Below are 72,089 nucleotides of genomic sequence, written 5' to 3' on the forward strand. Positions count from 1 at the left end.
TCTGCCACAAACTCATCTCTTCCACAAATAATATGCAAAAGGAAATCCTTGTTTTTCATACATTCATTACAAATACTGCATTATGATTGTGATGCCTTTTAAAATTTCTACAGCAGTTCCACTAGCAGATTAAATATCACCAAATGAACATGAAATACAAAACCACAACTGTAAACTTTTCAGTTTAAATGTATCAGCCCAGTTGCTATTTTTAATAACAACTTTATGCACTGGGATTTACCATGTGTACTTCATAATCAACTTTAAATGACTTCCAGACTTTCAACAGAGCCAGCATCTAAGTGCATATCTCCTGTTGGGAATGATAATTTCATGCACTAGGTGACACTAATAGCTATGGCATGAAGGCAGTATGGGAGCCCTCTGCTTCTGCATGGCTGACAGTTATCTGGCACACTCATTAGCACCTTTTTGTCAATAAATATTTGTATATTTATCTTCACGGGATTATTTATAAGCCTATATAAACATTTAGTTAGCAGAATAGTTAAGTCTTCGATTTGACACTTATTAATATATGTTTTTTTGTCATTTTTAATAGATTATTATATTTTAGCATTGAAAGATGTTGAAGCTCTAAGAAATTATTTAGTACTTGAATTCTAAAGGATCTAAAGAGGTACAGAGGATACTCAAAGGACTTCAGGTGGATATACCTTGTATAGCCATCCAGCCTTGTTTTATGTCAGAGAAAAGTACATTTCAGTGTATTTGTGAGGTGCAGATAAGAAAAAAATGAGATCTTCTGGCACCTATCAATAAGGCAGGAAAAAAAGTGCAAAACAACAACAGCAGTCTGCTGGGATAACAGATTGGTGCCTACTAGTAAGAGGGCAAGGCTCGTAATTCACAAGCAATGAAGCCACAAGTGAATTATAAAGGTCTCATCCTCCTTCAATGGAGATAAATGAGTCCGTCTAGTACAACCAACCATATGATCTATTAGGATAGGGGTTTTTTTTTCCATAATCCTTTCTCACATAAATTTTTTTTTGGTGGTTAACACAATAAATAGAGAATAAAAGATATTCTACTCTTTTCTGCACTCTCCTGTTGAGGATCCTCTACTGTGGTGCTGATGTTTAAGGTGTTGACTGTTTTTATTTCTTATTTCCATCTAAAGCTTCATTAAGCTCATCATGTTTAGTAACAGGCATATGTGACAGAACTGTCTTTGGTTAGGGTTTTTTTTTTCCTTAACTAGTGTATAATTCACTTTCTTGGCTTTTCTTACTATTATTTTCTTACTATCACTACACTTGCATCCTCCCACCTCCTGCTCTGCAAGTATGATTTCTTCTCTAGGGGTCACATATTTTTTCCCATGCTTGCTGGAGAGAGGAGGCTAACAGCCTGGCTTTAAAGCAGTAATCTCTTGCTGTCCACTGGTGTTTGTCATGCAAGTCTGGAGAGCTGTTAGATTGTAATTATTCCAGGGACTGAAGCCCTGTTGAGGCAAATAAATTTAAATGTGATCAGTCTTTTAAAAGTCATGATAACTATGGGGTTTTGCATATGGTAACCTCTTAATAAAGTGCGTTGCAAGACAGTCCAGCATTTGAATAAGATGAAGCCAAATATCACCCTCAAACTTTCATAGTAATTTTATTTGGTACAATTTGAATGATTTGTTAGATGACTCATTTGTATTACTGGCAAATAGGTCACATAAACTAAGGCATTGGAGTTAAATGGTGGGAGCATGATCTCAGAGAGAGTGAAAACAACACACTGATTCTAAGTAGCAATTAAGATTACAGGCAATGTAAGCAGAGATGGCAGCAGCTGAGATCCCACGCTGATTTTTCATTGTACAGTCTTCTTTCAATTGCTTGTCAATTTGACAGTTTTGCCAGGTCCAACTAAAATGTTTGATTCTAAGTGTCTTCCTACAGCAGATTTAAACAAAAAAAAAAAAATTTTTTTGACACTTCTTCAGCTAACATCTTCCAGTTATTTCTGAGAATCAGCCAAAGTTTAATTGAAATACATGATTACAGTATTTTCATCAACCACTTTGGTGAGAACAGTCTGTCTGTACTCACAGTGGTCTACACATGCAGCACATGAATATTTGTGGCGTTGCTTAGTTTCAGGTATGTCCTGTAGCTGTTCTTATGGAAAGTTGCCTACACTGAGATAAAAGACACGTTGTAGTTTCATGTGCTTTACAGAGTTGTGTTAATATTTGCCAGCTAAATTCTCTAGAGACTGGCTACAGAAAGACCCTGCTCTTGCTCCTCAGAGCTCTTCCACGACGTCTGGTGTTCCGTGCATCAGTGATGGCCTCTGCTTGGGAGTTGAGATTCAAAATAAGATTTTCTCCCTGGTTACTGCTCTGGGCTGTTCTGTTGCCAGGCACAAAAATTGATCGGAGGGGTTATTTTTCTTAAACCTCAATGCACCCATACTGGTGTTCAGGTAGTGTGAAAGAAAGGAATGTCTCTTCCATTACTTGAAAAGAGTGTTTGGATGAGAGAGATAGTTGAAGGGAAAGAAGCAATTGGGAGAGAGAGAGACAGACAGAGAGAGAGAGGAGAGAGAGCAAGAGAGAGAGAGAGAGAGAAGGGTAAGAAGCAAACCCGAAAGAGCAAAACTAGACTAGGGCAGAAATGGGTGAGGCAGGACCTGGAATTAAATGAGATGGCAAAGAGGCATGAAAAATTGGCAAGAAGGAGGTTTAGGATTATGCATAGAGAGAAAGGACAGGAAGAGATATAGAATGTGAGCACTGCTACTGTAAATTAAAGCCTTTGTTTTATGAAGTCTAATATCAAGCTGAGAGCTTTAATCTCTGTTGTAAGGTTTTACTAAAATCAAGAGAAGGTAAGTTCTTCCTTGAAGAGCTCTTTCTTGAACCATTTACTCTCAATCAAATTGTGACCATGGACAATGCCACTGGCTAGGAATTAGTTGTCTGTGTCACTAGGTTTTTAAGAAGAAAATAATTAAATTACACAATGTCCAATAGTTTGAATTAATTATTCAATTTTCATTGTAGACTCAATTTTCTTTTCAAAAGAATTTTTTCTCATAAAGGAATATTTACTTATTCTCATTATGTAAGACCTTTCAGAAATGAGCTAATAGAAGTCATTAAGAAGCTGGATGTGGTCTTAAAGTTCATGTTTACACACCAAAATGGCCTAGCTTCCTCTGAGTGGCAATATATGCTGTTGCCCTGCCTGTTTGTTTATCTCAAGGCAGAGAAGTTATTTATTTTACATTATGCTGGCCTAATGCTTTCTTTACCTTTCCTTTTAAAAACTGAAATAAAAACTGATATTTGCATAAAATATATATTTAAAAATCAAAATTACTACCCAGACCGAGTGCAAATATTTATTGAATCACATACAATTTAAATATGCTTCATTGTACTTGGGACAATTTCTGAAACCTCAAAAGCAGCAAAAATCCTATGTTGTAAAAATATCTCCCAAGTGAACTCCCTTGGGCTTTTTGTTTTTGTAGGTTTCAGGGAAAACTCAGAACACAATACTATGAAATCAAGATTAAAAAGGTATTGGTATGCAGTCACATAGAGGAATTAGTCATGAGAAGGCCATATTCCTGCCTTTTACTGATCAGGACTTCACTGTGGAGAGACGTCTGAGAAATTCTTCATTCCATTTACAGTCACTTTTGTTTCAAGCAACCCATGCAGAGTATTTTTCCATACCTGCATGGAAAATCTGATCTTAGTTCTTTTTTAGTGGAAAACTTGAAGTTTTTGAGAACAATCCCATTTTTCCAAAATGATGCTGTTGGCATGAAAATATGCAAAATTCACTAGTTTTGAGCCCTACTGTTTGCCTTCTTAAGTTCTTTGTCCAGCACTGGGCTTGGGTTATAAATGAAGTAAAAACATAAATATAAGCTGGAGCAAAGAGAGGAAAGAGATGGTTTAAAAAAAAGTGTATTTTCTCTGTCTGTCTGCCTAACTCTTACACTGACCCCACCTTCAGGTGGAAAAATATTATTTTCTGACATTATTATTTTTCCTGAAATTTTTTGTGCAGATGAAAATGAGATTAGAAGATATTTTAACCCTGGACCATGGATACTTCTTTTGCTGCTGTGTTCTAACAAGGAGTTTTAATTATTCCTTCTTGAACATACTGATTTTGTCATCAACTCTGAACAACTTCTTGTTTTACATAAACAATTTCCAGCCATTGGAGTACATTTCCATTTGAAATAAGGAGATTTGAAATAACCAGCATCAGTATTTAGTGACATAAAAAGACTTAGCTCATAAAGAGGAAAGAAATATCAGGAGGGCTTTAGGAAAAGGAAAGACATAATGAATGATAAATCAGGAATTTTAGATTACCAATAATACTGTACAAGAATTAAGTTGTCGATAAATAGAAATAAATGTAATTATTTAAAATATGTTCCGCTTTGTGGACCTGTTTCCTCTATTTGGCACTTAGGACAAAGGTCCAGACAGTTTAGACACAGAAATTACTTAGAAATTACACATCCAGAAAATTACACATCTAAGTATACAATCTGGCAGTGGAAATTTAAACAAAAAGAACCAAAATAAAACCCAAAACACATGCATGCACAAATAAACTACAAACCAATCAACCAAAAAGCCAACCAACCAAACAAAACCCCATAAACCCAGAGAAATATGTTTATAATGTGTGGACAAATGTACAAGTTCTAAACAAATATTAACCTAATCTCTTTAGATGTTAATATCTTCTATAGGCAAAACTGGTTGTTAAATGTCAGAGTAGGATTTTTGAAAGACTTCATTATGGGGAAAAACATATTGAAAGCTCATTAAGATTGACTCTTGAGATTGAAGACGTATGAGAATCGACAGGAAACTTAATGTCGTGAAACTTGTTTTGCTGAATGACATGGCAGAGTGTCTCAATATGTGTAAGAGAAACTCAAAGAATAGAAGGTACCTGAAGAATACCAACCCACAAAATTCTCACTTTTTGCTATTCATATGTATTTAGTTGAAAATTGAGATACTTTACATAATCTGTGGATTTTGCTGCACACGTGAAATATTTTTTTCCAGTTTTATTGAAGTGCTTTTTATTCTCATTACTGACTTAAATCTCTAAGTACAATGTTTATACCATGTGGGAGTATACATGGAACTGTGAAGTGTATATGAGACTGAGTTAAAGGAGAAATTGAATTGGATTAAGTATGTGGGAACAAATTCTTTCAGCTCTGTAATTCTCCTGAAAACAGTTTGAACAAGATGATTTAAGTAATTAAAGATGTATTTTCTCATCTTGACATAGTGGGACCTATTTTACCCATAACATTGCCATTTTATCTGACCACTACGGATGCTCTATGAGCTTTTGTGTTAAAAAGAACAGTGTAAATGCAAATGGCTGACTCCCTAGATAAGTGTCATTGGTTCTTGAAATTCTATCAGCATTTGTTTCTTTCTATAAGTGTCTGGATATCCAATAGTCAAAAATATTTGTAGTTTCTCTAAAGCTGCTCCATTCTTCACTGAATGGAAGAGGAATGATGTATCTGAAGGTTAGCAGTGTTCTAAGAACTTGGTGCTTCCAAAATACTTTTCTTACATCTTGCCAGTGCTGTGGTCCATATCAGTGCTGTAGGAAATCCAGGAGCCGCTGAAGTCACTTCCCAGAGCAGCAGTGGGAAAAGAATCAAGACCTTTATATTTAGTAGCTCATTTGAGTGGCTGTCAAGTTATACTGCTCTACTAATTGTTTTGGATATAAAATCAGCAGTTCTCTTGGAAATTAATTAATTCAAAGTTTAAGAAATTTTGGGCTAAGTATTTACACATAGCAAAAATGAACCAGGTGTTCAAGAGCAATTGCCATAACGTAAACACTTCAAAAATAATTAAATGCAAGGCATTCTTAACAAGGATACTAAATCTTTATTACATTTATCAAGGACTAAAGATAATTTCCTATCTGTTTTCTCTTGAAAAGATATGTTCTTGCCACAGACTGTATTCAACTACTTGATTTTAATCTGCCCAATGAAGTATTTTTCAGAAAGGTTTTTCAAATGTCTGATGTGATTTTAGTCTTTATCTTACAAGCTGACTACCTCCTGGCGTACAGCCTTAGAAATATGCCCACACAAGGAGAACCCCAACTCTGCATTTATACCAGGAATGCAGGCTTTAAAATACCTGTAAAGGTAACTCCTTAGTTGTAACCATATCTAGAGAAACAAAGTTCTACAGATTTTTGGGCACACATTATTTGTACTCCTTTTTTTCAGTAGGTTTATAAACTAGAAAACAATTTTTACCCACTTCTATTCAAAAATTACTAGTCTTCTTTCCTATATTCTGTTCAATTAAAGCTGACAGTGTAAGGAATGATTACATGGAGTAGCCAGCTTGACAAGCAATAATCTTTCAAACTGTCATTTTATAGAGCAGAAAATCTAAAGATCATTAATGTGGCTTAGTAATGTTGTTTCCCTTTTTAATTTTGGGTTATTATTTTTACAATTTTTTTTCTTGGAAATCTTGACCTACCGTGGTGAAACTCTTGCTCTGACTCTGCCTCACACACTGGATTTCCTTAGGAACAAGACATTTCTCTTACGTTGCCAGTTCCATAGATCTCTGTTTCTCTAATTTAGGACAGAAGTGCAGTAATTTTTTACTCACCTTTTACTTGTTGTTTGCATTCGGCATAAGTCTGGTCATCACCACTGTGGGAAGATAAATATTTCTGAAGAGTAGAAAAAGCGAAGCAAAGCAGAATTTTAAATATATAATGGTTCATCATGTGTCCCCATGTTAATATGATAGACAAGTGATTTGACAAAATGTGACAAAAGGGTAGGTACTGTTCCAGTCATGAAATGCATCCCTTTGCCTTGTAACTCCCAGCATGACTTGAGGAATGTGTAGATAAGTACTGGGTTCTTTTAACTTCCTGTTTAATCTTTTGCTTTGGTGAACAGATTACTCAATGGTGTGCCTTTATATCCCTAGTGATTACAAAACCACTTCAATAAATGGATAAAATTAGGAAATTCAAAGTCTTCTGAATGCCAATGACTTGAGGAAATAGCCAATCTGCCCTTGTCTCTTCTGGATAGATATTTTAATGTGACACTCACAGTTACGCAACTGTTCATGAAAGAGGAGTCAAATAGAAATAAAAAGTCCAGCTCTTCTTTCCTGTGAAAGCTTGGTGAAGAACAGCTATTAGTTTACCATCAAAAGTCTCCTAGATAGGAGACTTTGCTTATGCTGGAGACATTTTTAATTTAACATTTTGTAGTGCTTTGGTCCAAGATACTCATTACTGTTTACCTTCTGTGAGATAAGAATTAGGAGAAACGCAAAGCAGGCACCAAACTTGAAAGAATATAAAGAAGTTTATTAACAGACCTAAAAGAAGAAAAAAAATACCACACCTTCAGAACTCTTCTCCTCCCCCCACCTTCCTCCCTTCTCCCACTGACAATGTAAAAAGACAAACCTTAAGATGTTCAGTCTGTTTACCACTTCCGTAATAACCTTGTTCAGTCCATTTAGGAAGAGGAGTTTCTCTGCTTGCATGTGAGTCCCTTCCCCCCAACTTGCAGCTTTTCCCACAACTGCTTTCGAGGGTCCACTCTTGAAGGTTTTTGGGGTACAATTTTAAGGTTGAGCCATTCAAAAACAAAAGTTCTCTTCACCCATCTCTGGGAGCATTTCATCTCTAAGAACAGAGACCCTTCTCCTTCCCTGGGAGCAAAGGGTCTTCATCATCTTCATCGTTAGGACTATCTCTGGGAGCATCTCTAGGAACTGAGGTTTTCTCCTTTCCCATTTGGAGCAAAAGTCCTCATCGCTTCCATCTCTCCCTGTCCAAACTTCTGAAATTACAGCTGCGTCAGCATCTGCCTATCTCAGCACAGGTGCTTTTGCTTCATAAGTTGAACACTCCACCCCCCATATCTTCATGAAATTACAATGGGTACTCTGACATATCATAGCTTCACAACAGAATTTCAGCTTTAAGCATCTCCTCTTTCTCTTCCCTCAGGTTTTCAGCTCTTCACAGCAATAAAAGGGTTAATCTCACCTCGGCCTTGCAGCTGGAATGTGGCTTATTGCGGGGGGGGGGGGGGGGGGGAGCCGGGCCGCACCGGCTGCCCACAGCAGGGCTGTAAGGGGGTTCCGCAGGTGGAACAGGGCCCGCTGGCTCCAGGATGGCCGTGGCCTGGCCTGGCCTGGCCCAAGCAGGGCCTGGGCCGGGCCCACTGGCCCCTGCACAGGGCCTGCAGCCACCTGTCCCAGCACCAGAAACGAGAGAAAGTCTGCCTCAGGGTTTCTATTCTTAAGTGTGGATCACAGAGGTGGTCACAATTTTAAGTGGCTCAAAGAGCTGTCCATATTCAAACTGCCCAGCTGATAGGTTCTATCAAGTCATAGAGGAAGCTGTAAGCACCCCTTTGCAAGCCAGGACTATGCTTGCTAACCTATGACACATTTATTTTGGCACAAATCAATACATGAGAAACTGGGGAACAGAAGTTCCAAATCTTGACCTACAATAAGACTTTTCTCTAATTTTCTTTGAAGGTTTGGGTCACTTGTTGCTTAATTCCAGCACTCACTCCTTTCACTGATGTTAATGACTTCAGGCTGTTGTGGTCTGGTCAGTTGTTCAAATAAAACTGTTGAGACTTCATTTCTAAATGTCAGTTAGCCACATAACACCCAGAACAAAATTTAAGACTATTAGTTTCAATGCCGCCCTTTTTGAAGAGTGTATAAAAAGACTCAAAATGGCTGTAATGCTTAAAGCAAATTATCACATAACTGATCTGTGCACATTACTGTGTGTCATGCTTTTGCTCAGATACCACAGTGAAAGGCGCCCTGAAATGGAAATAGATAGATGTCATTCAGGCATGACAAAATACACGTGTAATAAATCATCACGGCCTTGGCCAGCGGCACCAGTGAAGAGGTATTTCTGTTAAGGTGAATGGTACTATTAAGCCTGTGGTGGGTGTGACCTGTAACAGAAGACCTCAGTGTACTAAAACTTACGGGTTTTAAGATCTTCTAATGTTACATGAAGTTTGCTACACATTTCCAAACTTAGATATTGCACCAAGTTTAGACACTTCACAAAACCATTTTACCATTTCCTAGAATTGCATGATATTTTTCTGTGTGGCTATATTAATCAGGTTATATTTTATAATTTATAGATGCATAAAATATATAATGTATACTTTTTTTTAAGTTCCAATCTATGCATTTTTTATTCTAAATGAGCTTCAATTATACACTCTGGTGTTTGCCTAACTTCTGTGAATTTTGTGCAAGGACTCATTTTTATATTTGTGGTTTGCATTGCTATCTAAGGAAACTTATTTGTTGTAGAAATTATGCATTTGGCTTTGTCTTCTTTCTTTCCATCTCTACTTTTGGAGTTCAAGATCACATGAAAAGGGGAATTGGGAAAATTCAAGGGTAAGAGAGTATCTGCAAGGGTAAATAGCAAAGATTTTCAAATTTCTGTTTCTACTTTTCTGGATGAAGAGAGTCTGACAGGATGTTGCACACCTGCTCTGCCTTTATCCTTCTTTTCTTTAAATCTTTACACACTATTTACATTGACTTTTTTAATACAAGCACATAAAATCCAAAGTAGTATAGGAAAAAGACAACCTTGTTTGCAGTTAAATAGACGTTACCCTAGCCAAGCAACTTTACAGGGGTAGAAATAAATTTACTGAGCTTTTGTTTCTGAGGCTTGATATGCAAGGTAATGAAAATCACACATGAATAAGTGGGTTTATGTTATGGTGGGGTAAATACCTAAGAGAAGGAACAAGTGATACATCTGACAATGAATGTTACAATAGGGAAAGTATCTGTGATTCTTTACCTGTTACAATTCACTAAGTTTTGCTATTCCTTGTACAGACTAGGAAAATGTTAACTCCTTTTTGGACACTAATTTACATTGTTTTACAGCAAACTTGGACACATTTCTTTGAAGGTGTCCTGTGTTCACCTAAATATCAACTATCTAGCAACATTTTTGAGTATTAAGATTCAAGTACTCATAAAGGTGTGCTGTTGCATACGTGCATGCATAGACATGAATGTATCTTCATATAAGTTTGTACATCTCTGTGGGTTTTTTCTCTTTTTCTTGCTTTATTTATTAAGAGGCCATTCCTTCAATCCAAGAGAGGCTTGGTTTATTCTAACGAGTATAAAAGTAATATTGATAAATCAGGAAACGTACTCTGCTTTTTGTGGCTTTAAGAAGGCATATAATGTTATTAGTGCTTATTGCATTGAATAAAGAAACTTCCAGAGCTGATTGTCTCCAAAACTTTACAATGAGTTGTTAGGCACAGGCCTAGCTTGAATAACAATGTAATTTAAATGCCATAACATAAATAACAAATATTTAATATTAGCATAGTAAAATAGATTTTGTTCATGTTTTTAAATTGGGGAATTTTACTTCCTTGGTAAGCAACTATGTAATGTTCCCAACTACTGTAGTTCGAGTGCAAAAATCAGTCTGGTCTACCAATATGAATAAAATTGAAACATTTGGATGTATTTTTACCACAATTCTACTTCCTAGTTCTGTGTGTGTATATATCTGTAATACAGACCCCACCAATTTTTTTTTTTTCATGCAGATGATTAAAGAAGGGCTGGGCAATACTGTCAGTTTCAGAGGAGTCTGCCATTACTGAATTATAAGCAGATTTAATTATTCTATCACAAAAAGCTAGGAGAGAAAAATAAATACAGCTACTGCAGACAGAAACTCTGCAACTCTAATTGCCAGAGCACACTAAGAGCTTTCAAATAGTAAGTCCTTAAATAATAAATTGATATGGGAGAGAATAATGACACCCAGGTGTGAAACCTTAACCTGAGAGTAGTGCTGCATACTCAATGACATAATTGCCTCTATTACCATATTCTAGTCTATCATGGGCTTTTGAGTCATAGAAACTGGATTGAAATGAAAGACAAAATATGTTCAAACCACAGGTGAGATCTGAAGTAGAAATATATAATAAAACCCAGGTAACTAAATTGCTACTTGAGTTTTGAAAGCAGGCTGGGTATTATGTGAAAAATTATATTTAAATGCTATTCACAGCCTGACTTGCTCCCACAAAAGCAAGGGTTAAGAAAATTCACACTGGGAACAAAAAGAGCCTTTTAACAAAGGTTCTCAAAAACGCAGTAGATTTTTCTCATTTCATTACGAAAAGCCTTCTTGTTCCCAGGTACATTTTTTTCCATGCAATAGCTAAGTCTGTTAATCAATCTAAAAAATATGAGCCTGTGTAAAGTGAGTACTGCATTTTCATGTATATTTTATACTTTTTTCTGTGTGGTGTTCAATGTAACAGAACATGGAAAGGAGCTCTTTCATTACGTAGACCTCATCACATCTCAGCACTGATACAGATGTTAACTCACCAGTTGCCATTCTGAAATACATTCAGCTACCGAAGAGCAGAACAACAGGACTGTAATATGAGTGATACCAGTGTTCTCCCTAATGGCATCTTCTGGAAGGAACATACCCAGTAGAAGCAGGATTGGGGAAAGGTGTTATCATACTTGCCCTGTTGAGGCAAATTCTATCCAAATAAAGTACATTAGCAACAAAGAGAGCTGATTCTGATGTTTCTGTGGACATAACTAGCTGCAGGTGTTTTCTGTCATACCTACAAATGAGGCCACAAAAAGAAGTGCATGAAAATTTTGGTGAGTAAGAACTTGACATTTGGAGTGCACCAGAATTTTAATCTAAGAGCTATGACAGCTTTCACGTTCTGCTGGAGGGTCAAAACTACAGAAATAATGCAAATTCCCCCACTCCCCAGGAGACACAGTTTTAGATTGCTAAAAATACCTGTGAAGGTTACTGAAAAGCTGATAGTTACTGTCAACGTTGTATCTGTATTGTAGAAACTCCTGTTGCTATTAAATACAGCTTAAGTGTGCAACCAACGGGTGATCCTTGTTTTCAGAAATGTTTTTATGTATTGATTTGATATACATCTCCCCTGTCCCCATAATGGTTTGTCAAAGGGTTTTGGAACTTAAGATCTGGATTCTTAGAGTAAAAGATATGACAACCCTATGCCCATGGGCCTTCCCTCACTGAAGCAAGAGGTTTAAAAAGTTTCTTTCTGCCCCTACTGGTACAGGACCACTCCTGGTTGCAAGTTCTGCTATTGCTACGGTTAGGAAGAGTCATGTGTTTTAAGACACAGTTGTTCTACAGAAGGAAACAGAGGGTTCAAGAACATCCTTGCGCATCACTGGCCAAAGAGTGTGAGCTGGAGGTGTTACTGAAGACACGGAATGAATTTAGTTGTTCGCTGGACTCTGAAGGAAACAGCAGCTATATCCTATAGGTGTCCTGCTCTGGCAGTCTCTCTGGTTTCTCAGCTTGTGTCATAGTGAGGCTCAGAAAAAACACTGGTTCCTTTTGTTATCTTAAGAATTTCTGTGTTTCCAAGGGTTCCTGCAGATGAAGGTGCTGGGGAAGAGATGATGTTATTCTTGTAATGATTATAGAACATGAAGGAATATGTTATAGTTAAGCCCCACTGAGTTTAGCAATCTTTTATGGCTTAGGTTCTCTTAATCTGTTCAGCTGAGTCCTGAATACAAAATTCCAGACCTGCTCTGGAGACTATTCTTCTCACTTCCTGTAATTTAGGCATCTGTCTTTACCTTCTAGCTTCCTTGCTCAGGTTCCTGTTATACTCTTCCTTTTGTTCCTACTGTAGATATGAAGCACAGACCAAGAAAGGACCCTTTGAGTACAAGAGTATTTCATTATTCAATGTATTGTCGTGCAGAGTTTTCAGCATTAGTTGTGTTCATCATGACATTCCAATTTGTAAAGGAGCTGATAAATACCTTGCCTATTTCAGTACAGGCTGGATAAATGATGTAGTCAAAGGATTTAATTGTTAAGTGGCTTCTGGGTTTGGGCTAGATTTCCAGTACAAGAAAAAATTATTTATAAAAGATGGATGCTGTGAAAACATATTCTGTTCTTGGTTACCCTTTTAATGGGACAGTGGGAGTTCTGTGTATTCAAGAGAGGAGTGCAGCCTTCAGGGTTTTTTTTTCCAAATATTAGAAGCTCAGGGCCATGTGCAAAGTTGCATGCATAATTACACATTTAATCTGAATGCACATTTACTGTGATTGCAAATGCAAATCAGGCTGTGTGCATGGAAATAGTCAGTTGAGTTTCAATACCTGAAAATCACATGAAGTCACAGTAATTGTGCATGCAGATTAAGCACACAGTTGGGTATATATTTTTGCAAGTGGCCTTTTGCTTCAATGCTTTGAAAATGAGACCCTCTGAGCTAGTCATGAATGGGTGTTCCTTGTTATTTTCTTTTTCTAATGGCATTGCCAAAATTAGTGTACAACACATAGAGTAGATCTTGCATTCATTATTCTATAATTTGAACTTTATCAGAGATGCTTTCCAACATCTTTGTTGGGAAGAATGGCTTTTTATATCTGGGGCACGTTTCCAAGGAGAGTATCTGGGTGAGAAAAAAATACAGTAATACTGGAGTCTTTCACATCTAACTCATTTAGTTCTTCTATAGTTTATTTTCATGGCTATGTCTGTGTATATATTTAACCCAAAAATAGTTCTTTTATGTACAAGATAATAGAAAATGTTCCCCATTTCATGTGACAGCAACCTGATCTGGAACAAAAAGTTGGAAATCTGTACAGCAAAACCAAATGAATTTATTAATATGGAAACAAGACAATAGCCAAATAGAAGGGAAAAAATTATATATAAATGATGATCTGATTTCTATTTTCAAATATTTTCTTAAACATGGAAGAAACATAAATTCTTCTTACTATTTTCTATTTCTTCACTCTGTTTTCATTATTAATTGACCATAATCTGACATTTAAAAAAAAAAAGAATGCAAGGTGGGTTGGCTGATTCTTACTCACTTTCAAAAGAACTCTCTACCCTGAACTGTTAAAAGGATAAAAAAGAAAAATTTGAAAGACAAAGAATAAAACTTCATTTTGAAATAGAAATTATTAAAAATTTCCCTTCCCCTCCCCTCCATAGAAGACCAAAGAATATTGAATAAAGAAAGACCTAAGCAAGAACCAGATCAGTGTAACTTGAAACAAGTTATCAAACTGTCCATAAACATCTGAAAAATAACTTGGAGATTACTAGAAGACTCAGACATTTGATATGTTCATCAGAAACAAAGGTAGTCAAAGCCAGGCAAAGCCTTCTTGCAAGACAGTAACAGGATTTTGGTATGGTAAAGGTAATAAAAAAAATACTAAGGTAATCAATAATAACAGCAACACTAATTTGATATAGAAATGTGTGATTAACTGATAGCTAGATTGGGAAGTACTGTTCTGATACCAGTAAAATGGTATGAATATGGGAAATAACACTTATTCAGAGGGAACTTACCATTGTTCACAGCTGAAAGGAAGGAATTTTCCAAGTGTGGCATTTTAGAAAGAGGCAGTGATGTAGCTGAACATTTCCAGTCCTTTCCAGTCCTGTCTTTTATTGTACCCCCAAAATAATAGACAAATCAAAACATTTTATTTCATCAAAACCAAATAGAAAAATTGAAATGATTAATTTTGACATATCCACATATAAAGCTTAATTGAAATTGACATGTTCCACTTGGGGAAAAAAAAAGCCAAGTTGACAAAACTTCATCTTCTGATGTAAAACTGTTCCATCAAAGGTGTTTTGACTGGTTGTAATTTTCAGCAAACATGAAGCCATTACTTGAAATGCTTTTAAAAATCTTGCTGATAACCGCTGAAGACAGGCTGGAAAATAATATCTGTCTCTCAGGCTAATGACAGCCCCTGCAGCTTGGTCTTCATGCAAATGAATTCAAGACTGTAGATACCAGGATGTGACCCTCTATGTGCCCAGACAGAGGTCTTCTGCCTTTCAGGGGCTGCTGATCTGTCGTCTGCTGCTAGTATCAGCTACCTATGCAAAGTTCAAAAAGGAAAAATTTATATAGTTTAAAGAAAGCAGGATTGGGAGAAACTGTTGAATGAATGTGATTTTGGAAAGGTCTGAAAGTACTGTCTTAATAGTTTGAGAATTATACTAATCAAAGAACCCATTTATTGTTCAAGGGAAATTATTTTCTATTATTACTTCTGAGGAGTATTAATCTTTTGATAGAAGGCTTTTTCTGTGTCCTCTGCTTTGGGTGGGAAGAAAACTCATTCTGTTAGGGGATTTAGGCCATAAGAAAATACGTGACCCCAGATACAGGACACAGTGAAGAAGACTCTCTTTTATCCTCAACAGTTCAGAGAAGGGTTCTTCTGCCCCACAGTGATTCTGCATCTACACCTGCTTGGCATATATATATACACACACCAGAACTATCAGGCTTCCACTGCACACTTTGAATTATGAGGTGTAAGCAGTAAATTATCAGGAAACACTGATAAATTGTCGTAGATTTCTTTGGGTAAGAAGATTATGTACAGGTATGGAAACCAGATTAAAGAATGCCAAGACCTGGGGTGAGGACCTGAATTTTTAGTGTTGAAGAGAAAGCAAAAGGCCAACTAAAATATCTTTTTATGCCGGGAAGTAAAGGAAAGGTGGCAGAAGTTATGTTTACAGTAGGTAATGTACCGGTCATTTGCTGGAAATAGTTAACAAAGATTATGAAGAGTTTTCTCTCCTTACCAAAAGACTGATCCCATCTTAAATTATTGAAAGTAATTCAAATGTACTTCATGTCAAAGAGTGATATATGGAACCTGTAAAACTCCTGAACTTCCCTTTACACATAATGAGAAAATAATTTAATAAAACTGCTGGTGAGAGCTCTGTGACAAGGTATTCCTCAGGCTAACCTGTATTGTAATGTTGTGATGATTTTTGGTGTTCTAAGGTTGTAACTTTCTCAGAAATTGCTATTATTTTGATTCAACGTGGGATAAATTTCCATATGCTTTTCTCCTACTTCCAAAGTCCTTTTCAGGAATAAACCTCTTGTAGGTTATGTTCCTTTTTCTCACTCTAACAGGTTGGCTTTTGAAAGTTCTGTTTTCTTAGTCATTTAGGCATTACATCGTTAAGTAAAATAAAAGTATTTTCATTGAATGGGTGATTACGGGGGAGAAAGAGGAGAAGAAATAGTTTGGCAACTTGATATACATGTCGATATAGACACAGATATAGATATAGATATAGATCAAAAAAAAATAGAAGTGTCAAAAAAAGATAAGAGAAGTACAAGATGATAAGAGTTTTCAAAGTGTCCTGTTGGGAGGAGCTGGAGTCTCCATATCCCTGGACAATCTTTTCATATAATCCCCAGAATGTGTGACTCACTTCCTCCCACAATCAGGATTTGATTTCCCATCAGTTCCAGAGCCAGCACACCCTGGAAAATTATACAGCTCCTACACAGAGACTGTGTTTGAACTGCTGGAGAGTACCATCTCCTCTTCTACCTGGACAACATCCCTATGTTCTAGAAGACAACCTTATACCAGAGCTGACTGCTCTGCCTCCTCTCTTCTACATTTTCTGGTTGGATTTTTCTTTTTTTTTTATTCTAGTTGTGTTTTCACTGTTAAGTCTTTCAGATGTTTCAGGTATAAAAATAACTGGCACTTAAGTATCTTCTAGCTCCTAAATGGGACATAAAGACTTTTGGTCAGATATCTGGCTAACACTTAGACGTTTTCATGGTTCTAGGAAGTCATATTTTGGCAGAATCTGGAATAATTTGATTAAAATCCATATTCTTTTAATGAAAAATATTTTTTAAATAATCTAAAGAGTAATTCAAGTATTTTGAAACAAGATTTTGGTTTAAGCCCAGGCAAAAACTAGAAGCACAGCCACTCCCTGTCTCCTCCCTAGTGGGATGGGGAAGTTCATTGGAAGGGTAAAAGGAAGCAGATTTGGGGGTTGAGATAATGATGGTTTAGGTAGGTAAAACAAAAGCTGTGAATTCAAGCAACACAAAACAAGGACTTACTTCACCATTTCCCATGGGCAGGCAGGTATTCAGCCATCCCCAGGAAAGGAGGGTTCCATCACACGTAGTGTTGACTTGGGAAGAAAAATGCCATAACTTCAAGCACCACCTCTGTTGGGGTCCCTTCCCCCCTGCCGTGGGGTCCTGGGAGAGGGGCCGCGGGGGGAAGGCACAGGGTTTCCCTAGCCCCTGGTCAGCCTTGTTCCCCATTGGTTGTCTTGTGTTCCCCTGTGTGGGCAAGGACCCTCGGGTCCCGTGATTGCCTCAGTTCCTTGGCACATCCTCAGCCATGTGGCTGGAGAAATAAACATCTCTCTGAAACATCTACCAAGAACCGGTCCATATATATTTCTTTTCCACCGGCCTCCTTGTTTGATACGCATGTTACAGTGTCCGCACTGTAACACACCTCTTCCTCTTTCTTATTGCTAAGCATGATGCCACATATTATGATATATCCCTTAATTCCGTTGAAGTCAGCTGTGCCAGGTATGCCTTCTTCCCGCTGATGGTGCACTCCCAGCCTGTTCACAGTCTGAGAAGCAGAAAAGGCCTTGATGCAATGTAAGCGCTGCTCAGCAGCAAATAAAATATTTCCTATGAAAGTGTTTTCTGAATGGAAATGAATTGTTCCCCAAATCAAAATTCTCTACAGGAAAACTTCCATTTTAACAGTAAAAAAATTTCATGTGGGAAATCATTGTGATTTTTTCCCCAAAATGTACAACATGTAACACGATCTGCCTAGTCTGCAGGGAAGCTGAATCCAAATGAAAATGAAAATAGAAGTCCTGTGATGTCCCTAAGCAGATTACAGTAAAATATTTTGAATTTGGAATGCTAAAATATTCTGTCTTGATCTCAAATGCTGAAAGGAAATTTGGGTAGTTTGAATTTTCATTATGATTCAAAACAAAGTCAAATATTTTTCTTGAGAGCAAGAGAAATTACATGACATCAGACAAGGGCTGATGGATAGAAAACAACAAGGGTAAAGGAACTAGGAGGCAAACTTGGTATTAATTTTTGTTGTTGGATGCATTAAAAGGCCATCATGTCAGGCTGGGAAGCCTGAAGAATTGTTTCAAAAATTGAAGGTGGTAATCTAATTGTCTGGTAGTATTTTTGAGGGTGTTTTTCCTCTGGGGAGGAAATACAGAACTGGAAATAAATGCATACAAAGTAAATAAATTTAAAAGAATTTATAAAATACTTCTATAAAAACAAAGCTTTGAACAATGTCAGATGAATATTGCCTGTAAATATTAGAAAGTGAAGCTATGCCTTCATCTCCAGAATCCTCATTTTGCTTCTGGCTGAAGACCTGGTACACCATATGTGGGCAGTCTGACTCCAACCCCCCCATTACACCTGCAGATAGGAAAACTGTTTGAACTTGCAGTTAACTACTCCTTCAAATAGAATGTGTAAAAGGTACAAGAAACCTCTGTGGAATCCATATTATCAATCATAATATGAAAAGAATGAGTCCCCAAAGATAAACAACTTGGCATGGTAGGGCTGGTATTTTGTTAAAGGCCTTGTTGCCCCCAGTAAGAAAGGGTCTATTAACTTCAAACACATGGAACCACAACAATTAAATTAGGTCACTCCTCATGTAATAGTTTCAAATTTCATAAAGTGCAGCTTGTGGTTATGTCATGTGTTTCACATTGAAAGCCCTAGTTGACTTCCCAAACTCTTCAATACTACCAGTATTGAAATATCACTACCAGTGATATTTACCATAGCTTGACCACAACATTTTCCAAGCTGATGTTAATAATACATACCCAGTCTTGTAAGTCTGACCATCTTTTCCTTCTCAATAATCAAATAGTTGTGGTGTGATTGTGGGTGACTTAAATGTATGAGTGCCTTGCTGTGAGGATGAAAAAGGCAGTGATAAGGTCCTGGCTTAATTATGGGTAGTGATAATGGGTTGTTGAAAGCATCCTTTTAAAAGGGATGCAACTGCAAAAGCTTACTTAGGCAAGAAGAATGAACAGTCTCTAGAGAGCAAATACAAATAACCTAATTAGTTTAAATTTTTCTCCATTGTCTAATAAATTTAATTTCATTTTCTTCTCTAGGGCATTGGTTGGAGATGGTGTGTGTGCATGACACAGAAAGATTTTTAATCAGAGTAGAGCTGTTTGGGTATCATTTGTTATGAAAACTCTTGGATCACAAATCATTGCTCAGCAAGTAAATAACTACACAGAACAAGAAACTTTTGGGTTTTGTTGTAGTATGTTACTATTTCCAGAATGAGGCTCTGTTGAAAACAGAGACATTGGCATGTCCATTCAGCCTGCTTTGTTTCATTTAATTAATTTTGTTTGCAGACATAACAAACACGTTACTTATTTAGTTTATTCTGTTGTTAAGTAAATACCAAAACTAGGATACATTTCTTTTTGTCCTTTGATTTAGCAATAATGTATTTCAGGAAGACAAAGGCACTTCATGAAAACTGGAGTAAAGATCTATGCTTCATCTTAGGTTAAAATATTTATTAAAACATAATTTGAAATATTTCAGTAAAATTAAATGAAAGAAAAAATATTGAGTTTAATATATTTATTGAACATAATTTGAAATATTTCATTAAACTCAATACTCTGCTTTTCTTTCATTTGATTTTACACTAGTGTGATATCCTCTGTAAGTGCTATTTTACTATCTATTGCATGCATCTTTCTGAAGAGTCTTTGAAAAAAGAAAATCAGAAAAACTTATATTATCAAACAGTAATTGTCAGAAACCAAATAATCTCCTGCCTGTAAAGAACCTGAGTCCTAGCTCCCACCCTGCCCCTAGCACCTGCTATTATCATCTTCTTTGGTTTTGGGGCCTGTACACGTGTCTCTTGCAGAGCTTATTCTATCGATCTGCAAATTAAATAATTTGGCTTTCAGCATGTAATTTCAAAACCTTAAATTTTTATTACCTTCTCACTGCATTTTTAAAAATGTCACAGCATTTTGTTACCCGGATGGTTTTTGCAAGTCAAGCCTTCAGTGAGATTACAAGTTTGTGAATAAAGGATCATTTACTGAGTAGTAAATGCTAACAGATACACACTGACTTTGAAATGTAGATTTAAGGTAAATATTAGAACACTTCACTGTACTCCACTATCACCTCCCAACATCAAGTCACAAGCACAAATTTTTCAGTGATAAAATAGATAAATATGTTCCAAATCATCATGTGTTGCTGTCTGCAGATTTTTATTAATGATTTTTTTTGGTTTTTCTTTGTCTTGATCAACCTTTTGTCACCTTAGCTGGTCCTTTGGGTCAATAGATTTATGAAAAAAAAGTTATCAAAATGCTCATGTATCTCTAGCTCTATTATTGTCCTATTATCTCCTTTGGAACAATAAGAGGGTCATAGTTTTCTCTTTCTCTTACAGTTCATGTCCCTCTACGGGTTCTGCTAATGCAGATAGGTGTTGATGTACCTTCCTCATCTTCACAGGGAACCTGAAGAGATTCACCACAGAGGACAATGAAATACCAAAGCAGCAGCTTTGGAAAAGTAACCAGTTGTTGTCAGTTTAGATCAAGGCACAGAAATGAAAGGGCTCGAATGAGGTCTTGGCAAAGGCATTTCTAAAGAAGTTTGTACATGTATGATAAGAGGTTAGAGCTGTAGAGGGGATTTGGAAATGTATATTCTTTCTTAAGCTTTACTTATCATCTGAGAAATTATTTTGAAATATTATTTTAGTAACTAATTTTGGCCCAGCTCATGAAAAAAGGTGTCTAGATGTGTAAATTTGAATGCCTGCTTAATCAAAATTCTGTAGCCCAGGCTCAAAGTTGCCATGTAAAAACTATCCTGCTGTGGTGGTCTAACTTTGGAACAGCCTAAACAGAACACAACCTCTTTGTCTGAAGTTTCACTTCCACAACTGTCTTGTCTCACACTCCAATATAAGTCTCAGTAGCAGACCCCCAGTCCTCCTGCATTTTCACTGTGCGTAGTTATGGCTACTTTAAAATGGGTCAGTTGAAGGAAAACAAGTTATTACTAGGCTAGGTGTACACATTTGTTAAAGTAGTGAGTGATTACACAAAGCCTGTGTTTTTCCAGTGGTACAGGTTTGCATTTGCATTCCCTGGAATGTTGTAGCAGTAGTAGTCAAACCAGTAGACTATGGCCCAGGTTGGAACTGGGGGTAAATTCTAATCCCCAGATACCCTCTTCTAGAGGAGTAAAATACCAAAGAAATGGGTTATTGCAAATCACTAAAATTGTGCCTTATTTTTAAATTTTCCTCATAAGTTGCTGATGCTATAATACAATAATAGTATAAATGTTTCAAAAACAAAAATGCAGGGTCTTAAAAGTGAACAGTACGAATAACTACCTAGTGCAGTGAGTTTCTATTTGATAGGAGCAAAATTTAATGAAAAACCATGCTCCTGAGAACAGAATAGAACAATTATGATTACTTAAGATAAAACTAAAAAAAAAAAGGTAAAAGGGTGAAATAATGCAAAGGAAGTAAATTTCAACATAGACATTAACATACATAAGAAATATGTTTATAATATATAAAACAAAATAGTAAACTTAGCATTATTACAATACAAAATGTTATAAGCAATTGGGGTTGCTTGTGACCCATGGACAGTCCAAGAGAAATGTATGGATAGAAGTAGTGGTAAAGCTGCTTCTACCTAAGCTGTACTTCTAAAGAGAAGATATTCTTTCTGAAATTCTACACTGTTCAAGATTTATTGAGCAATACTAATACTGCATTTTCAGTCCTATTATATTCCAGCTATTATATTCTGTAGGAAGCTATGAGATGAAGGACATCATTTTCCTTAAGAATTATCATCCTTTTGCAATTGTAAAAGTGACATGTTAAAGGAAATAGGGGATCCCTCATGCATCTACAGAAACAAAAGAGTTTGAATGGAATCCTGACAACTGTCTAGGTAATTTGGTTAGAGAGAGACTGTGTTTGTAAAATATGACTACTTCGACATTAAAAACAAAAAGAAGAAAAAAGAGAAAAAAAGAAAAGGAAAAAAAAAAAAGGAGCTCCTTTATTAGGCATTCTTCAATTCCAGTCTATAAAGAAGGGACAGCACAGGTCTGAAAATAAGATTTCAGTTATGCTATCACATGTGTGTAAGAGAGAAAGGGGTTGTACAGGGGACATGGTGTCACTGTACCATTACTGTGAAATAAAGGCGTTTCACAGTAATAATATTGCAACAGCATAGTAGTTCTACTGGATATAACAAATGTGTGGCAAATTGCATTATTATGCCATCACTTTTTCTGTGAAGTATTTTTTTCACAAATATTACTTAGAAACTGGACTACAGGGAAAACTAACTCAGTACAAGTGAGGACTTTTCCAGCTCCCACTGAACTCACTGTAAAGAGTCCCATCAGCTTCAGTGAACCTTATAGAAAACAAATGAACTATGTTTTTATTTACAGCTGGGACTCATGCAGCTCAGAGACACAACTTGAAACCTGTAAGTGTCAATAAAGGAATTCTATGATAAGGGCTACAAACAAGATTGAAAAAAAAGATTTAAAGGAAAAGCTCCATATGGTGCAGATACACAGAGCAGCTATACAAGAAGTGGAAAAAACCCATGGCAGCATCTAAGATCTCTTTTCCTCAGGGCAAATGCAAAGCACAAAGCCATGCTAACCCTTCACCTCTAACTACTACACAGTGGTATTTTATTCCTGCATGCCTTTTCCCACATGAGGATATGTATAAGCTGATATTGCTCTAGAGAAAATAAATCCTGTTTAATATAATTAAGACATGCACACGTTCATGCGTACATCTATATTCCTGTGAGGATGCTTGTACAAAAAACTACTTACACCTGGAGGCACTGGAGTGAACGACTGAAAGAAGATGTAGCTTGTCATGTTGCTGGGAAAATTCTAACATATTCCAGTGTTGGGGTCCCTCCCCCGCCGTGTAGCCCTGGGAGAGGGGCCCTGAGGGCACAGACACGGGGTTTCCCTGCCCCTGCTCAGCCTCGTTCCCATTGGTTGGTTTGTGTTCCCTGCACGGGCAGAAGGACCCTTGGTCCCGTGACTGGAACAGTTCCTCGGCAGAGCTCCGGCCATGCGGCTGGAGAAATAAACATCTCTGAAACATCTATCAAGAATCTGTCTGTCCATATATATTTCCTTTCCATGGGACGCCTGGTTTGATATATGCGTGTTGCAGTATCCCCACTGCAACAAATGGTAGAGAATGCGGGCAGAACGAGCCCCGATCCCTAAGCGACTGATTTGTGTGAGTAAACCCTGAAACTTTGGATTCCTCTTCTTGGTTTTGCTTTGCTATTCCGTATCTAAACTATGGAGGAACAGTGGGAAGACTCTTGGCTCTCCGAGCCACATATGGACATTTATCTTAAACTTAAAACGATTCTTGAACAACGATTTGTAAATTTTAGCTTGATTCAAGCTCAAAAAGAACTGAAACACTTCCTGGCATGGTTGTTTAAGAACTTTTTCTATGTTTCTTGGGATTTAATTATTACCAAGGGCTTTTGGAAAACCGTTTGGACACAGTTAATACTGGAGTCAAAATATATGCCGATGGAAGAATATTTTCGTGAATATTATTTAGTTGCTGAGACTGTTGAGCAATGTCAGCTGTGTCCTGGTGAAGGGAAGCCTGGCGCAGGGACCGTGCGGCCCAGGCCACGTGCACCGAGCGCTCTGCGAGCAGCAGCGAGGCAGTTCCCGCGTGCGGGTGGAGCCACGCGAGCCGCAGTGTCGGTGGTGGAGCGAGGCGCGGCGGGAGCGGCGGGACCCAGCGGTGCCCGCCCGGCCCCGTGCAGCGTGTGGTGGAGCGAGCCCTGGGAACGCCCGGCCGAGAGAGGCGGCGTGCGGGCGGCGGCTGGCAGCGGTGGCGGTGGAACGGAGCCGCGCCGAACCGAAACACGCACTGGAGCAGGGCGCGGGGGGATCGTCGCTCGGGGGCCTGGCCGAGATGTGGGTGCAGCGCCCGGCAGCGGCAGCGAAGCTGCGACCAGAGGAGGCGACGCACGGAGAACTGAGCGGTGCGGCCCGGCCCGGCCCACGCAGCCCCGAACGCGACCCCGGGAAGAGCGCGCAGGCACCAGCAGCCCTGACAATTCCAACACGGGAGCGACCGAAAGAGAGAGCAAAGACGCAGCGAGACAGAAAACAGCAGCCACTCGGAAAAAGGAAAAGATCATAGTAACTAAGACCTTAGGGATAGTAAAATGGTATCATGTTAAGCAAAATTATGGTTTTATAACAAGGTGTGACAACCAGCAAGACATATTCGTGCATAGAACTGCTATTAAAAAGAATAACCCTGGAAAATGCATCCCAAGCTTGGGAGATGGAGAGGTGGTAGAATTCAAAATTATATGAGGTAGAAAAGGGTTACAAGCATCGCAGGTCACTGGGCCTGATGGTGTTTCTGTGAAAGGCAGTATATATGCAAAAAATCGTAGTCATGTTAGACAATATCTCCATTGTAAGCCCCCCGTACAGTTTCCCTTTCCTAATCCCACCTTTCCCTTTTACCCTATGTCCTATTACCCCCAGTGTATTCCCAATCAGTTTTTTCATCCATGGTTTCCCTCACAAAACCATGCTTTTGCCAATTGTTTCCCCAAAAATCCCTTTCCAATGCCGAGTGGGGGATGAAAAGGGGGAGGGAAGAAGTTAAACCCTCTCCTGCCTCAGTTTCCCCACAAAGCATGCTCAGAGAATTCTGTCTCCCTTCTGTCAGCCCTAAGATGTTCCACAGAATCTGATTGGACATTTAAAGACTCAGGAGGGTGGCTTGTTTTGTTTTGAAACTGTTCTTGTTATGTTTATCCAGTTGTTTTCATTCTCCTTTTATTAAAATAAAACGGGTGAGGTGTTGGGGTCCCTCCCCCGCCGTGTAGCCCTGGGAGAGGGGCCCTGAGGGCACAGACACGGGGTTTCCCTGCCCCTGCTCAGCCTCGTTCCCATTGGTTGGTTTGTGTTCCCTGCGCGGGCAGAAGGACCCTTGGTCCCGTGACTGGAACAGTTCCTGGGCAGAGCCCCGGCCATGCGGCTGGAGAAATAAACATCTCTGAAACATCTAGCAAGAATCTGTCTGTCCATATATATTTCCTTTCCACGGGACTCCTGGTTTGATATATGCGTGTTGCAGGATCCCCAGTGCAACACTCCAGTGCCAACAAATTCGTGGTTTTATCAGCATTAAATATTTTAGGTGACTATTTCTCCAATTTTACTGCACTAACAGGGCAAGATTCTTCTGGAACCTTAGTTCATATACTATCAACATATACTACCATATACTATCTCCTGTTGGTATCAAAGCAAAAAAAAGGAATTCATTCACCATTTCCCATTGTCAGGCAGGTGCACAGTCTATGTCCACCTTCCCTTGCATCCTATCATCAGATGACAGGAAGGACAACACCACATCCACTTCATTCCACCCATAAGGAAGTTGTAGACAGCAGTGAGGTCACCCCTCAGTATCATCTTCCCTTAGCTGAACAAACCCAGTATCCTCACCCACTCCTCATAAATCCTGCCCACTTGTCCTTTCATTATATTTGTTGCCCTCCTTTAGACACATTCCGAATCTTTTCCATTACACTTATACTGTTGAGCCCAAAACTGCACACAAGGGGAGGTTGCACCAATGCTGTGTATAAGTGGGACAATAACTTCTTTTAATGAGTTATTTTTGCTGCACTTACTGCTGAAAGCCTTCAGTTCCCTTTTTGCATTTCTGCTCTCCAACCTCTTGTCTCTGGTCTATACATACCCCTCCCCAGGTGCAGAATCCAGCATTTGTCCTTGTTAGATTTCACACAGTTGGTGATTTCCCAGTGTTCTAATCAAGATGTCTCTGTAAGCCCTCTTTGGAATCAGTGATTCCACTTAATACATTATCAGCCATAAACTTCGTGTGCACTCGACACCTATATCCAGGTCACTGATAAAAATGCTGAAGAGAACTGGCCCTAAAACTGAGCCCTGGATTAGCACCCATGTCTTACCAGATATTACCCCATTCACTTCAATTCTTTGAGCCTGAACGTTCACCCAATCGTTCATCCATTTTATTTTATCACAGACCTAAGACAATACTCTCAAACTGTTCAGGCCCCAGGACTCGAGTGCCCTGGAAGCCCTGGGCCTTGCAAAACTGTCAAGACAGTTGTGTAGCTTACCTTATCCACATCCACTTAGCAAGATGCCTCCTCCATGATGAAAGGGGAAGCACTGTGTAGAGAAAAGAGGGATCTCTCTTGTGCCCTGGTGAATGCTACTTCCTCTCTCCCCAGGTAAAACTCGCGGGTGGTCTGGTAAAAGGGCAGCTCAGGCGAGTTGACAGTGCCTTATCCACTGCGCTAGGGGAAAATAAAACCAAAATATCTTTATTTCTCTGAGTTATTTTATTAATATTTCTCTGAAGAAAATAACTTTTATTTTGAGTATTCTCACTGTACACTCAATCCACAGTTTCTGCCAGTTCATTTTATGTACTTTATTTGTCATAATGGATATTAATCTACTTCAACTAAAGAGATTAAAACCTAAGGAAAGGCAACAGAAATCTTACCACCTACATCTCTCTGGAAATGAAAGTTGACAGGAAATATTACATAAGAAACTAAACTGATCATTATGAAAACAGCTGAAATAACAGATGGTACTGGAAAGTAATGCATTTTTTTAAATGACATTTGTATAGGGCCTACAGATGTAGTCTCAAGAGGATGTCAAGCATAGAGAGCAGTTGACAGAATGACAGCAAAAGATCTGATATGTTTTAATGCAGATTTGCCTTTCCCCTGCCTGTATGTAGGAAATAGCCACCAAATATGCAGCACTCTTTTCTAATGACTGGAAGGCATAATGAGAGGATTTAACAAGAAGGGTTTTATTCATTTCAAGTGGAAGCTTTTGGATGTGAGATTGATTTACTTATACCACTTTTAGGTCTGGCTGGTGGTCTAGGAGACTCCCTTTCATCAGTTTGTTCCATTTTGAGAAAACAGTTTTGTTTAGATTCCGTAGATGTAAGACAATTCTGAAAGGAAAAGAAGATGAAAACAGAAGGGACAGCTACTTTGTAGTAACTAAGTACTAATTTCTCATGGTGCTGTATTTTCCCCACTGCTTTTTCCTATTAATCGTCTGCACCTTCCACATGGGCCCCCCTTCCCCTGTCCCTAGTCCTGGCCACTCCCTCAGGTTCTCCCTATTGGTTTCTGTACCCCAACTCTGCCCATGTACCAGCCCTGCACTCTGAGAAAAACCCCCTGCTGCCTGACCTGGTGGTCTCTCTAGGTCACTCTGCCTCTGGGAAGCAGTGGACCAACATGTAAAAATAAAGTTTCCTGATGGAGAGACCCTTCTCGCCTCCTTTACTATCACTGTGTTGCAGGGCCCAGCTAACTGGAGCAGGAGCTCAGGGCTGTTCAAAAGCACTACGTGGGGCGGAATGACCGCCCTGCCCTAAGCAGCCACGCTGTGCTCTCCGGGAAGGTTGTGGCTTGCTAAACCAAACCAAGCAACGCAACAATTTCTTATGAATATTTTTTAGAGAGTTACATCAACTTTCAGAAAGATTAGACATAGCCTGGCTTCAGAGAGCAGTAATGGCAAACTATCTTCATTTATTCTCATTTCAAATGCCACTGATTAATAATGTCACCATCTGATGAACTACATAGAAAGGCTTTCCACTGTACAATGACTAAAACACAGTGCATTTTCTAGAGACCTGAGGGAACTGGCCATAACTCAAGGCTTCCCCTTTCCAACCTGTGTGCCACATCCTCTCTCAGCAAACTTCTTAGATGAGAACTCAGCTTCAGTATCTTTGGAGTTTCCATACAGTGGGATAGCTTTCAGGCGGCAGGGTGGTCACCATCACTGAGTCAGATCGCAGCTTTCTAGATTGTAAAAGGTAGATATGGCCCCTGACACTCAAAGAAGAGACTGTCAGCCTCTGGAAAAACTAGTCTAATCATAAGACCTGGCAGGCCATGACCAAAGGGTGCTATCGGCCTTCTGTACCTGTTAGGAGAAAATGCTGGTTGATGTTGTGGGGGTTTTTTTGCAAGGTATGAGGTAGACCCTGCCCTGAATATTGTCTTTAAACTGTAGCCCTACCTATAAGATGAGAATGACACTACTCATTTCTCTCATCCTTAGTCTCTTTATATACAGTATGATCTGTACTTCAATGTATGTGTGAGAGACTGAAGACAATAGTGCTGATGGCAGTTGGTATTGTTGGCCCTGTGATACCCTTTCTCCTGCATGCATTGTAAAAATAATACTTTTTAATTACTATTTAACATTTTGTTATCTTTAGATCTCAGAGTGTTACACAAAGAAATATTATGGCCTCTATTTCCAGATGAGGAAATGAAGAGGCAAGTGAAAAACACGTAAAAGCAAGTATACCATGGAAGCGAAGTAGGGGAGGACAGAGAGTCCATTGCTTTCTCTGTTAGGATGACCTACAAAAATAAGATATTTTTGTCTGCTTCTACCTTCTTGAGGGGAGAGAAGACTGCTGAACAGAAAAGCTTGAAGATATCTCTAAGTGATATATTTTTAGTGGTTTTAGTAAAGTATGTTTTTGAGAGATGTTATATGTGTAGATATCTGCTAATGTTCCATAAATCTGTTTGAATAAGTAACTTAATTATTGCTCCATATCTTGTTTAATATAAATGCCTTGTTAGTTAGATTTAAGACAAGCTAGCATTTTATTATTTGGATTTTTTCTGGAGGAAATTTTACTAAAAGTATTTTCATTATTTTACTGTTGCTCTAGATTAATTAGACTATGAGTTAAAAAGTATCAAGGTGTTTCTGTACATTTGTTGCTTTTTAGCTGTGACTATGTAGTGTGAATGAACACGGAATGATGGTAGTGCTACTAGGACCAGGAGGGATCAGAGACTTAGGAACTGGATGTTTCACAGAGTCAAATTGGCTTTACCAGCATGAGTTAAATCAAGGAGCCCTTTTGAATGAACATTCATAGTCACACAGGTAACACTCATGTAGATGAATAAGAAAAAAACCTGAATACCTTGGTCTTCTGGCTCATTGTGAGTTGGTTTCTTTCCAAAATACTTTGGTCTCAACCACACCAGCAGCGATTTTTTAATATAAGTTGTAATTTTCCATCTCTCACTTACTCAAAGATCACACACTGGCCAAAACTTTATCAAGCTATTACTAAAAAATCAATATGCTGCTTATCTCCCTGAATCCTCTTCTGTAGTCTTAATTACAGTAACAATGAAGCCAGTATTGCAAGAGCCATCTGAGATGGACTATTCAGAGGATCATTATGTTTGTACTCATTATAATCCTGGTGGGATGAAATTTTCTTTCAAGAGCATTGAATGTTTTCTTGTGCAGGTTTGAGTGGTTGCTCACATTTTAAACATGCTGTGTAAAATCTCTATTTGATATCTGTTAGAATAGGGCAATAAATACATACCTATATAGCCTTTACCAGGTGTCAGCTTGACCTTCCAGTTCCCACTCCCTGAAAATCTGAAAAGTGTGTGTACAAAGTATTCCAGGTTGGGCGATAAAAAAATGAAGAAAAGCTATTGCACAAGCTATGAGGAACAGAAACATCTAGTATATCTTTGCTAGACTGTACTGCCTTAAGAAGACAGTATCTTCTCAATGAAAATCAGTTCTCTTCTCACACTGAAATAATATTTCAAAAATGTCCCTTGCAAGCACTCTGTAAGCCATGAGACTACACATTTTTTTCTGAGAGTGTGGGGAGAGAGGCTAAGAGAGTACATGGATAAAATACAGAACCAGTCCTTTCCAAGAACACTCTTTGTAGCCCTCTTTCAGCGATGATGACGTCTACGAGGACTAGTGGTTAAAAAAATTTTCCTCATTCAAGCATACTGTGTGCACACTATCGGCATCAGGTTGTAGTCTTCTCTTTTGGTTTTTGAACAACATCTCCACAGGAAAAAATGCCCTGTAAAATGCTTCTAGTGTGCAAATCTGGTATCTTGGAAAAGTGAATCCTCATCCTAATGCATGAAAATCAGTGGGGACATTGACATGATCCAGCGCTAAGATTTGTAATCAGGAGATTAGGTAGAATTTACAGCTCTGGTTCCATCTCCTTTCAGGCAAGCTACTGTACTTCTTTAGTGTTCACTTATTTTGTCTCAGATGACTTATTGTGTAATTGTTTTCATCACTAAAATCTAGTGGAGTAAGTACTAGACTAGTAGGGCTAGATCTTCCACTGTCAGATGGTCTCATTAAACATCAGACTAAGCTTAGTCATATGTATAGACTCCCATACATACTAATATCAGGAAGTTTTCACCACGCTTTGACGAACTTTGCAAGTAGTTCAGTTGCCTTCCTAGTGTGTTGTGAAGAATTAATTTTCAGTGCAGCTGCAATCTTTTTAGTGACTGAGAAACAAGTGTGAATGCTGAGAATATATTGTGATTCCTTATCTTCATCCATGAGAAATTGCAACTGCCACAGATGGTGTTGCAACTTCAAACCCTGCTGGCACTGAACAGCACTGTAATGTTAATTTAAAACAAAAATGTAGAAGTCAATTCAGGATGCTGCTGAATGGCATTGGAAAACCTTTACTATACTGAATGAAAGAGGTAGGCTAAATTGTCAAGCAAATCTTGGTTTTATGGGCAAGCTGTTTTTAATAAAAGGATTTGGAGTTTTCTTCTAATTAGGTTAATTTCTTCTTTCAAAGTGTAATAACTAGAATAAAGGGAGACATGAAGTGGGTCTAAATATTTTTGATTGCAGTAGTAATTTGTTAACTGTTTACCAATTAATTATTTTTGTACAATGACTGTATCTCTTGCTGTGTCTTTTGTAAAGTCTCATGTATGTTGTACTATTTTGCTAGCATTTGACATAAAAACCCCATCAATTGAAAACAGGACTAGAACTATATTTGAAACATTAAAGTTATGTAGAGAATAAGATATACAATTTGGTATTTCACAACAAGAAGGACACTTCAGTGAAGACTTACATTATAGAAAAAGACAGGCACCTGTGATGTCTTTTGAAATGTTCTAAAAAACATTTGTTACAAAACATTGCACCTTAGCAGATGGTGGGGTGTCTTCTTATTAAAAAAAAAAAAGATTCCTATTCATGGGCTGAGTTGAGCCATGTTCATGGTTACTGTCACTGTCATCTGCTAGGGACTTAATTGAAAGCATGTGATTGTTCTATACGGCAAGAACATCATCATAAAAACAGACAATTTACTGTGCAGTAACAGTAAAATGCACTAACTCTCACCTTGATGACTGAACAATGTCTTCACTCTGCAATGAAATGGTTCTTTCTTCAGCGTGGTCTCTCCCCACACCACTGTGCTAAAAGTTCTTTACCGACACCCCACTGGTCACTGGTCCACCGCCCCTCCCCTCCCTTCTCCCATTGGCCCCTGTTATGTCACTCAACCTTGCCTCTGCCCCCTAGCCCTCAAACTATTGGCTTCTGGTGCTCTGCCCGCCCCTGGAACCCTTTGGGATAAAAACCGTGCGCAGGCTTTCGTTCTTGGTTCTTTGCCTCTGTTGCTTTCAAGTGCGTTGGTTCCATTTAATGCCTCAGAATTGCATTCAGAGAACCCCTCTCACCTTTTCGTCTCCGGTTCAGGCTTAGACTGTGTGTGTGAGTGGCTGTTTGCAACTACCTGCGAGGGTGAGATTGTGTGCACGCATGGATGCTAGCAGAGTGCCACCTAAGTGTCTCCATGAGGGACCCTGTGGAAAAACGTGGCATCAATCCACTGACACCCTCCCTACAATATAGGTTCTCCTAATTTATCTTGCTTATCTAAGGTTTGATGGAAAAACTGTGGTTGGGGCTTTTTGCCTCTAAGCCCCCATTCAAACTCAGTGAGCTCAGTGTGCCAGACCCTTCATTTGAGGAAATGGTTAGCAACATATTTGTGAACTATATAATTCTCAGCTAAAGAATACAATAGTACAGAACAGAAAGCAGATGTTAGAAAGTCTAATTTTGTGGATTGGAACTGTTCTTAATACAAAATTTTTGTTGTATCATTCATATGATGATATCCTATTAACCATATACGAAATCATAACTGCAAAATTACTGATCAAGGATCTATTCTTTTATGTTCAGATGAAACATGTCCAATTATCCCTTTTTTGAAGAAAGATATCACTAAGTCAGGATTGTGTTATACCACAATTTACAATTGCTCATTAATACAAAATACTGTTCACAGAAACCGTAAGAGAGATTGGATTGTTCACAATGGGCAGGTAATACTTTATTTTCTAAAATAACCTAGATCTTTTTTAGAGTGGATTTTGCATAAAACCCAATAAAACATATTGGGTCATTGGTCAACAAATTTTGTCAAAAAATAAGACAAATCATTTGCCTCTTTTGTTTAAACTTCCATAGGCATATCTGCGGAAAGAATGCAAAAGAGATGGTATTATAGCAGGTTTGGGTTCTTTCTAGGAAAGAGAGGTAAATAGTTAAATATGTTCATCATGTAATAGGGTTTTGTAACTGAGACTCCACCCACTCAGTGCCCATTTGTATTGAATCATTGAATTTAATCGAAGTGCTTGCATAAGCATCTTAAACTAATGAGATAATCAAAATATAAAACGGAAGTGTAAATAAATTTCAAATGTTTCCAAAATTTTACGTTATAATTTAGATTTCTTGTACAACATATTTTGTATTTAAGGACAAAAGGAAATGAAGACATGTATAACTATTTTAATAATATCCCAAAACCTGGGTATGTATGCAAGTTGCACATACTCTGCAAATCAGTGTAATATGCAAAAAAAGTGTTATCATATTTGAAAACCACTGTTCTACTAGGTGCTTTACAGTGATATTTTAGTCCTCAGTATTTTATGAAACCTTTCTGTCTTAGAACACAGTAATATTATGTTTGGGTAAAGAACATATGGGACAATAGAGCAAAATCTATTTAGAGGGTCAAGAATGTTTCTAAGCAGAGACTTTTCAGGTTTTAAAGCAGTGATGCTGAAAATCTGGGCTGTGGGTTTAGGGTTGAGAGTGAGGGAGCAAATGGGTGGGGCAGAAGGGAAGAGAAAACTTAATACCTAGTTAGAGAATTGGCAGCTTTCCCTTTTTCACCATTACATAGATGTGCACAAAAGAGGAGCATTACAGAGTGACCTTATGACTCTAGTTAAGCAGCAGGCAGTAGCATAAAATGGAATCTTTACATTTCCTCTTTGTTAGACATGTCAAAAGTTTAAAAAGCTGTTATTTTAAGCGTCTTTTTTTCCCCTCCACCCTCAAAAGATACCAGGTGTGCTGGGGATGGGGGTGGGGGTGAAGTAGGAGAGAAACAATTTCTTACCATCAGAAATACTAAACTTATTCTTCCTCATTATTAAGCTTGAAAAACGTTGCACATAAAAAGTGAACACCAATTTCTAGTATTTTAAGTATGACATGCTCAGCAGTGCTTCAGTAGGGTCACTTTTCATTCATATGGACATCTCTCTGGAGATGCCCAGGCAACAAAAAATTCACTATATTCACTATACTTGTATTATTTTTTGAAAAGAGCACATAACATTTTAGAGGCACCTGAGGAGCTGCATCCATTTGACTTATGGTTTTTCCAAGAAATGTAGAATATTGTTATGGTATAGACCTGTAAGGAAAATATCCTCAGCTGATCTGATGACATTTTTAACCTAAAGAGTAGTAAGAAGTTTTAGACAAGGGAACTTGTTTTAACCTTCTTTTCTGAAAATAGAGTAGCGCACTCTGCTATGATGTAGTAGTGCCCTGGCACTCATCTTCTGAAACTCTCATAAGCCTCTGCCCTTCCTTTATAGCAAAAGTTTAACAGTAACAACTGTACTCTTAATTTCAAAAAATAGTCCCTTTAGAGATCAACTAACCTGTACTTTTTCAACAGTTAATTACTATGCTTTAAATTGGTAATTAAACTCCTACATGTCTCTTTCTTCACTGTGCTTTTTGTAACCTATCCATGAAGTTACTCTCAAGAAGCATATTTTTAAATCCATTAAATAGGTGGGTTTGAACCAAAAGAGAAAATTGAAGCTTCTCAAATACAGGGGACATAAAAAGCAGCAATGTAGCAACAGAGAAGTAGGTAGAAATAGAGGGAGGTTCCTTCATCTATTGGAAATTAATAAGCAGTAAGTCATGAACAGGCACAGGTGTGGTAGAGTTTTTCATTTAATCTTATTCTTCTGGGTCAGATCTCCCATCAGCATTCAAGCCTGGATTCAGCAAGATAATCCAGCCTAGGTTCAGCACTTGAACAGTCCTGCAGGTTTCTTTGGAACTGCATCTTCGCTTGAAGCACTGTCTTCTTTTTATCTTGATAAAGGATAGTTTCAAGGCTTTACATCTTCCTTTGTCGGTCTGGCCACAAAACACTTGGAAATAGAGATTATTTCTGTGATTTTTTTCAAGTGATTCTAAGTACTCCAGAGTGATGTGATATTATTCCTATGGTAGAAATACTTTGCTATGTATGAGGGAATTCAGCCTACTCCATTAATCAGTGTAGCAAAAGCCATGCAGAAACAGATTTGTGAACAGCTTGTGAGGCATATCATCAAAAATGTTGTAAACTTTGGTAATCAAAACGGAAATATTTTTTGTGTATCTGGTGGTGCAGGCCCTCTAAATTAGTCTGGGAAAGGACTATCTATCCACATTTTCAAGAGACTGAACATTATTTTGGCAGTAATTTGATGTTGTTGATGAAGCTGTTGGAGTTGGAATAACGAGGAAAAAGATTTTGCATATTTTTAGTCTTTTCTATTGAGCAATTTATGGAAATGGTATGTGGAATAAAAACTGTTCATGGCTGCATCTAGCTCTGCAATGGACATTAAAAATGAAAGCAAGCTTTACCTGGAAATGAAAGAAATATCTCTATAATTTATTTCTGTCTTACCTGAGTAGCAGGTTTTAATCTGATAGTCTAGAAAACAAAAGTATAAACTAAAATAGGACAGTTTTACCCACTGTGTAATGATATCGACTTCAAAGAAAAAGGATCAAATATATATTTGGATAAAGTACATCATAATGTGTTCTATGGCATTTATCTCATTTCAGAGTTTGAGCTTGAGCTTGTTTGCTGTTATGAACTTCAACAGCAAAAGAAGGCAAGCATAACAAAAATCCCTGTTAAACTGAAATAGTCCTCTCTGTAATTCCACAAACCTGATATGCCTGTGATCTTAATGTCTAGGTTAAATATTCATGGCAGTATTGTATGATCTAATGAGCCCCTCTCAATTTCTTTTTTTCTTCTAGAATAGTGTGGGCCTGCTTCTTAGAAGTAAGTAAACTAGGTCTTATCTCTAGTGGGACAGACTTAAAATACTTTGGGAGTTTCTAAATCATTCTGAGTAAGAAGCCTGTTTCTGTAGTGTCAGGGGTACAGTAGACCTAAATTCTCAGCTGACATGAATTGATGCAGTTGCATGGAAGCCACTGTAATTCTCTCAATTTATAGCAACCGATGCTTTGGTCCATTTCTTTAAAACTATGCCAGAACAAATTTATACTGTTGTAAGACAGAGACTGCCTGCCAATGTAATATCACACCCTAAAGTGTCACTTGCTTCACGATTATTTATTAATTTGTTAGGCCCATTAACTAACACAGCCCTGTTCATATGTTCAGCTTTCATGCAAGTCTGCATTATACCAGATTGTGTTGAGAATATACTCCCAGCAAGCTTTGTCCTATATCAACAGCCATAGAATTGAATGTCATTATTAAAACAACTTTTTATATTGAATGTAGTTGTTTTTTTTCTAACCTGAATGCAAATATGATGTTCCTAGCAAGTTTTTTTCTCATGTCCTGTGATATTATAGAGTAATTTTTAATATGGGGTTTCCTCTTTTCACTGTCCTGCATCTTCTGAAGTATAGACAACTTTCAACTAATGGAAATACTAACAAAAAGGGCAGTAAATTCTGTTCAAACTCTTTATACCTCTTATACAAGTATAACAACAGGGTATTTGTTTCCTTTATTTTCTTCTGTTTCTTTTCTTTGCTTTCATAAATCATATTTAGAGATAATGGAACAATATATTACATATGCATGAGCTCACTCATCTTGGAATTATGATCTTGATTAGAGGGTTTGACTGTAAGGCTTTAGAAGTAGGTGAGAAGCAGGGGAAGTGTCCTTATGTCCTTTAAAATAAAAATATGATACAGTCTGTAACAAATGGATGCATGACCATACTACAAAGAAATAACTGTATCATGCTTGACAAACTAATTCCTTACAGGGCATACCTTTAAATGTGCAAAAATATATCTGTCCTTTAAATATGTGCGAAAAGTAACATCCAGAAATGAATATTTTAACATAAAGACATGTCAGAAGTGTATTCTCAAAGGTAGGCTTGTAAAAAGAGATGAACGCGACTCAATAGAAATTGTTACATTTACATTGAAAATTCTCTCATGGGTTGAGGAGCTTAAATTCTGTTGCCAGTTTTAAAATTGTTTCAACCTCAGCTGTTATAAATAACTTCAGTGTTTGTGTGAGCAATCTAGTATGTGGTCTACTATAACTTCTTTACATATCTTCCTGTAGTTAAAGTTTTCAATGTGTCTTTGACTTGAAATTTGGATTTGACTTGCAAAGAGTTTGGTAAACCATAGTTACCCTCTTGGATTCTACATTCAGTATTTCATTTTATCCTCTATACTCATAAATCCAATTCTCAGCTTCATTTCATATATTGTGGTTTAGTTTTTAGCCTCACATGCTTTTTTCATGTCCCAATCTTCTTTTTTTAATCCTGTGAAATGTCTGTACCTTTTGTTTTCGTGTGTATTTCTCACCTGTAACTTTTTATTCAGTTAGTCATTATTCCTTTGTCTCTTTTTACTCACTCACCTGCTTCCTCTTTCTTCAAGACTCACTTTCTTTAATGCATATTCTGTTATGCCCAGATGCCCAGTTTTGATTCAAGGAGATAGAAGTATGGCAGGATTAGGTCAGATTAGGCCAGCAGTTACCTTCTGGTTTTGTTACAGTCTTAGGTTTGCTGCACCATGCAGCTGGAAGACCATATCTGACTCCAAGTAGTGAAGAAAAATTCTTCCGTGTTTCATCCATGCATCTAAGAACAAGCTGACACTTACATTGAGTCTTGTGTTTATAAAACCAGAGTGACCCCAATGCTTATTTGGGGAATTGCAAGGTCTGATGGTATTAGCATGGGTCTGTCATATTTTTAATTGATTTCTTGATGACGGTGACATCTGACTTGGGTTTTTATAAACTTTAAAAATCCCTACACTTTTTCTATATATTTCTCTAAAATTCAAACCAAGTTACAGAGAATCTTGGAAAAAGGTCAATTATCTTTTAATAAAAATGAGGCTCACATTAGCACTTTTTTTTTCAGAAAGCACAAGAAAATATAGTACTCAACACTAATATTTTCCTTCCAAAGCTACCAAGCACACAGGTATCACATAAGTACCACTGAAAAACAATTATCATTCAAATACTACTTTTTCACTGAGGCCAAAGATTCATGAAGTTTTTCAACATATTCTTTTCAAAAACAGTATTGCAATTATTTTAATGTCACTGTTATTCCCCAGAGAACGGCAAATCACGAGTCCAGGTTGTAAGGTATGGCCGAAGTGACCTCATTTAATCACCCATGACCTTTACAGCATGGTTTGCAAAAGAGAAATTACATGATTGGCCTATTGACCCATCACCTCTCAAGGTGATAGGTTGAGCAGTAAGACACCCATATCCAAATATTATTCTCACAAGACAGAAAACAATTTTACTGTTCTCACAACAACCTGCAGGTGCAGAAATGGTTTACAGTCTCTCAAACTGTTGTCCATCCAGTTCTCATGAGAACGAAAGCTTTCACAGAGAAGCTATGAGAAGCTGGATTTCTCTAACTGCTTTCTTATGAGAAAGTTTCACAGGAAAATTCCTCTGTCAGGCCCTGCTAGCATCCACATTTTAAAGCCATTTTTTAAAATTTATCTTTAGATTATTTAGCTAGTATTTTTATTGCAATTCAAAGAGCTCTAGGTCTAGCTGAAATCAGCAGTATTTTCCCTTTGACATTTAAAAATTTAGATTTCTCACCTCTCTAAGGACACATATCACATGCCATGTGGTGCCTATGAGATACTAAGAAAAAACAGGAAAAACATGATTATTTGTCTTCTTTTCTCTAGGTATAATTTTAAAAATAAAATTGAGTTTTAAAGTGACATTTTTGGTTTGATACCTGACCATTGTTTGGATTCCTAGGAAATCAGCCAATGTATTTCACCTTGTGGGGAAATGAAAAGTTACATTAAATAGAGCTCCTGAATTCAGGTCAGACAGTAAAAAGGCACTGAATCTTCTAAACATCTACTTCTTTAATAGTAAAGGTAATACATCTTTAAATAATTTGTAAGTGTGTTATATCTGCCACCATAGTTATTGAAAGCTTTCCTTCAGCAGATAGCTGGCTGCGAGCCTTAGATTTCAACCAGCTGTCATCTATTAAATATTTTAATATTGAGGGAAATTAACTTGTAAATCAATATCAAAGATGAAAAAAAAAAGCCCTTCTCTTTAGCCGGAGCAGGAGATGTCAATGTATAATTTGTCATTTTCTAATTCAACTCTCTCCATTTGGTTTTGATTTAGCACTAGACCTTGGAAACAAGAGCCAGCATCCACTCAAGAACTGTTTCAAATTATGTGCAGCAAGATTTTAAACACATTAGCAACAAGAACAAGCTGTCCTCACACTAACTGGTCCCACTTTGTTCTTGATTGTGGAAAATCTCAGTTTAACTGCCCTCTAATTTGTTTCAGATAGCTACTGCACCAGCAGCTGCCTTGGCATAGGATTAAACACACATGAAAATATTATCTTTCCACAGAAATTATTATCAATGCCAAAAGCCACAAAATCTCTTTTGGAAAATTTTTTTTCTATTTTCCTTTTTGTTTCTATTTTCTTATTTTTATTACTAAAGTTCTGTCCTCCATGTTCTTCTCCAAAGTCTTTTTTCCTCCAATCCTTTAAAAAGTACTTGAAAGGAATTAACACTACAAAATTGCCTGGTTTTCTAATACGGAGGTGCAGTTTTGATATGTTACCATATGTTGGTTGAAAAGTTTGCACATCAACTTGCATAAGCTGAAAATCTATCACAATATTGAACTGTTCAAAATTAAGGCAACTTTTACTAGTTATAAGTACCTAAAATAAAGATAAGACAAAGGATAACCTAGCAGGGCCACATACTTTATCTTTCAGATATTTTTATTTCAAATGAGAACACATATGAAGAATCCAGAACCACATTTCAAAATTACCACGTTCGGGCAACTAGTGACAGGACAAGAGGACATAGACTCAAGTTGAGCCAGGGGAGGTTCAGGCTGGGCATCAGGAGGAATTTCTTCTTGGAAAAGGTTGCTAAAGGTTGGAATGGACTGCCCAGGAGGGTGGTGGAATCACAATCCCTGGAGTTGTGCAAGAAACAACTGGATAAGGCACTTAGTGCTATTGGTCTAGTTGACATTGTTCTGATCAGTCAGTGGTTGGACCCAATGATCTCAGAGACCTCTTCCAACATAAATATGAAGGGAGCAAAGAAATTATTTTAATTGCAGTTATCTACCAAAAATTGCCTTTAATGTCATATCTTTGATGTCATTGACATTCGTCAGCACAGCTGTTTCTGTGATATATGTTGGGGATTTGTAAGCACCTAGTACTTTGGTGAATGGTGACAATGGAGAACCTAGGTACTTCTTTTTCTGTGATTCTTGAAAGGAGCCCTGGTGATTAAGTCACTGTAAAAAAATACAAATCTATTCTTGTTTCATCTCTGGGAAGTGCTGGAAGATATGGTGGTGTCCCTATATATCCAGATTTTTCCTTTATTCCATTTCATTGAAGGAGTCTGCCACATACTTTCAACCCAATAATTTCACACCCTTAAAAAAAGGTTTGCTTTTCGCTAAGGTCCCTAAAAAAGCAGTTGCTTGACAAAGGATGCAAACTGTGCTTGTGTCTCCCCCAAACCTATCAGACTGTGTGGAAGGTAACTTCCTGACACAGCTGGTAAGTGAGCCTGCCAGGGCTGTTCCCACCTAGACCTGCTGTCTATGAACAGAGAAGGGCTGGTGGGAGATGTGGTAGTCGGAGGCTGTCTTGGGCACAGTGACCATGAATTGAGAGTTTTCAATTCTTGGTGAAGTAAAGAAGGGGGTCAACAAAACCTCTGCCTTGGGCTTCTGGAGGGTGGACTTTGACCTGCTACTTTGGCCTGGTTCAGAGATTCCCTTGGGAAACTGTCCTCAACAACAAAGGGGGTCAGGAAGACTGGAAACACTTTAAGGAAATATTAACAGTGCAGGAGTGGGCCATCCCTATGTACCAGCAGGGAAGAAGAGCAGTCTGGGTGAATAGGGAGCTTTTGATGTGACTCAGGGGAAAAGGAGAGTTTATGACCTTTGGAAGAAAGGGTAGACATCAAGGGGAGTATAATGGTGCTGTTAGATCATATAGAGACAAAATTAGAAAGGCAAAAGTTCAGCTAGAACTCCATGTGGCAATCACTGTGAAAGATAATAAAATGTGCTTTTATAGATACACCAAAAACAAAAGGTGTTTTTATAAACATAATAAGAACAAAACAAGGGCCAAGAAAAATCTCCATCCTCTATTGGACATTGTGTGGTATATTGTCACCAAGGATGACGAAGAGGGTGAGGTACTTAATATCTTCTTTGTCTAAGTCTTTAACAGAAAGACTGGTTATCCTCTGCTCCTTGACCTGGGTAACAGGGACAGGGAGCAGAATCCAGAAGGAAGTACATAGTGACCTACCACTTAGACAATCATGACTATAGGGCTGGATAAGATCCACCCAGGGGTGCTGAGGGAGCTGGCAGAGGGGCTTACCAAGCCACTGCCCATCATTTATCATCAGTGCTGGTTAACTGGAGAGTTCCCAGATGAGTGGAGGTTGGCCAATGTGATGTCCACCTATAAGGGTCAGAAGGAGGATCCAGGGAACTACGGGCCTGACAGCCTGATCTCGGTGCTGGGGAAGGTTATGGAACATACTATCTTGAGTGTGACAACATGGCACATACTGGAAAACCTGGGAATCAGGCCCAGACAGCAGGGATTTAGGAAGGGCAGGTCCTGCCTGACCAGCCTGATCTCATTTTATGGCCCAGCTGGATGAGGGAAAGGCTGTGATTGGTGTCTACCTGGACTTCAGTGAAGCCTTCAATACAGTTTCCCACAGAATTCTCCTGAAAGAGCTGGTAGCCCATGGCTTGGACAGATGTTCTCTTTGCTCTGTTAAAAACTGGCTGGATGGCTGGGCCCAGATAGTGGTGATGAATTGTGCTGCATGCAGTTGTCAGTCAGCCGTCAGGGATCAGTGTTGCATCCAGTCCCGCTAAATATTTTTATTGATGATCTTGATGAGGGGATTAAGGGCACCTTAAGTAAGCTGGGCAAGAGTATTGATCTGCTGGAGGGTAGGAGGCCTGAGCAAAGGGTTCTGAATAGCTGGATTGATCAGCCAAGACCGATGGTTAAAGTATTTGAGGCAAAGAGCCACGTCCTGCTCTTCAGTCACAACCGCATTTGCTAGAGACTTGGCACAGAGAGGCTGGAAAACTGCCATGTGGGAAAGAATCTAGCATTGCTGGTCAACAGCAGCTGAACATGAGCCAGCATGTGCCCAGGTAACCAAGAAGGCAAATGGTATCCTGGCCTGTATCAGAAACAGTGTATCCAGCAGTGTTCCTCTGCACTCTGCACTGGTGAGGCTGCACTTTGAATCCCGTGTTCAGTCCTGGGCCCCTCACTCACTACGGGAAAGACATTGAGGTGCTTGAGTAAGTCCAGTGAAGGGCAAGGTAGCTGGTGCACAAATCTTCTGAGAAGCAACTCGGGGAGATGGAGTTTAGCCTGGAGAAAAGGAGGATCGAGGGAGACCTTATTGCTCTCTACAACTGCCTGAAAGCATGCTGTAGCCAAGTGGGGTCAGCCTCTTCTCCCAGGAAGCAAGAGACAAGATGAGAGAACATAGACCCAGGTTGCGCCAGGGGAGGTTCAGGTTTAACAAAAGGAAGAAATTCTTCATGGAAAGGGTTGTTAAACTTTGGAATAGACTGCCCAGGGACATCGTAAAATCATCATCCCTGGAGATGTCCAGAAAATGATGGAAAGTGTCACTTAGTGCCATGGTCACATGATGATATTTGGTCAACGGCTGGACTCAATGATCTTGGAAGTCTTTTCCAGCCTTAATGATTCTATAATTCTATGATTCTATTCACTGCTTTCTGCCCATTCCAGCCAAAATTATTGATGGTGCATTTGATTTTCCTTTCTTCATGTGGAGCTCCAGGAATGCCTCTTGTGGCTTGTTGGAAATATTGGTACATTTGGTTGAACACATGGCCATTGTTACACAGAATATATATTTATATATGTAGTATATACTAGAACATGGGGTTTTTTTATAAAGTTTCATAACCCATGTGTTTGCTTATTCTAGAGATGGAGAAGTGCAGGGTATGCCCAGCCCCTGCCCTGGAGGGATCTCTGCTGAGATAAGAGATTTTGTAATCACCCAGCAGGACTCCCTGGAAAGGCAACCACTTCTTTGGTCACGGCAAGAAAAGACAGACCCACAATCCTTTAGGAGACCCTAGGCAGATCCTTTGTAACCCATAGGCTTTCACCCATCCCCTGTATCCCTACAAAAACTAGCCCTCTGCCCCTGTGCAGAGAGAGGCTTCTCGTCCCTGGCTTTCCCCTTCACTGGAGGGGACCAACAATAAAGCTACCTTCGTGCAGAACCAGCCACACGAGCCTCTCGTCTCTCTCTCTGGTCTGGCTTGGCCTGGAGGCTGCCCTGCAGAGCTGAGCTGGAATCACGAGCTGATATCACTAAAGAGCTGACAGTCTCTGCAAGGGCCCTCCTGCCAGCAGCTGAGGGAAGACACCGGGCCTTGGGAAGGCGACTCCTTTCGGGACCATCTCCCCGGACCGGTCACCTCTTCCTGGGTTGTAGCCCCTGACCCCATCACCAGCTGTAATAGAGAAGGTCTAGCAGGGGTATGAAGACATTATGTTGAGTGGTGCAGCTGACATGCCTGAGAGGTGGGATTGCCATCCAGAGGGAGCCGAACAAGCTTGAGAAGTGGGCCCATGGGACCCTCATGAGCTTCAACAAGGACATGTATGAGATGCTGCACCTGGGTTGGTAAAACCTGTGGTATCAATACAGGCTGTAGGATTAAGGGATTGAGAACAGCCCCGCCGAGAAGGATTTGTGGGTGCTGGGAGATGAGAGGCTGGACATGACCCAGCAACGTGCACTCCCAGCCCAGAGAGCCAAACGTGCCCTGGGCTGCATCCAAAGCAGCGCGGGCAGCAGGGCCAGGGAGGGGATTCTGCCCCTCTGCTCTGCTGTGGTGAGACCCCACCTGCAGGGCTGCATCCAGCTCTGGAGTGCCCAGCGCATTAAAGAGACAGACTTGTTGAAGCGGGTACAGAGGAGGGCTGCAGAAATTATCAGAGGGGTGGAACATCTCTCCTATGACAGGGACTAAGACAGTTGGAATTGTTCAGACTGGAGAAAAGGAGGCTCTGGGGAGACCTTACTACTTCCTTTCATTACTTAAAAGGGGCCTATAAGAAAGATAAGAGACAGAGTTTTTGTTAGGTCCTATAGAGATGAGATAAAGGGTAATGGCTGTAAACTAAAAGAGGATAGATTCTGAGTAAATATAAGCAATAATTTTTTTATCATGAGGTTGGTGAAACACTGTCACAGGTTTCCCAGAGAGGTGATAAATGCCCTGTCCTTAGAAACATCCAAGGTTATGGGCAGGGCTCCAAGCAATTTGATTGAGTTGATGTTCCTGTTCATTGCAAGGGAGTTGGACTAGATGACCCTTAGAGGTTCTTTCCAGCTCAAATTATCCTTTGATTGTTATATAAGTAATGTCATGCTCCTGAAAGGTGAAAATCCCCTTGTTCCTTCCATGTTGGCTCTGTTTGGTTGTTGGCCCACCATTTCCTGTTACTTGTTCTTCCCCTTTTAACCAAATCTGGTTTATCATCCTTGTACTGGACTTTGACATTATCTCTTTGGTTATGGTAGTGTCTAAAATCATTCTAAAAGAATGTTATTTTGTATAATTATTATAAAATCCCATTGTAAATGTAATAAAATTTCATTTTTTTAGTCATTGCCAGTGCCTGGTACCTCTCTCTTACATCTGTTTCCCCAGCAATTTGTCCTAAAAATTTTTTCCATTTAGGATAATCTATTCCATTTTCCTCTGTGCCACTACATATGGTCTGAAGAATGTGTTTCTGACTAATACAGATGAGACTGTTGCAACATATTTATGAATAGTATAATCTTCTGTTTCAGAAGTGAATAATATAATAACTAAGATGCTGTCTTCTTCAATGATTTCTCTTTGAACAAACTCAAAAGACTTTTTTTGCTTTCCTACATCTCTCAAAAGGTAGGATTAAAGTAAAGTTGACCTGAACAACTTGTCCCAGTTTTAGTGATATTACCAAGTGGTTCATTGTCTTGGTCTGTTGAAAAATGACTACTTGGAAAAGTCTCAGTTTTGTTACCATATTAACTACGAGTGTTAAGTAGGATATTTGTGTGAAGTAAAAGCTTCATTGTACTGAAAAAGCATTAGGCAATCTTTAGGAATTTGAGCCTGCTGCCATATTGACCAAAAAATTATTTCTTAGGTTCAGTTAAGATTTGGTCATGATATAACTGTGCCCAAGAGTAGCTGCCAGCAGACATTGATTACCACATACACAGGTGATGACAGCTGCCTGCTGTTAGCATTTTGAGAGAAGGTGGGGACAGCCAATCATTAGGAATCAAAAAGTGTCTAAATTGCCTTTTGATTCAGTATCATTAAGAAAGTCTATGAGTATTGGCAGATTTGAATCTGAATACTCCACAAAGTTTTAAGGGTATAAAAGAAACCTCTTACAATTAGATTCCCCTTCATGAATGAACACTAACTATTGGAGTGTGCTTGAGAGCTGGATCATCAGCTTATACACCTGTGGAGAGGCAGCTAGATACTTCAGAGTGAATAAAAACCTTGGATTTATTTCAGATAACAGACACATGCATATTCTCTTAGTTCTGACCACAAATTCCTTAAGCTTTGTGATTTGTGTCTGAAGCTGATTAATGACTTTTAAAATTATTTTGGTTTTTACCTTTCTGAGTGTGGCCTATTTTAAAGGTGATTTCAGAGTACTTAGAAAACCTCCAGTCATTTGGTGGGTAGGTGATTCTTGAAGCTCCATAAAGACCATTCCCACTGACTGAAACACAACCTGGATTATTCAAAGATTATCATTTATTTAGTGTTTATTTAGCTCCAGGGTTTATTCGTGGAATGGTTAATGTAGGGCTCCGTGTGAAATTTACGTATCTTTTGGTGACTAGTATTAACAAAGGTCCTTTATGTGCAGCAAATTACCTAAACCCAGGGGTGTCATTAATATTCCTCAGGTACATTATCTATACTTTATTTTAGGAATGTCTATTTTTAAATTTCCATTTCTTATCAAAATTCACTTTTTGAAATTTCCTAGAATTTTCTACTTTGTGGTTACAATAATGAGATTTTCACAATTTATGCATTCATCTTGCCCTGTAGGATCAGGAACTCAGATATTCAGACCTCTCTTTCTCTGTTTTATATATATGTATTTTCATGTGCTTAACTATTCTGTGAAACCTATATCCTTCACCTTTTTATATGTAAAACATGTAATTTTGTCTGTTTAATATTCTTCACTATATAACATAAAAGAGTATTTAGATCTTCTTAATAAGTAACAGAACTTCACTTTTGCCTTTACTCCTTGCTTCAGAATTTGTTCTTAGGTCCATTCAAACTAGAAAACAAGCACTGAAATCAGGGTAATTGGACTGTACTTGCCTGGATCACCTGTTCTCCCTGTGAGAATATTTGCTATGTTTTATTCTGCTTGCACTCAGTAGGTGTTATAAATGAATTTTGGGATGTAGTTTTCGCATTCAATAAAGAATTAATCGGTGGGAGGGAAAGAGTTGATTATAATTAGGATGGTTTGTTTAAAGTTATAAGTGGACTTGGTTGTTATAGTTAATCTTAATTGTTTGCTCATAAATGAGTTCAGGGATTCAACGTTTTAAATGTTTTATTATTACAATGAGTTGCTGAGTTTACCACATAGGATTGAATGTAGAACTTTACAGAACCCAATGAAGTAACCTAAGGGGCAGGTGTTCAATGAGGAATTAACTTAAAGGGATAAGACAAGGAACAGCATTGGATGGACGGTGGACCAACAGAAGACATCGAACCAACAGAAAGGAGCCAATCAAGATACCCAAGACATCAACGAGCCAATCCCAAAGACTTTGGTGGGCAGAGGAATGGATGGTCTAAAGGGGGTATAAAATATGTCGCCCATAGGCTGTGGGTGTGCCTCTGGCTGCATCTGTTTGTGGCTATGCACCCAGCACTGCACTTTGTTTTGTGCTAGGCAGATTGCCGCAGTGGTTTCCAATTGTCTGTTTCCATTAATTGGTTCAGTGTTTAATAAATTCATTAAATTATCAAGATTGTGACCCTGTTAAAAAATGCAGTGCTCATTACTAAAGCTTCATCTTCTTATCTGCCTGTTCTTTCAGTGTTCTGGCATGCAGAACAGCTCATCAAGCCCCTGAATCTATCATAGTTTTAAAATTTTTGTTACCACTCCATTTGGGTAACTTCTCTTTTCATACTGTGTCCTAACCTTTTTTTCTTTCAGTGCTGCAATTTTTTACAGAAACTGAATTAAACTATTGATTTCATTTCAGGCTATGAAGAGTCAGGGAAACCAGAATGAAGGGATATATTTTTGCATATCCAATTTGAGATTCTTTTCAGACTAACTCCACTCAACTTTTGACACTGTTGGGGTTGCCCAAGGCAGCACAGCATCCAGCTGCAGACATCCTTGGTGTCAGCTGCAGCAGGCAGCAGTCAGCTGCAGCAAGGAGGGAAAGATGTCAGCTGCAGCAGCAAAAGCTGGCTCCTTCGTAAGGAGCAAGCCCCAAACAAAGGTGGTGTAAAAGCGTCGGCAGAGGCAAAAGATGAGAGAGGAGTCTTTTGTATGCGTGTCATAGGTTAGCAAGCATAGTCCCGGAAGGGACGTCCTTGCTAAGGGGTGCTTACAGTTTCCTCTGGGAACTGATAGAACCTATCAGCTGGCCAGTTTGAATATGGACAGTTCTTTAAGCCACTTAAAGTTGTGACCGCCTCTGTGATCCACACTTAAGAATAGACAAACTCCCCCCCAAGCTCTCTCTCGTTTCTGGCGCTGGCACAGGTGGCTGCAGGGCCCGAGCAGGGCCCAGTGGGCCCGGCCAGGCCCTGCTTGGGCCAGGCCGGGCCGGGCCACGGCCATCCTGAAGCCATGGACCTGTTCCAGCCGTGGAACCCCCTCCCACTGCCTTGCCGTGGGCAGCCGGAGCGGCTCGGGTCTCCCCCCTCTCCACTGCGATAAGAAAAATTCAACATTCCAGCTGCAAAGCTGCAAGGCCGAGGTGAGATTAACCCTTTTACTACTGTGAAGAGCTGAAAACCTGAGGGAAGAGAGAGAGGAGATGCTTAAAGCTGAAATTCTGTTGTGAAGCTATGATATATCAGAGTATCCCGTTGTAATTTCATGAAGATATGGGGGGTGGAGTGTTCAACTCGTAAGCAAAAGCACCTGCACTGAGATAGGCAGATGCTGACGCAGCTGTAATTTCATGAGAAGTTTGGACAGGGAAAGATGAACCAGATGAGGACTTTTGCTCCAAACGGGAAAGGAGAAAACCTCAGTTCCTAGAGATGCTCCCAGAGATAGTCCTAACAATGAAGATGATGAAGACCCTTTGCTCCCAGGAAGGAGAAGGGCCTCTGTTTTTGTTTCTGAATGGCTCAACCTTAAAATTGTACCCCAAAAAACTTCAAGAGTGGACCCTCGAAAGCAGTTGCGGGAAAAGCTGCAGGTCGGGGGAAAGGACTCACACGCAGGCAGAGAGACTCCTCTTCCTAAATGGACTGAACAATATTTGGAAGTGGGCGGCTGTCTCGTTGTGATAATGTTTTCATAGCATGAGCAAGAAGAGACTTCTCTTTCTAAATGGACTGAACAAGGTTATTATGGAAGTGGTAAACAGACTGAACATCTTAAGGGTTGTCTTTGTACATTGTCAGTGGGAGAAGGGAGGAAGGTGGGGGGAGGAGAAGAGTTCTGAAGGTGGTATAATTTTTTGTCTTCTTTTAGGTCTGTTAATAAACTTCTTTATATTCTTTCAAGTTTGGTGCCTGTTTTGCATTTCTCCTAATTATTATCTCACAGCAGATAAACAGTAATGAGTATTTTGGACCAAACCACTACACTAAATTGGTGTTTCTGCCCGGTTACAAACCGAACCCGCGACAATGCGTTCCAGCTGGTTTACTGCAGGTAGAGGACCCAGGGACAAAAGACAAGGGAGTGAGACAGCATGCAGTGTTTTATATGGGGGTGGAACAAAGGGAAACAACCAATGGAGATCGACTGAGGAGGAGGAGGCAACACAGGAATATCCAATAGGAATAACTTAAGGGAGGGAATTACTTGAGTAGACCAATGGGGCATCGAAGAAGGGAGAACTTTCCAGAACTAATACATAAGAAACTAGGGGAAATACATAAACATGAACTTATACATAAAACTGGGTGGAGAACTCCTGAACCAATAAACTTAAAACATCTAAACTTTAGAACCACTAGGCACATGGGAACTTGCTGTTAACCAAGGGGTGAGGATTAGACCTTGGTGTTCTGGAGGCCTGTCGATCAGTTCTCCAAATGTTCTGCTGCTGTGGCCACTACCTCATGCACCACAACAGACTTTTATAGGCTTTTCATTTCATGTCAATGTTCCTTAGGCTCTTCAAAGAATAATTTCCTTTGTTAATCAATTCCTTTTTCTGTTCCCTAAAGAATATCTGTTTTTTTCTGATACACTTCCTGAAGAAAAATAATATTAATTTCCTATTTTTTTTTTCAACTTTCCTTCTTCATGGTATTGAAGGTATTTAACACCTTTAACTTAAAGAAGTAATTTTAAAGGTTCAATATTTTTCTCCTCTTAGTGTTGAAAAAGGCATTATTTTCCTAGATCCATTTCCTTCTGGCTGCCAATTCCAGTTTGGCTTCAGCCTGCAGTCCCACTTCCTGTCCTGAACACTGGACCATAGAGCAGTGGCTGGACTTCAGCAGTGTGGATCTGTGTAACTTCGTAAAACATTTTGCTCTGCAGGTTTTCATTCCAATATTAAACACCCTGGCCAAGTCCTGAGTTTGGAACTAAGTGAACAAGGAGCTTGGCTGCAGTTCTGCGGTCTGGATCAGACTCCTTGCCAGTTAAAATTTATTCATATCTCGAGTGGTGAGACAATGGTAAAATGGTGGCTGTATCAGGATTAAAATTGATAGTTTTATCACTTAGTGGTCTCCCTGGCTAACTTCCACTCAAAAAAGCTGAGTTAGAAAGGGATAAAACATCCCTCCTTTTTCTCTTCATGCCTGGCATCAGTGCTGCTTAAGAACTTCAGAAAATGAGTTGCAAAGCGGGGACAAAGCTTTTTAACTTTGAGAGCTTGTCTTTCATCTTTTGCAATTTCTTCTCTTTGAGGGCCATGTGTGAGCTATCCTGTTACTCTTTGGAGATCATAGGCTTCTCTGGTGTCTCTTCAGGAAGAAGGTAGTCAGATTAGAAAGGTTAGGAAATAATAGGAGACATAATCTTCTAGGTCTTTTATCCTGGGAACTGGATAGAAAAAAGAGTGGTTCCTTTCTGTAAAGAAAGCCTTCAGCACTAGTCCCAGAATTGGGCTCTAAAATAACTCATTCATATTCTCAAGTGGGAAAAAAATCCACCTTTTGGTTTTTTGGGGTTTTTTTTGAGTTTTCTCCATAAAATACTTGAAGAACAACACAGAAGTAGATGCAGAGAGACTTAAAAGAAAAAAAGTTCTTCATTCTTCAGGGAAAGGGACAAAATATGGACAAGAATGGTATGAATTATTAGCCATTTTTGAATAAAGTTTTCAGGAAAACAGGATTGTCTTTCATTTAGCAATGGTCTACATCCCTCGATCTGTAATAACACTGTTAAAGTGTTGCCACAGAGTTGCTATGGAAACCAGACCCCAGACTTCTGATGTTAAACTCTAACTAAAATGTTGCTGTATTCTTGAAAGAACTGCCTTGTGATAATTTTGCATATGTGTAAATATGTGCACCTTTCCTTTTAAAAATTTATCTGACTTCTAAGAAAGCCTGATTTGATCTCTGATGCTCCAGTTTTGCAGTGTCTTAAGTCTTATATATGAACTATAAAGGAGAAGTAACATATCTCCTGTGCAGCCTGGGAAAGATCCTTGAGGTTAAGACACATCTCCAATTGTTTGTTCAGGTGGTTTGATGCTACCTGCTATGCACTGTTTTGACATTATTTTGAAAAGCTTTCTCGATTTCAGACTAAAAATAGAAATGTAGCTTCATTGACTAATATGACACAGAAAGTATCAAATTCTGTCCTTAATTATACCCTTAAAAATCCAAAATAAATTCACTGAATCTAGTTCAGTTAATTTGGCTATCTCCCAGATGTAAGAACCTTGTCTTCATCTCATTCTTTAGAAATTCTTCTGCTTTAACAGACATCCACCATGATAGAAAGAAATAGTTATTCATCTCTCAATGAGCATATAAAAACCAAGAGCCTTTCTGGTTTGTGTGTTCCAAGTGTAAATCAGTTTCCACTTTGTTTCTTAAGAATACTTTTCCAACATTGCAGTTTACCCAAGAAACCAAGGGGATTACTTTCACCAAAAAATTGAATTATATTCTTTTCCTCATTCTGTTCCATTTATGTCTGCTTATTCTTGACAATAATCCAACACCTCCCGCAGTGTTACTCAACCAAAATTTAGAAAGAAAAAATCCCACCAAATTCAGCATTATTTTTCTTTTAGTTTTCATCTTCTTTTGGTAAATTTCCGTTTTATCTAGCAGTAGAAACATTCTGCTGCATATTTCAGTATACTTTTTTTTTTTCAAAATGTAAAACTAAGCTTGCAGAAATTAGCTTCTATAACCCATGTACCACTGATACAGCAAAAATATTTTACAAATTCTAACTGAAAATCAAAATTAATAGAATTGTAGCATCACAGAATGATTTTGATTTGAAAGGACTTCTAGTAATTATCTAGTTTCATTCCCTTCTCACAGCAGGGTTACCTTAAATTTAAATGAATTTACTCAAGACCTTGTCCAGGAGAGTTGTGAATATGTGCAAAGATGGAGATTTTAGAAGTTCTCTTGTCAGCCTGTCCCAATGTGTTACCACCCTCATTGTGAAGATCTTTCCTATATGATTGGCTGGAATTTCTCTTGCTGCAAGTTGTTACCATTGTCTTTTGACCTTCTGCTGGAGACGTGGCTCCATTTTCACCATAACTTCTTATTTTAACTGATGATGGCAAATTGATAGCCTTAGCTTTCTCCTCTTGGATCTACATGTACTCAGCTTCCTAAGCCTCTTCTTTCATGTTTTGTGCTTCAGCTTCCTAACCATCTTGGTTGCCCTCCTTTGGACTTTCCAGTTTTTCAACATTTTTCATATATTTGGATGCAGTACTCCTGGTATAGTCTATTAAGGATTGAAGAGAATAATAATTTCTCTCTGATATTTGGGTTCTGTGAATGACGTATCTACATATTGTCATTAGCTTCTGGAATGCTGGCTTGTAGCTTGGAAGTTCAGGATAGATTCCTGGTTATTTGAAACTGTCATTTTTCCACTGATTCCAAAATGACTAAGATACTTTACCAGAGATAAAGAATTTCCTCTTGAAGTGATGAAGCCAAAATGTATTTTGGTGTGTCAACAGGTGCTAAAGCTTGAGACTCTGTCAGGTTCCATCAAAATCAGAGTCAGACATATTTTGATGTTCTTTATATGTTGAATGTTTCCTAGTCAGTAGCATACACTTTTTCCTTCCAAATTTCAAAAAAACCTTTCTGTAATTAAAATTATTAAGATAGTCACTGGAGCATTGTGTGCTGTCCTAGCCATAATTATGTTCTCACGTACAGAAACACAGATATATTACAAAGTGCCATGAAGCTACTTCTCCTGCACAAGTGTAGTCAAGATATAAGATTTTCAAAATTAAAATGAAAATTTCTTTTCACACTGATTGATCAAGTAGAAATAGGAATCTTACCGTTTTTTCACATCACTTTAACCAGACCTCTTTAACTTACTATTGTATTCTGAGGTATTAAGACTCAGGGACTAGAACCATCTTCTCTCCCAAAGGCTAAATCTTTTCAATAAGGTATTCACAATGCTACATTATTAATACATATATTTTAATAGCCGTAAAGTCAGAAATTCATCTTTGTCATCAGTGTTATCTAACTAACAGTAGAACTTCTATAATTTTCATACTTAAATGTTCATAACCAAGGCTTCTGGAGGATACACAGTAGTGCTCACTTCTTTAAAAAATGGAAAATTAAGATAAAAGAGATCATCTGACTTACCATTTAATCAAATTTTCTACAGGGGGCTTATATAACAAAATGGGAAGGTTTTCCGGAAACTTGCCAGTATTCAATAGCCTGGTAAAAGCTTTGATGCTGGTGAAAAATGTATTTCAATTTCAAACTGATTTTATTTTGAATCTAGAATCATTATCTCAATCATTAAATAATTTGAAATCGTCTATGGATATTGTGTCACTACCATACTGTTCATCTTTCAGAAAGAGTTTTTCTACTGTAATACCGTACACACATGCATTGCAGTACTGACCTCCAAGGACCTAATTCTGCCATTTCTGACAGCAGTATTCCCAGCCAAATTCAAAAGGAAGGACTAATAGGAATTTCAGATGATAATGTGTTGTTCCTTATTCACTCTCCAAACATAAATATTTTATTCTGAATTCACTATCATGTGTTCATAATTAGAGTAATTTCAAAATTAACAGATATGATTTCTTGGAAATTTCCAACATATTTCCAATGTACTTTCTAGTCTCCTCTGCTGTAATCCTTTGTAATGACTTCAATTATTTCCTTCCTGTTTGTTTTGAATATACTAAAGTATTTGAAAGAAAAAAAAAGTGATGAGGTTGTCTTAACATTCAAACCTGAAAATACCCTTTTCAATAAGAAAACTTATTGTTTGGCCAGCGGAATGCTGTTTCAATATCTCTTGCTTTTATCACCTATAATGCTTCATTAATTATTTAATTGTACTCACTTTCTAAATTAGAAACAATCTAAAATATTTAAAACACTGGTGTATTATTAAAGTAATTAGCAGGCAAAGTGGCAAGTTGCTCACAAAGCAGACATTTAACAACTCTAGTTGTCCTCAGCCTGTAACAAAAGTAGTGAACAGGTGACTTTCTTTCAGAATAGCTTACAAAACACTGGGCAGCCAATGCTCCCAGTATACATCACATTTCAAAGGCTTCAGTTATTTATTTAGTTCAAATATGTCTCGGACTGAGACAAGTTTAGGGGAACATGCTCTGGAAGAAACATCTCCTCCCCAGAAGACAGGTTTTAGCACTCGCTCCCCCAGCAATACGAGAGGAATTTCTGGGATGAAAGTGAAAAAAACTACTTGTTTAACAAGCAGAGTGCCACCAAGGCACAGGAAAAATGAATAACTGCTAAAATATTAAACTCCTCGATGCGGAGAAAGCCAGTGTGTTTAAAGTTCCCTCTGTAGCTGGCTCAGCCCCTCCTGCGGCCCAAGGCCAGGATGCAGCATCCCCACGGCCTCCCTGCCAGTCCTTGGGGTCCGATGGTCTGGTTCTCGGATCACAGCTCAGCTGAACAGTTCCACAAGAAGAAGTTCCAGAGGATTTTGGTATGCCAGTAGGGGAATATTCCTTGCCTCAGCTAACAGGCTGGCTAAAAGCAGGGAGGTGCTCCCTCGGCTCTGCAGCGGTGAGAACGCGGGGGAGTGTGTGAGTCCTTGAACACAAACCACGCTGAAGAATTCGCTCAGCTTCTCTCCCTCCTCTCCTGGACCCAGCTTAAAGCTACGGGACCCATTTCTGAGCAGTAAACAGATTGTAGGGAAATACAGTATTATCATAAAATCACCCCAAGACAAAATGTAGAGGATTTCTGTCTGCTTCCGCCTTTCCTTTCTTTGAGCAATTCTAAAGCAGCTGGTAGAATAGAGGTCTAATTCTTTGTTTATGTTTGTTTGTGAAGATCATATATTTTGTCTAGAAGTTAAAACAATTGCAATGTGGCTGCAGCTGGGAACTCTACATAGAGAATAGTGACTATTTTAATCTGTCATAAACCGGCTGGGTAATAAGATACACAAGTAATAAGTAAAGTAAGGACTCTCTAATTTGGCTCATGGACAACCCTGAGAACTGAAATTTAATTGGGTTTTAGTAATCTGAGGGGGAAAAAAAGAGGACTTTGGAGGTAAAGTATGAAATAAAGTGTTTTCATCTTTTATTTCTGATTCATTGACTCTGGGTATAGATACTTAAATTGATTAAAGTGTACTTACTAATATAAATTTGGGGGGTTATTTCTGGTCTTTTTTCAAATTCAGGTTTGCTTTTATTTGAAATTTGATGTGTATGGGATAGAACAGAGAGGTTTACACCTCTGTCATAAACAGCTTTAGAAGCTGCTGTGTTCACAGCATACCTTTTCCACCAAGGCTAGAGAAAATAGAAAAATCATTACTGAATTTTCAATGCTGCTCCATTTTGCAGCAATTTGAAAAATGTTTGTAGACCACTACGGTGACATCTTTCCTCTGTGTTTATCAGACCTCTATTTGAGAGGATGATTGTTACAACAGAGAGAAACATTGGAACTAGTTTTGTGACTTAGCTGTAGGCATCAGTAGGTCATAATACAGCCTCAAAAGGACATGCTGAGAGAATCCCATCACAGAATAAGTTAAATCTCAACAGTAGCATTGACCTGGAAGCTGTATCTGTTCAGTTCCAGGTCCTCAGCTGCCAAGCTTAAAGTTATTTTTTTCCCCTAAATTGGAACACCTGCAATGAAAATATTGCAGTAAACCTGCATCAAATATCTAGTACCCAGGTATGTCATAGCCTCCTGAGGTAGAAAAGACTTTGATCCAAAACCATTCCCTGGTGCAGGCTGAGATAGGTTTAAAACCTTTTCTGATTTCCTGAAAACCATCCTTGCCACCCAACAGGCCAACAGATGAATAGGTCATCCAAGCACCAAGGAAAAACTTGTGCCTACCTTTCTCACAAGCCTAACTTTTAAAAGAACCAAATCTTCTTACCTGCAGGTACTAAATTAAACATTTTGACATTTTTTAGTCAGAATTTTTCACCACATTTTTGAAAACTCCCAGGCCAAATTTTGATGAATAAATCATAACCAAATAAAATACATTTAAGTACATTAGAAAGCATACTTCTGAACTGGTGTGATTCAGAGCTGTTACACAGACATCAGCAGAGTTGTATTCAATTTCTTTAATGTAAATTTGATTCTGTAACTTCATATTATAACATTACTGTAAGTGCAAATGTCTTACAAGGAGTAGTTGTGTGTTTTTCCATGGATTCAAATTAATTCTTTACCTGCTTTTTAGCAGAAGCATTAAATTGCCCTTCCTAAATCCTAACTCACTCTTCATAAACAAAAATGAAAAAGTGGATTTCTGTATAACATGTGGAGTTATCCAACATGTAATGAACATAACAAGAACCAGCACTAGAAAGAAAAATAAAAATCCCCTCCTCTAAACCCTCCAAACCCCCACAGTACTTCTGATAAAAAGTCACAAATACGTACAGTGAAAGTATTTCAGCATAGACATATAGAGTATATCAAACTCTCCTTTCTTCCTGTTTGTACACAGACAATAACATGTCTATGGAGGCCATTGTGCCTAAAATATTTAATATTTTTTAAAGTAAAGTGGAAGTGGAATTTGCGGCAAATATGTTAAGCTGTTCCAATTTTTGTATTCACATGAAAGAGTTTCTAACTGCCTAGAATCTGCTTGAAATATTTAATGAAATAGTTTGCTCTAGAGGGTGGGAGAAAAGAGTAGCTATGTTCCTATTATCTGGTGATAATAAAAATATTTAGTTGTCCATCTTCCAGTTTATGTAAAGATATACCAATTTTGCATCTTGAGACAGCAATGAAGAGAGCCAAAGTAGAATAATATTACTGTTGTTTATGGAAATACCTTAATTTCAACACTTGTTAGCATTTTTAGGTGATTGCACAAAAAGACTGAATCAAGATTAAGGCCCTCTCCTTGTAAAAATTTGTGTATTTACTTAACTTTATATACTCTGAATGACTTCTTTAAATTCCTTTTGCAGATATTCAGTGGGATCTCAAAAATACTGAGGACAAGCCAGAAAGGTGGCAAAAGTGAACAATCAACATAGAAAACCAATGTATCTGCTGGCAATGTATGACCGGTAATACAGAAGATATTAAGTCATTCATAAAAATCTATAAAATCCAGGGAAATTCAAGAGTGGAAGAAGCATAATACAAGAGAAATGCAAGAGAAAATTACTCATGAGGCTTAGAAGGAGCAAGGGTTCAGTAAATATTTTTTCCCTGCATTCAGAAAAAAAAGCAGATTGATGTATCATACTACAGTTATTGTGGTATATGTTAGAGTTTTGAGTTTCTTAATAATGTTTATTTAAAAACTTGAAAAGTCCTAAGAAGTTTAAAAAGTTAGACTGTTATAATGTTTAAAAAGTTAAGTACTCTAACAATATCTGTCTGAATTACGGAATTGGATAGGATCTCATATATATTGGTATTCATTTTTATAGAAATCATGGTGTAGTGGAAAACATTTAGAATTTGTAGATAGAGAAGACTGATGGAGAAAAAGCTGCACAAGATTACTGAAGGTGTTAGGTACATTGTTTGCCACCTAAGAACATGACTTTCTTAGTAGCTTGCAGTAACAAGAATTTAGTGTTTTATAAAATCTATGTATCAAAAGTCAAAAGATAGGTTTCTCAAAACTATAAAAAATATTCTGCTTTTTCTTCCCACTTGCTCCCCCAGCTTAATAATTCAGGGTTTTATTTGATATTGATTCAGAGTAAATGTGTGGGAGTATTGATACGGAATACAAAAAGTAAAGATAAGAGCTTTTGCATAATTAATAAGAATGACTGTAGAGTTTCAGAAAGAGGCCTGTCAGTCTCTTTTAGAATACAAAAAGTGGTCTCTAGATCAAAAACAAAATGAGCAACCACCAAAGAGCTGGAAGAAAACTAATGAGAAAACCCCACAAGCAGACACCTAAGTAAGTATGAGAAACATGGTGTATGTTCTCCTACTACCTTTCTAATTATCCAATATAATACTTTTTAAAAGTAGTCTTGTTAAAAACCAAACACTCAGTCAATACTGGTAATGTGCTGAGGAATAGACTTCTGTGTGATATTTGAATTGGGTCCACAGTGTAAAGGGGGAGGGAAAAAAAGCATGCAGAAAATCAATGCAATCACAAAATACAATAATCCCTATATTAAAGGGATTAAAATTTGGCTAACCAATAGACCACAAAATGTAACTCGTAAATGAAGACTCATCTTTCTGTTGAGGTTGCTTCTAGTTCAAGTATTCAGGAATCTGTCCTCACCCCACTGATCTTCAATACCTTTGTAAATGAACTGGAATAAAATATGGAAGCATTGCTTGTAAAATGTGCAGATAATACAAAAACTGGTGGAGAGAGAAGTTACAATGGCCATAGGTCAGTTACAAACCAGGCTGATCTGATTCATAGAGTGAAGTTGGCTCATTTGATCAACATGAGGCTTAACATTGCCAAATGCAAGGTCACGCAATGTACAAGAAAAGACTGTGATTACTAGATGAGAGATTGTATCATATAGTGCATTACATTGGAATGGCTTACCACAAATAATCAAATAAACATGAGCTTTTCAGTCTATACATCTACAAAAGAGTCTTCATAGATGTATAGACAATTACCATACAGAATACAGCCATGGTATGAGCTCTTCATTGTGCATAGAGAATAATACTGGCAACTCTGCTTGAAAAGGGAACATTAAGACATTGGAAAGGATTTTAGAAAGAGCCATGGAAAACTTTCAGAATAGAAAACTTGTCTATTGAAAGAAAGCTAAGACACTCCATGTGCTACATTTATCTAAAAAAGTTTGAGAAAGTCTTCATTATCCTCAATGTGTCTACATGCATATAAGTTTTCTTGCAGTGAGTGACCCTGCATTTTATCAGGACAAGCCACAGAATCCTAATTATTGGATAATAAAGCCAGGGAAATTAATAATGGACAACTCTTTAAATTCAATTATGATTTTTAAAATGCAGTTATTTTTGTTTTATTAGTAATTCACCACTTGAACAACTTTTTCAGACATATAGCAAATTTTTATCACCTGAAATTCTGATATCAAATTATCACCTTTCTGAAATATTTTGTGATTAAGCACAAGTTACAGGGATGAACAACTTATTGAAGAGAAAATTTTGTTAGAAAATCGGATTATTATAATTCTCCTTTCAGGCCTTTAAATATTTTTAACTAGTTGGAGTTTTATGCAGGTTTTTCTTCCATTTTGGAGCCAGTCTCATGTACTGCTGCACCAGCCCTGGGATGCTGTGGCTTCCCAATATGATGCCAAACACAGGATACAGGCATTATGAAATGACTGATAGATGGAGAGAAATGGAAGGCATGCTCAGGAGGGCTGACACTCACCCATTCCTTTTCACTTCACTGCATTAGCATACACAGTCAATTAAGCTTTAAAAATACTGATGCTTTTGAGATGTAAATATTTTTAAAAGACTAGTTTGGTTACTTCCCTGATGTTCGTATTTTACATCTATCGCACACTAAATCAGATGTGTTCTCTGCAGGGAACAGAATAGTTCATTTAGAACCATCTAGTCCAACCGCCTGGCTACTTCAGGGCTGAACAAAAGTTACTGCATAATATTAAAGGTATTGTCCAAATAGCTCTCAAACACTGACAGGCTTTAAGCATCAACCACCTCTCCAGAAAGCCTGTTCCATTGTTTGATCACCCTTTTGGCAAAGAAACAATTCCTAATGTCCAGACTAACCCTTCTCTGTCACAACTTTGCACAATTCCCAGTCATCCAGTTGCTGAATCCCAGGGAGAAGAGATCAGTACATCCCCCTCCACATCCCTCCTAAGGAAGCTGTACAGAGCAATGAGGTCACCCCTCAGCCTCCTTCTCTCCAAACTAGACAAACCCAGAGCCCTCAGCCATTCCTCACGGGATGTGCCTTCCAGCCCTTCCACCAGCTCTGCTATTCTTCTCTGGACAGTTCAAAGACCTTCACATCCTTCTCACATTGTGGGGACCAGAACTGTGTAACAGGACTCAGGGTGAGGCTGCACCAATGCTGAACTCGAAGGAACGAATGTACAGCCCAAGGTCTATCAGTGTAAGGCAAAAAGCCTCACTGGATATTTCCACTCTTTCATGTTCCCTAATGACCTCCAGCACATAGTGGCCAAATGGCTTTCTTGGACTTCCTCTTGCTATTAACACATCTAAAAAAGATTTTCTTCTTGCCTGTTTCAACTCCATCTGAGCTTTGGCCTTCTTTTCCTTTCTTTCTGGATATGTGAACCACATCTCTGTAATCTTTCTGTGATGCCTAAATTTTTCCGTCAATCATAAAATTTCCTTTTCCTGTTGAGTCCCAAGAGGAGTTACCTGTTCAGCCAAGTTAGTTTTCTTCCTCTCTTATTTGACTTACAACAAAATGGGGCTCTGAATCATAGAAGTCTAGAACAGTGAAGGCTGGAAAACACTCTAAGATCAATTGTTTACCTAACACCATCATGTTCACCACTAAATCATGCCTCCCAAATCCACATGAATTTCGAACATTTCCAAGGATTATGATTCCACCATTTATTGGGCAGCCTGTTCCAAAGCCTGACCATCCTTTCAGCAAAGAAATTCTTCCTAATATCTAATCTAAACCTCCCTTGGTGCAATTTGAGACCTGAGCATCCCCAGGCTAAACAACCCCAGCTCACTCAGGCACTCTTCATCAGACTTGTTCTTCAGACCCTTCACTGGCTCCATTGCCCTTCCCTGGACTTGTTCCAGCACCTCAATGTCTGTCTTGTTATGAGGGGCTCTAAATTGTAAACAGGATTTGAGGTGTGGCCTCGCTAGTATGGAGGGACAGTGTCTTCTGTAGTCCTGCTGGCCACATTTCTGATACAGGCTAGGATACCACTGGCCTTCTTGGTCACCTGGGCACACGCTGGCTCATGTTCAGTTACTGTTGACCAGCACCCCAAGGCCCTTTCCTATCAGGCAGCTTTCCAGCCTGTCTGCCCCAAGTCTGTAGCACTGAATGGGGTCGTTGTGACCCAAAGGCAGGATCACCTTAAGCACTTCACCTTAAGAATCTCATACTATTGGCCTCAGCCCATCAATCCAGCCTGTCCAGATCCCTCTTCAGAGCCCTCCCGCCCACTATCAGATCAACTCTCCCACTTGACTTGCTGTCACCTACAAATTGACTCAGTCAACTGTTCATCAAAGTTGTTGATAAAGATCTAAGTAGGACTAGCCCCACCACTGAGCCCCGGGGAACCCCACTGTTGACTGGCCACCAGTTGGATGTAGATCCATTCACCAACACTCTCCAGGCCCTGCACTACAGACAGCTTTCAACCCAGCTAGTAGCACAGCTATCCAAGCCATGTGAAGACAATATCTCCTGGTGAGCAGGGGGGACAGTCAAAGGCTTTATTGGAGGCCAGCTAGACAACATCCACAGCCTTCCCCTCATCCAGTAGACAGGTTACCTTGTCCCAGAAGGAGACCAGGTTGATCAAGCAGGAGCTGGATTTCACAAACCCTTACTGGCTGGGCTTGATCCTCAGGCTGTCCTGCATGTGCTGTACAAGGGCCTGATTGTGATCTGCTCCATGACCTTTCCCAGTACCAAGGTCAGATTGACAGGCCTGTAGTTCCCTGGATCCATCTTACAATCTGTCTTGTAGATGGGGGTCACATTTGCCGATTTCCAGTTAACTGGAACCTCCCAGTTATCCAGTACTGCTGATAAATGACAAAAAGTGGCTTGTTGAACACTTTCACCAGCTCCCTCAATACCACTGGATGGATCTGTTCAGCTTTTTAGACTTGTGTATGTCTAAGGGTTGTAGCAGGTCACTGACCATTTCCTCTCGGAATGTGGGGATTTCTTTCTGCCCCCCTTCTTGTTTTCCAGCTCAGGGGGCTTCATACCCTGATAATAACCCACCTTTCCCTTAAAGACTGAGAGAAAGAAGGCATTAAGCACATCAACCTTTTCGTCATCCTTTGCCACTGTGATTCTCTCTGCATCCAATAAAGGATGGAGATTCTCCTTAACCTTCCTTTTGTTCCTTGTGGTACTCCCAAGTTGCCTGCCCCTTCTTTCAAAGGTGATCCTCTCTCTGTGTTTTTCTCTGAGTTCAAGCCAAAGCTCTCTGTTCATTCAGGATGGTCTTCTTCCCTACCATCTTGTCTTTCAGCACATGGGAACAATACCTTGCTGAGATCCAGGACTTTTTTTCCAGTGGAATCTGCTGTCAACTGTATTAAAAAGAGTTGAGGTTTGAAGCAGCTTGAAATAAAATTCAACCTCTCTTCTCTTTCGAAAGTATTTTTTTCCTTGTGTTTATAGGAGAATCATTTGGGATTTGGCATTAATCTCTGCTATATAAACCCTGTTCTACAGGCTATTTATGTGAGTGTCTTCATAAATTGCTCAATTATGTCCATTAGGTGCTGAATACAGAACTAAAAGATGTAAGTGCCTTAAGTGCAACCAAAGGAAATTTCCAAGTCCTTGTGAGTTACCTATAAAGCTTCACCCAAGCACTTAGGTGCCTATGAGGGTACAGGCTTCTTTGAGTTTGGTTGGCTTTTATCTCTTTTTTCTCAAACATTTTTTCTTACCCTGCTGTATGATTCTTTAATGCAGGATGTGTAAGCAATCCCTAGAGGCAGGACTAGAAACCTAGGGTTTCCATATCTTATGGAAAAGGTCTCCTCAGGGAAACAGATCTCCCTATGTTCTCAGCCTTTCTGATTCACTGATAACTGGATTGCCACCATTTTTTTAACTTCTGCAGAAGAGGTGGAAGGAGAATGCCTGCCAGAAGAGGAATGCCTTCCATTCATGTAGGCCACAGAATAATGTTAGGCACCTTTCTAGGAGCCAAGAAGTGTGCTTTGAAAGGCTTCAGGATGAAGGAAGTCTAGAAGCCGCATTTTTCACTTCTTGATACCTCAACGACTACCACTGCTCCTGCCGTCTCTTCAATGTAAAAAGTGGAACAATTCTGTTCCCAGCCATTCCTATTTCCATCCTGTTTCCAGAATGAATGGCATGAGAATCTTTGGCCTGTGCGTGTAGGTGTTGTGCAGCCTCTCTGGAATAGGGGAATAAGATAAACCTTGAGTAACTTCTCTGTGAGCTGTGCTTCATGTATTTCCATGTATTAACAACCATGTTAACAGATTGCACTCTAGGGATCTGACTTTTCCCATATGTTGTGCAGGGTGTGTAGATGGCTTGATATTGTGACTTCTTGAACTGAGCAATTAAAGGGGAAAAATGGAAGGACAAACGTTTCATTGACAAACCTTCCTTTGTGAATCTGGACCTTCATGTTTCAAGGCAATATATACAGCCCAGACAAAAAGGTCATATTTCTCCTCTTTTTGATAGGGCTAGAAGAAACTAAAGAGGACTTACAGTTTAGAGCTGTTTACCATAAAAAAAAATAGAATTAATATCCTGATTGAAAAGGATAATTACCACATCATTCTGGCTATTTAGAAGTCATCTTAAAACTAATAACTTGATTCTTAAATATGTAATGGTGAAGAAAAAGTATTTGTGTAAATAAAATAATGCAGTACAAATAACTATAAATTAGAATATGGAAATTAAAAACTAAAATTATAGGCAGTACACTCTATAAAATACAGCCCGTAAATTTGGTTTACCACTATTATTGTCAGGATAATGTAACAAATGGATGATTTTATACAATTTGGTTAGTTAATTTTAACAGGCTTGGCTACAAGTGTTAACTTATTTTTGTATTTGATTTTTACTGTGCTTGCTTAGCCCAACTTGCACAATAAAAGCTCAGATCTGCACACAAGTACAGCTGGTGAGATGTTGTTAGCAGAATATCATATAGTACCAATTCAAAGAAATTATCTTTTTGTTGCCCCGTCAAAAAAGTATCTGGGCTTATGTTTTTGCAGTTCACAGGAATTATTGAAAGCCACCAGCTACATTACTAGGGGTCTAGAATCAAAATTGTATGCAAACACATGCATCCCCGAATGCTACTGCGCAAGAAGACGTACCAATTAGCTGAGTCAGCAGGTGCTATTAGATGCAATTTTTAAGTCTCCCTGTGGTAGAAAATCCCCAGAACCCAACAACAACAATGTATCCTTTTTTCTGATTAAGTAGTAAACCTGCATCATTTTCAGGTCAAATTAAGCACAGTATACTGTCTGAAAAATATGAGTTAGGAAAGAAAGAGCACCATTACATGACTCACAGAAGCAGGTATCCTGCAGTTTCTATTGAACTACGTGCAATGTGTGCTATATTACATGGGAAAGTTCCACTTTATCAACACTGGCATTCAACTAGTACTTATTTCAGAACCTATTTAGTAATAGTCACTAAAATTGGTTATTAACTTCAGTTGCCACAAGATTATAATTCTTTTTCATAGAAATAGAATGAATCCATAAAAATAAAATATTCTGAAGTAGCTATTACAACACCAAGCCACTAGAAAAAGCTATTTGACTTCCCACAATGATTAGGCTCGTTACAGCTTATAACTGGAAGAAAGTTTCAGAAAATTTGGGCTCAAGGGCTGCTTAATCCAGGAGATAGGAGGTAGTCATTCATGCTATTCACAACTTGTAGTACGTCAGAGATTTTTGTCATTTTTACTAGAGTCTGAAAAAAACCAAAAACCAACCTGAAAATGTGTATATGTATATTTGCATCAAGAGATTTATGTCTACTTGCACCAATAGAATTTCCTTTGATTGGTTCAACCTAAAAAACAAAACAAAATGTTGGCATAATGTAGGGGACAGTAGTCTTGCTTTCCTATTGAGTTTCTTTTACTGTTGTTTTGTTTTTATTTCAGTGGAAATCTTCTATTAAATTTTAGCCATAAAGAAGTGAGCAAAATGCTTTCATTTTAAAAATATCTTTTTCTAGATGGTTCTTTTTTTAGAGTCAAATAGAAGGTACTCACTGATTTTAGTTGGACATGGCACAGATTTTCAAACCTTCTTAGATTACAGTTAGGAGGTTGTTTGCTTGCTCTTTCTAGTAGTTTCTCTTAAGAATTATCACTAATATTATCTGGCAGACATTGCACTAATGATTTGCTTTAGCCAGTAAAAGGTAGTAAATATTTAACTTGCAAAATTCTTGGAGCTCTGCTGCATGTAAATGATTTGTTGCTTTTTTTTTTCCATGAAGAAGTGAAAAAATGTCTAATAATATCCATTAAAATGTATCTCTATATATATATTAATATACTTACTACATTTCTGGAGGACATGAGTCTAACATGTTTTATTTGACCCAGAACTGAAGAAATGGTAATCTTTTTCTTTTTATTATGAAAATCTAACAAGGATGACAGTAAGGCTAATGATACAGGCAGATGAAACAAGCGACTCAATTGCTTCATATTAAATGAAAGAAAATACGTAAGTGGGAACCAAGTCTTACAGGTTTTGAATGTGAAACTACAGTAAAAATAACTAGAAGAACAGGTAAAGAGGGAAAGAGTGTTTGCTATGATGAGAAAATGAACTGCGAAACTTGTCAAATATCCACAGGAATGACAATATTGCATTCATTAAGGCCACAGATCTGTTGTTTCTGAGATCAAGAAGAGTTTGAATGATGTTGAAAATAGAACTGTGGAATAAAAATATGAGGATTTTTTGATGCTTCCAGAAGAAGGTAACAAAAACATGGTAACTGAAACATGGTTTGGTTATGAGAATCTTTGTCCCCAGCAGGCTGAAAAGTGGTTGGGGATGATCAGAAATGAAGGTGAGCATGATCAGGGATGGGAGATGATTGAGAAATGCGCAGTCTTAAGGCAATAGCTGATCATGAAGGGTTACTAGTACACATACTGGAGGAGAAACAGATATCTGAGCTACTGGCATAGAGAATTTAGGTGAATTTATGCTTGTGTGTGCCCCGAGTGCAGAAGTAAGAAAAGACAGAGACCAAGCATTGTATGCCATTCAGTCCATTGTAGAAGGGATGAGAAGCATTCCTTGGAGGAAGTGCTGAAGAAACAATTCAAAAAATATGGAAGCTATAGTCAGATACAAACAATTTCTTAGAGCACATATGAATTATGATTGTAAATTTGTTTTGATTAGGAAGAAGTGATTATAAAAATAGACCGGGGGAAAGTAGAAAAAATCAAATTGATTTTGAAAAGGTTTGAAATACACTGCTGTAGAACAGTGACATTATGCTTAAGATCAGTGCATTACAGTCAGAGGCTTACCACCTAAAAGTGTTATATATCACTGTATAATTTACGATAGTTGTTTTATGCATCATTATCTTAATAGCTATGCCCAGACCATTACAATTTATTGTAGGATAATTTATGCATGTTTCAGTACTGTTTTATGCCTCTACTCATTGCTAGATTAAGAATTAACCCAGCCTGAAATTAGGTTTTGCAGACTCCATCCTAAAGATAGGAATAGAATGAAAGAATCAACATACAGGTTTCTTTTAGTGCAAACATCACTATGACAATGAGCACTGTGACCAGTCAGGAGAAAGGCTGACCTAGATGTAAAGTACTTGGCAAATTGACCTTCAGCTTTTAGTTTAACTATTGCAGATATGATAGTGCATGATACTCCCAGTACACTTAAATTACTTTTCTGTAATGGAGAAAGAGCAGAACGTGGATCTGTCATCTTTTGAGAGCTATATTGACTTTTCAGACTGGATAACTAGTGAGTGATTGGTGTGAACACAAGGTCATTGAAAGGCCTTAACTAAAAGAAACCAGTCCAGAGTGATTGTCAATTGACTGTTCATTGACTGAGGAGAAGATACAGTACTGCAACATTTAAAAAAGTCATCAGCCCTATTCTGCCCTTAGCTATATTTGTGTAACTCTGGGAATATGCAGACAGTCTCATAATTCTTGAATCTCGTGCTTATTGTCTTAATTTATCATTCCCATTTACTTCCCTTCATCATTTCCAGATGATTTTTCCACCCATAAAAGGTGACTAGCAGCCCAAAGGTCCACATTTGTTATACAGTGGCCAAAAGCTAACAACTGCTTTGTGAATGTTCCTTGTCTCTTAATGCTAGACCCAAAGGGTAGGAATTTTTCTATTGATTTCAGAAAGCTATCCTGTCTCTTCAGTACGTGTCTGGAATCCCAACAAATATTAGTTTGACCATCCTTTTCTCTTAAATGGAAATACAAATTGGATAAAGTCCTAAAAGCCAAAAAGAAATGTCCAAGACACACAAAGCATGTAGAGACTCTCTGGGTACACAATATTCTCTATTTTGCAAATGCCTCTAAAAAGTGAAAAGGATGGAAGGGACAAGAAATCTTTTAAATAATTTGGCTAATGTAAATGTTGTATAAACTCAAAGAAGAGTATAGAAATATTGTTACCAGTGAATAACAATAATTTGGTGGGTCATTTTGTTAAAGGGGACAAGGTACTGCACAGTACCTATACTGCAAGCAGTATTTCCTTCCTGTTACTACCAGAAAGAAGTTAATGTAGCACAGCTGGCCCTGGTATGCCTGAATAATTGTTTCAAGGCAAGGTATTGGAAGGCTAGGTCTAATAGATACTACAATTGAACTCGGTCAGAGAGAAGCTAGATGCATTATTGATTATGCATACGCTTCAGACTCTTGCAGTTTGCACATCAGCACTTGCACTAAGTAATAAACCTAGAAAAGTCTTAACATATCTTTTTAAACCATCTAAGCAGAAATCATTTATTCCAGCAATTAAAAATATATATGATCATGAGGTTACCACAATGAAGGATATTTATTTAGTTCACTACTTTAAGACTTCTATTAAATATTGCGTTCTCAAGATGACCTCTAGCTTCCACTCATTAGATTAATATCAGGCATTTTTTATTAGGAATTGATGTGTTTCTTTTGCACATCAGTGCACAGTGGATAATTTAAAAATAAAAAATACATTGGTTAAAGGAATAGAGTATACTATTAGCAGCCTTTGATCTGGGAAAGCTGCCGGTCTAGCTGGTGTTAATTTAGCTAGTATATAAAAGAAAGAGCCTATACCATCACATAAGCACTATTTATCTCACTTCTATTGTGATTTTCCTTTACAAGATATAGAAATTTTGACTAGTGAAATGCTTTCTCTTATTTTATTAGGGAATAAGATCCTCACCCCGAATTCCTTCATCCCACTGAATTATTTCAATAGTTTCAACTTTTTAAGAAGGCATTCTTTGTTGTTTGTTTGGGCTTCTTTTTTTAAATGCACTTCCTGGAAATTATCCTGAGGCAGTTCTTCAGTTGCTGTTCTTTTCTCTTCCCCATCACAAACCATTATCTTTTGAAGGAGCATATTTAGCCCTGATATGATAGCCATTGCCTAAGCCTACAAAGAGTACAGCATCCCTTGAGAATAATAGGAGCAGGACCTGAGGAATCCAGGATCTGAGGATTTTCAGTGAGATGAAGGGACACAAATTCAAGGAGTGTATTTGGATGGAGAGCAGACAGTAGAACTAAAAACCTAGAACAACAAAGTAGCAAAGACGTGTGGTCGTTCTCCCTTTTTATCTGATGCTGAAACTTTCAGGCAGCTGATTATCACTTAGTGCTCCTTCACTAAGAGGTATTCAGGGCGAGGTGATCAAAATGTCTGCTGTGTGGCAAGTCAGTGTAAGGATCAGGATAGAGATATAACGCAGTTCATGTGCTCGAGGCACGAGCTCTGGCGTGCCCCAGGTCTGAGAGAGTCCAACTGCATTCTTCTGTGCGTTGCAGAAGCAACTTCGGCATCAGGAAAAGAGCTGCTGGCTGAGCTGGCTAGCTGGCTTCTTTGCAGAGGGAACACGGCAGGAGGCGATGGTATCGGCTCACGTTAGCTCGGAGACAAAGGAAGAGAGGGGCTGTTCTGATCTGGCTCCTAACAGGTTTATTGTTAGAAGTTCCGCAACCCGAACAAGCTCAGAAGGGATGGAATGCAATGGGATGCTCCCCTGAGGCTTGTCCTCAGTTTTAGAGAGAGTTTGAAAACCACAGTGAAAGGGGAAAACAACCAATGTGTTACAAGCCAGGGGGAGGATACAATTTAACAAGAACCACTGGGGGAAATCGAGAGGTGGGTGTTATATAACAGAGAACCAGTGAACAACCGAGAAACCGAGAATTTTCCTGAACCGGGGGAGGCGGCTTGTACCCGGGCACCGCCCGGGGGGTGTGGCTTAGGCTTCTGAGCCGCCCCTCGACCCACCCTCTGAGTCTGCCTCTTCGGGAAACTCGATCCAGAGGATGGGCTGGGATTGATTGGCATCACGCTGCCCCAGCCCCGCAGTGGGCAGGGTCACCGCAACATCTCCCCCTTCTTTATTGCCTTGAAAAGAGGGGGAAGGCTTAAGGAATTTCAAAATCAAACACTTAAAAATGGGAAGGGCTAATAAAATTAACAACACTATAAAGAAACCCCATACCGTGTCCTTGATCATGGAAGGAATCCAGCTGCAGGAGCTTCTGGTGCACAGGAGGAGCTGCAGCAGCAGGTGGGACAACAGCAGGCAGGATGTCATCACGCAGTCAAGGGCGATAACTTTAGGAAAAGTATAATACAAATAAAATTAATACAAATACAATTAACTTAAATAACAATGGCTCTCTTGGACTCCTCCTCTTTCAAAACAAAACTGAGGGGTCATTTTGGGAAGGGAGACACATTCTAAGGAGACTAGGAGGTGGAGAGTTTGTTTTTCAGGCCTGGAGGAGGAATCTTTTTTCCAGGTGGCTTGGTTTTTTTTCCTTTTCCAGGCTGTGGCAGCTTCTTTCCTTTGCTTGGCATCCACAGGTGGTCTCAAAAAGGGTTTGATCCACTTCCCAGGGATCCATCTTGGACCTTCTGGGGTGGAAACACACCCGTAGCCTCTACCCCGGGTGACTAGGGGGTACGGGCCACGTATCTGTAAAGTATCAGGGTCTTTTATTAGGACCTCAGGTCTCTCAGTCAGTTTATGTTTGGCAGAGTTTGTGAAGTGTCTCATGATGGGAGGATCACGTTCCTCATAGGAACAGTTTAAAAAGTTCAAAGTGAACAACGCTTTGGAAAGTCTTATGGTGGGGGCAGCAATCTCACTGCCACCTTCTTGCTGTTCTAGCAGTCTTTTTAGTGTTTGATGCTTTCTTTGCACGATGGCTTGGCCTGTGGGTGAGAGAGGGATGCCAGTGATGTGATCCACACTCCACTCACTCATGAATGTTTTTAACTCTGCAGAGGTGCACGCAGGGCCACTGTCATTTTTTATTTTATTTGGTGTCCCCAACACAGCGAAGGCCTGTACTAGGCGGTTGATGACATCTTTGGCCCTCTCCCCACACTGGGCTGAGGCAAAGGTTGCGCCAGAAAGGGTATCCATGGAAACGTGAATATATTTCTGTCGCCAGATTGGGGGAAGTGGGTGACATCTGTTTGCCATACCTCACAACTGCCTAGGCCTCGGGGGTTAACCCCCTGACCTAATGATGGAAGCTGGTATTTTTGGCAGTTGGGGCATGTCGCCACAATGGCTTTCGCCTGGTCTCTAGTGAGGTGGAACATTCGGATGAGAGCTGGAGCATTTTGATGGAACATTGTATGGCTCAGCTGGGCATGCTGGAATCTGTTAGGCAGATTCGCTAACTCGATGGGCATAGCTAGGGCATCTGCTCTCCTGTTCCCTTCAGCAATAAAACCTGGCAGGTCAGTGTGTGATCTCACATGGATGACAGAATGGTTGCTTTCGGTGGGAGATCAGTTGAATCAGTTTCAAAAGCAAGTTGTAAATTTTTGGGTTTGCAACCTCCTTTAGTATGGCTCTCTCTGCCCTGGAAACTACACCTGCTACATAGGCTCAATCAGTTATCAAATTAAATGGTTCACTGAACCGCTCAAATGCTCTGACCACGGCTGCAAGTTCTGTTACTTGTGGGGATCCTTCAACTACCTGCACATCAGACTCCCACTTCTGAGTGCAAGGATCCTTCCATGTGACGACAGACTTACGGGAACATCCAGAGCCATCTGAAAAGATTGTCAAGGCATTTAATGGTTTTCTGCTTTGAATTTCTTTTGGAATCAGTTTGAAGACTGAAGTAAACAGTCTGTGTTTTGGATGGTGTATAGAAATTTCGCCTGTGTAGCTGTCTAGGGCGTATTGGAGGTGCTCATTGTTTTGAAGGAGGTTATCAAGTGAATCGGTTGCCAATGCTAAGTAGATGCATGTAAAGTCAGACCCGGCAAGGGTGTGGAGGCGGGATCTAGCTTTCATCACCAGCTGAGCCATGAGCTCCTGTGGCATTGTGATACTTTTGGATGGCTGGTGCGTAAGGAAAACCCACTCAGTGATTAACAGGGGATCACTCTGCACCTCATGCCATTGAAATATCAGTCCCTGGAGGTATGGCATTTCCCCTAATACAATAAATTGAAAAGGCAGACCTGGGGTGCAGCGGTGTGCCTGCTGGGACAACAGCACTTCCTATACCTTACAGATGGACTGTCTCGCCTCCTCTGTTAGATGCCTGGGTGATGTGAGGTCATCTTTCCCTTGCAGGAGGTTGAACAGAGGAGCGAGATCTTCTGACATCAGCCCTAGGAGCGGCCTCACCCAATTTATGGACCTGCAGAGCTGATGGAGTTCCTGCAAGGTCTTAGGGTTATCATTAATTTTAACTTGTTGGAGAACCACAGTCTGTTCATGGATTTGCAGTCCAAGGTACTTAAATGGGGAGGTTTTCTGGACCTTTTTGGCCTGGATCTCAAATCCATTTGCTTTGAAGGCCTTTACTACCTTCCCCAATGTCCAGTCTAAATAGGATTGGTTAGGAGCACACACCAAAACATCGTCCATGTAGTGGAGCACTATTGCCTTTGCTGCTAACTTTCTGATGGGGGACAGAATGCAAGCAACATACCACTGGCAGATGGTGGGTGAGTTTTTCATGCCTTGTGGCAAAACTCGCCACTGGTAGCACTGCATGGGAGCCTCTCGGCTGATGGAAGGTACCGAGAAGGCAAACCAGGGTACATCATCCGGGTGTAGTGGGATCTAGAAGAAGCAGTCCTTGATATCAATGACCACTAACTTCCACTGCCTGGGGAGCATGGAGGGTGAAGGCATTCTGGGCTGCAGGGGTCCCATGTCCTCAGTGACTGGTTTATTTTCCGCAAGTCCTGTAGGAGGCGCCACTTGTCTTTCCCCGGCTTTTTTATTACAAATACCAGGGAATTCCAAGCACTATTAGAGGGTTCGATATTTCCTTTTTTCAATTGATCCTCCATGAGCGTGGTGAGCGACTTTAATTTGTTG

General features: G+C 38.9%; 1 long non-coding RNA gene across 1 annotated transcript; it reads right to left on the reverse strand.

Annotated features, from left to right (window-relative positions):
* Positions 1–13,847: 13,847 nt before the first annotated feature.
* Positions 13,848–31,528, reverse strand: LOC121667230. Its single transcript, XR_006016969.1, has 3 exons — positions 31,441–31,528; positions 26,310–26,489; positions 13,848–15,056 (listed from the first exon to the last, which is right to left on the reverse strand). It is a non-coding gene; the product is annotated as an uncharacterized LOC121667230 (long non-coding RNA).
* Positions 31,529–72,089: the final 40,561 nt, after the last annotated feature.

Source organism: Corvus kubaryi, unplaced genomic scaffold, assembly GCF_017639235.1.
Source record: "Corvus kubaryi isolate FWS band 111438036 unplaced genomic scaffold, C.kubaryi_AGA036_p1.0 37357, whole genome shotgun sequence".
In the NCBI taxonomy this organism is placed as follows: Eukaryota; Metazoa; Chordata; class Aves; order Passeriformes; family Corvidae; genus Corvus; species Corvus kubaryi.